The sequence below is a fragment of the Elephas maximus genome, chromosome 10 (assembly GCF_024166365.1).
Source record: "Elephas maximus indicus isolate mEleMax1 chromosome 10, mEleMax1 primary haplotype, whole genome shotgun sequence".
Taxonomy (NCBI): Eukaryota; Metazoa; Chordata; class Mammalia; order Proboscidea; family Elephantidae; genus Elephas; species Elephas maximus.
Window position 1 is genome coordinate 32035075 of NC_064828.1, and position 72089 is coordinate 32107163.

The 72089-nt window shown below is 39.5% G+C and overlaps 3 gene segments (V, D, J or C); all 3 read left to right on the forward strand.

Annotated features, from left to right (window-relative positions):
- Positions 1–30860: 30860 nt before the first annotated feature.
- On the forward strand, positions 30861–47174 carry LOC126083640 (T cell receptor alpha variable 22-like). The segment is given in 4 exon segments: positions 30861–30877; positions 38948–39033; positions 39228–39520; positions 47076–47174. Coding segments are annotated over 4 exon segments (495 nt in total).
- A 275-nt stretch (positions 47175–47449) lies between these two features.
- On the forward strand, positions 47450–48115 carry LOC126083641 (T cell receptor alpha variable 5-like). The segment is given in 2 exon segments: positions 47450–47597; positions 47772–48115. Coding segments are annotated over 2 exon segments (396 nt in total).
- Positions 48116–71937: 23822 nt separating this feature from the next.
- LOC126083642 (T cell receptor alpha variable 5-like) overlaps positions 71938–72089 on the forward strand; it is a 656-nt gene continuing 504 nt past the window's right edge. Inside the window, 1 exon segment of the V gene segment in view lies at positions 71938–72075. Within this exon segment, the coding sequence occupies positions 72024–72075 (52 nt within the window).

The following is a 72089-nucleotide window of genomic DNA, read 5'->3' on the forward strand; positions in this document are numbered from 1 at the left end:
AGTGACATCTTACTTATGGTAATGTAACATAATTACATAATATACAATTCAAGAAAACAAAACAAAACACCAACTATCAGCCAACTTTTTTGGCATCATTTATTGATTGTTTTGAATAACAGTGAAAATTTAGAACATCTTGCTCAGTTCTTACTCTGCTTATTCTGTTTAGATATATGAGCTTGGTCATTAAAATAAATGAAAGAAGAATCCAAAGAAGAGGGAAGTGAGCTCTGATGAAGATTATACTTTGGGCTTGAATCTCAAGATTGCACAGTGTTGCAGGATGGTTAAAAAAAAAAAGGGGTATGGAACTAAATGCATGTCTTATGCCCAACTCTCCTTCTCCATGCAACAGTGTGTAGAAGAGAAGATTGTAATAGAGAGAAAGTGTCAAAAACTGCCTAAAATTCTTATTCCCAAGGACATGTAGCTTGAGCTCTTTCTCCTCATTTCTCTTGTTGGTTTCATTATCATTGATCAGAGACCAGACCTGGCTGCATTTAAAAACCAGAATCTTCCTGAACTTATAGAGATTGCTACTTTATCACATATCACAGATTTTTATATGGGACAAATCACATCGTTTATCACAGATGTGCTACCTTTATCATGATGATGGCCTTAGAAATCAGGGTACAAATTAGGAGGAGTGATATGCTGGCCATAAAATTCTTTATTATAGGGGTCATATGCTAAGGACAGCACAGAAAATGATGTCCGGTTGATTATAGGGTAATTACTATAGCTGCAGTCATTAGTAAAATTCAAGGTTGAGAAGTTAATCTTTGATCTCTTCTGTTAAAACAAAAAATCATATTAAGCCAATAATAGAAACTGATTAAAATTTATTTAATATATGATTTGCAAATCAGAGTAACATTTTGACTAGAGAGTTAAAAAGATTCCAAAGAAGAGAAAAATTTTACAGATTTTTATTTCTAGTAATTAATGCAATGCCATGGAAAAAGGGATAAAACAATTTGTGGTCATGCAGGATTCCACACAGCATTGTCTTAAAGAACAATTAAAATAATTACTGATTGACCCTAAGACACAGCTTCTAGGCTGACCTTTGGAGTTTCTGTTTGTTGAAACTAATTGCACGTAGACAATTCTATAAAAGAGCACAATGCTAGCCTATTGCTTGAATTAAAAGTGACTTAAGAAACCAGTTTCCTCAAGATTCAAGCTTCAAAAATCATTTCAGGGTTTTACAGACCTATATCCCTCATGAACTTAGGTGCAAAAATCCTCAACAAAATTCTAGCCAATAGAATTCAACAACATATCAAAAAAATAATTCACCATGACCAAGTGGGATTCATACCAGGTATGCAGGGATAGTTCAACATTAGAAAAACAATGTAATCCATCACATAAATAAAACAAAAGACAAGAGTCACATCATATTATCAATTGATGCAGAAAAGGCATTTGACAAAGTTCGACATCCATTCATGATAAAAACTCTCAGCAAAATAGGAATAGAAGGAAAAGTCCTCAATATAATAAAGGGCATTTATATAAAGCCAACAGATAACTTCGTCCTAAATGGAGAGAGCCTGAAAGCATTTCCCTTGAGAACAGGAACCAAACAAGGATGCCCTTTATCACCACTCTTATTCAACATTGTGCTGGAGGTCCTAGCCAGAGAAATTAGGCTAGATAAAGAAATTAAGGGCATCCAGATTGGCAAGGAAGAAGTAAAATTATTTCTATTTGCAGACGACATGATCATATACACAGAAAACCCTAAGGAATCCTCAAGAAAACTACTGAAACTAATAGAAGAGTTCAGCAGGGTATCGGGATACAAGATAAACATACAAAAATCAGTTGGATTCCTCTACACCAACAAAAAGAATGTCGAAGAAGAAATCACCAAATCAATACCATTTACAGTAGCCACCAAGAAGATAAAATACTTAAGAAGAAATCTTACCAGAGATGTAAAAGACTTATACAAAGAAAACTACAATACACTTCTGCAAGAAACCAAAAGAGACCTACGTAAGTGGAAAAACATACCTTGATCATGGATAGGAAGACTTAACATTATAAAAATGTCTATTCTACCAAAAGCGATCTACATATTTAACCCAATTCTGATCCAAATTCCAAAGACATTCTTTAATGAGATGGAGAAACAAATCACCAACTTTATATGGAAGGGAAAGAGGTCCTGGTTAAGTAAAGCATTACTGAAAAAGAAGAACATAGTGGGAGGCCTCACTCTACCTGATTTTAGAACCTATTGTACAGCCACAGTAGTCAGAACAGCCTGGTCCTAGTACAACAAAAGACACATAGACCAATGGGACAGAATTGAGAATCTAGACATAAATCCATGCACATATGAGCAGTAGATATTTGACAAAGTCCCCAAAACAGTTAAATGGGGGAAAAGACAGTCTTTTTAACAAATGGTGCTGGCATAACTGGATATCCATCTGCAAAAAAATGAAACAAGACCCATACCTCACTCCATGCACAAAAATGAGCTCAAAATCGATCAGAGACCTAAATATAAAATCTAAAACAATAAAGATCATGGAAGAAAAAGTAGAGACAATGTTAGGAGCCCTAATACATGGCATAAACAGTATACAAAACAAACTGGGAGCTCCTAAAAATCAAACACCTATGCTCATCCAAAGACTTCACCAAAAGAGTAAAAAGACTACCTACAGACTGGGAAAAAGTTTTTAGCTATGACATTTCTGATCAGCCCCTGATCTCTAAAATCTACATGATACTGCAAAAACTCAACTACAAAAAGACAAATAACCCAATTAAAAAATGAGCAAAAGATATGAACAGACACTTCACTAAAGAAGACATTCAGGTAGCTAACAGATACATGTGGAAATGCTCACGATCATTAGCCATTAGAGAAATGCAAATCAAAACTACAATGAGATTCCATCCCACTCCAGTGATGCTGGCATTAATCCAAAAAACACAAAGTAATAAATGTTGGAGAGGCTGTGGAGAGATTGGAACACTTATACACTAGTGGTGGGAATGTCAAATGGTACAACCACTTTGGATATCAATTTGGTGCTTCCTCAAAAAGCTAGAAATAGAACTACCATAAGATCCAGCAGTCCCACTCCTCGGAATATATCCTAGAGAAATAAGAGCCTTTATATGAACAGATATATGCACACCCATGTTCATTGCAGCACTGTTTACAATAGCAAAAAAATGGAAGCAACCAAGGTGCCCATCAACGGATGAATGGATAAATAAATAATGGTATATTCATACAATGGAATACTATGCATCGATAAAGAACAGTGAGGAATCTGTGAAACATTTCATAACATGGAGGAACTGGAAGGCATTATACTGAGTGAAATTAGTCAGTTGCAAAAGGACAAATATTGTATAAGACCACTACTATGAGAACTTGAGAAATAGTTTAAACTGAGAAGAAAACATTCTTTTGTGGTTACAAGAGCGGGGAAGGAGGGAGGGTGGGGGGGTATTCACTAATTAGATAGTAGATAGGAACTACTTTAGGTGAAGGGAAAGGCAACACACAATGCAGGGGAGGTCAGCACAATTGGACTAAACCAAAAGCAAAGAAGTTTCCTGAAAAAACTGAATGTTTTGAAGGTCAGTGAAGCAGGAGCAGGGGTTTGGGGACCATGGTTTCAGGGGACATCTAAGTCAATTGGCAGAATAAAATCTATTAAGAAAACCTTCTGCATCCTGCTTTGAAGAGTAGCGTCTGGGGTCTTAAACACTAGCTAGTGGTCATCTAAGGTGCATTAATGAGTCTCAACCCCCCTGGATCAAAGGAGAATGAGAACACCAAGGACCCAAGGTAATTCTGAGGCCAAGAGACAGAAAGGGCCACATGAACCAGAGGCTACATCATCCTGAGACCAGAAGAACCGGATGGTGCCTGGCTACAACCGATGACTGCCCTGGCAGGGAACACAGCAGAGAACCCCTGAGGGAGCAGGAGAACAGTGGGATGCAGATCCCAAACTCTCATAAAAAGACCAGACTTAATGGTCTGACTGAGGCTAGAAGGACCCCAGTGGTCATGGCCCCCAGACCTTCTGTTGGCCTAGGACAGGAACCATAGTCGAAGCCAAGTCTTCAGACATGGATTTGACTGCAGAACGGGTTGGGCAGGGATGCTGGTGAGGAGTGAGCTTCTTGCTTCAGGTGGACACTTGAGACTATGTTGGCATCTCCTGCCTGGAGGGGAGATGAGAGGGTGGAGGGGGTTAGAAGCTGGCGAAATGGACATGAAAAGAGAGAGTGGAGGGAGAGAGCGGGCTGTCTCATTCGGGGGAGAGTAATTGGGAGTATGTAGCAAGGTGTACATAAGTTTTTGTGTGAGAGACTGACTTGATTTGTAAACTTTCACTTAAAGCGCAATAAAAATTATAAAAAAAAATCATTTCAAGGTGATAGCTTGGATGGGTCACATCATCCTTCATGGATTCCATGAGAATTAAAAATTCTGTTCCTCACTTTATATTTCAGTTTCTGAGTTTTTCACCTACCTCTTGGTGGTCCCTTCTCCCTAATTCACTACTTGGACTAAACATAGCCTGCCACTTCCTCCTTGGAAGTCCCTCATGCTCCAAATTTATGTGTGCCTATTTCCTCCATAGAATAAACAGAAATGATTGTTTACACTTGTGTAGTACTTAAGAAGTCGAAAAGCTCTTTCACACTAATTATCTTATTTCATCTTCACAATGCTTCTGTGAGGTAGAGAGCATTGTAGAAATGGAAAAAGTGGATTTGAAGTTAAGGGATTTTCAAAGAGTTTACATATCAGGTAAGCAACTGAACCAGGGCTTGAATTCATATCTCCCAATGCCAAATCCAGTACTTATTCTATTACTTCACTTGGATGCTGTATTATCTTTAAGGTATGATTGGTTGACCTCCTCACCTCCTATGGAGGATGTGTATTTAAAAGAACTGCTTCTTAATACTAGGGCTTTGGACTGGTTCATTCTGGTTAGAACCCCTGCTGAGAACTTTCATTTGTAGCAAGTTCCCAGGAAGTTATACATAAGAATCACCTGGGGGGGAGTCTTGTTAAAATGTAGATTCTGATTCAGTATACCTAGGGAGGAAAAGCAAATTCTCAGCAAAGAACTTGTTAGAAATGCAAATTCTCAGCAGGGGCTCAAACCTGAACGAACTGGTTAATACACGCAGAAATTTTTCATTGGTAGTAGGCAGGCAATTTTTTAGCATTCTTTGAAAAAACCAAACCTGTTGCTGCTGAGTCAAGTCCGACTTATAGCGACCCTATAGCACAGAGTAGAACTGCCCCATAGAGTTTCCAAGGAGCGACTGGTGGATTTGAACTGCTGACTTATTGGTTAGCAGCCGTAGGACCTAACTACTATGGTGCCAGGGTTTCCCTTTGAACTTACTGACTGAAGATTTTCTTTCTTCCCATCTCATCCCTTCTATTTCAAAAGATCACAGTGGTACGGCACCTCACCTTACTGACCTCATACTAAAACCAACCAGTGAACATCCAATAACTTCGAATGTACTCAGTATCATACTAGGTGAAGTATGGGATAAAAAGTCCATAAGAGTAATGTTTCCTGTCTCTGAGGAATTTACAAAATAATGAATTAAGATGACTTTTATTTTAAGAATTTAAGACAATCTCTTGAAGAAAACTTTGGGGTGATTCCAGTAAATGAATCAACAGTGTGATGTGACCCTCCATCCCAGCCTCAACACCCTCCACAGCAGGAGGAAAGGGACACAACAGAGCTTGCATGCTCCTGATGAGACCACTTTCTGCCCAACACCCCAGCACAAACTGTGCAGAAACCAGATTCCAAGAGAAGCTATAATTAGATATAATCATCTACCCATTCCCTCTTAAAAGAGACCAACAGTCTAGTCCCACCAAGCCCTGCATGCGTGTTCATCTCAGTCTTCACAATCTTTGAATCTTTAGTTCATCACATATGGACTCATCTCTATAATGCTTAGTATTTTCCCTAGTCAAGCTCTTATCCTTCTCTGACCCTGCAAACTCTTGTTCATGCCCTCTGGTCTTTCTCATCTCCACCTCTTTTCTGCACATTACCTTTACATTCCTGCCATAGTCTACTATACCATTGTCTCTATCTCTTGAGCTACTGCAGTAGCCTCTTATCTGTATCTTTATTTTCACTCTTGCTCCCCTAAAGCCTGCCATTCGGCAGCCAGATTCATTCTTCAAAAGCACTTCTCTCTTTCCCTCAAACCCTCTTTCCCTCACGATTAGAATAAAATAAAAATTCTTTACCATGGTCTACCTGACTCTATATTATTTACTAGTTTTCTTTCAATGGTCATCTCTTCCCTCTATCACCTTGCTCACTGCACTGTGGCCGCATTGGCTTGCCTTGTGTTCCTTGATCACACCAAACATCCTCTTCTCTCAGACTTTGCAGTAGTTACTCCATTTGCCTACAATGTTTTCTGCCTGATAGCATATGGTTCTCTGCCTCATTTACTTCAGTGTTCTGATCAAATATCACCTCTTCAGAGAAGACTTCTTTGATTACCTTGCCAAAAGTGAACACTGTCCGAATCCCAATTCTACCGTCAATGACCTCAGGCCAAAGACCACCAGAAAGAAGACTGTAGTCAAACAAAGCTGGCTTTATTGAATTCTTGCAGTGAAGGAGACCACACATCATAAATAATATGTGATGTCTCAGTAAGAGTATATAAAAGAAGATGGAAGGACTACACAGAATCATTATACTAAAAAGAATTGGTTGACATTCAACCATTTCAAGAGGTAGCATATGATCAGGAACTGACTGTACTGAAGGAAGAAGTCCAAGCCAAACTGAAGGCATTGGTAGAAAACAAGGCTCCAGGAACTGACGGAATATCAATTGATATGTTTCATCAAATGGATGCAGTGCTGGAAGTGCTCACTTGTCTATGCCAAGAAATTTGGAAGACAGCTACCTGGCCAACCAACTGGAAGAGATCCATATTTATGCCTATTCCCGAGAAAGATGATCCAATAAGATGTGGAAATTATCAAATAATATCATTAATATCGTATGCAAGCAAAATTTTGCTGAAGATCATTCAAAAGCAGCCTAGCAGCAGTATATCAATAGTGAAAACAAAACAAAACAAAAAACCAAACCCACTGCTGTTGAGTCAATTCCGATACATAGCGACCCTACAGGACAGGGTAGAACTGCCCCATAGAGTTTCCGGAGAGAGCCTGGTGGATTCGAACCACCGAACTTTTGGTTGGCAGCCATAGCTCTTAACCACTATGCCACTAGGGTTTCCTATCTACAGAGAACTGCCAGAAATTCAGCTCAGATTCAGAAGAGAACTTGGAACAAGGGATATCATTGCTGATGTCAGATGGATCCTGGCTTAAAGCAGAGAATACCCGAAAGATGTTTACCTGTGTTTTATTGACTATGCAAAGGCTTTCGACTGTGTGGATCAAAACAAATGCATAACATTGAGAAGGTTGGAAATTCCAAAGCGCTTAATTGTGCTCATGAGGAAACTGTACATAGATCGAAAGGTAGTTGTTCAGACAGAACAATGGGATACTGTGTGGTTTAAAGTCAGGAAAAGTGTATGTCAGGGTTGTATCTTTTCACCATACATATTTAATCTGTATGCTGAGCATATAATCCAAGAAGCTGGACTTTATGAAGAAGAGTGGGGCATCAGGATTGGAGGAAGACTGATTAACAACCTGTGATATGCAGATCACACAGCTTTGCTTGCTGAAAGTGAAGAAGACTGGAAGCACTTAATGATGAAGATCAAAGACCACAGCCTTCAGTATGGATTACACCTCAACATAAAGAAAACAAAACTCCTCACAGCTGGACCAATAAGCAACATCATGAGGAATGGAGAAAAGGTTGACGTTGTCAAGGATTTCATTTTACTTGGATGCACAATCAACAGCCATGGAAGCAGCAGTCAAGAAATCAAACAACGCATTGCATTGGGCAAATCTGCTGCAAAGGACTTCTTTAAAATGTTGAAAAGCAAGGGTATCACCTTGAAGCCTAAGATGTCCCTGGCTCAAGCCGTGGTATTTTCAATCGCATCATATCCATGTGAAAGCTGGACAACGAATAAGGAAGACCGAAGAAGAACTGACACCTTTGAATTGTGATGTTGGCGAAGAATATTGAATATACCATGGACTGCCAAAAGAACGAACAAATCTGTCTTGGAAGAAGTACAGCCAGAATGCTCCTTAGAAGCAAGGATGGCGAGACTGCGTTTTACATACTTTGGACATGTTGTCAGGAGGAATCCGTCCCTGGAGAAGGACATCGTGCTTGGTAAAGTAGAGGGTTAGCGGAAAAGAGGAAGACCCTCAACAAGATGGATTGTCACTATGGCTGCAACAATGGGCTCAAGCATGACAACGATTGTGAGCATGGCGTAGGACTGGGCAGTGCTTCGTTCTGTGATACATAGGGTCGCTATGAGCTGGGACCGACTCGATGGCACCTAACACCTGTGTCAGAGTAGAACTCTGTTCCATAGGGTTTTCAATGGCTGATTTTTCAGAAGCAGATCACCAGGGCTTTCTTCTAAGGTACCTCTGGATGGACTTGAACTGCCAACCTTTCGGTTAGCAGCTGAATACATTAATTGTTTGTACCACCCAGGGGCTAAAAAAATATTAGAAAAGATTTATTATAGGATTTGGGCTTGTGTTAGGTGACAATAGGAAGGATTCAAGAAAGCAGGGCATTTCTTTGGAAATAATGCTGTCAGGAAGTGGGGGTAATTTTATAGTTAGATATCTTCATAATTCTCATCTAGAAGGCAGCAAAAATGCAGCAAACCTAAAATTCTTTTTTTTTCCTTTTTCTAAAATTCTAATTGGTGAAAAAACAACAGTCACTCATATATAGCACGGTTGTTAGTTGTTATTAGGTACTGTCGGATTGGTTCCAACTCATAGCGACCCTATGTACAACAGAAGGAAGCATTACCTGGTCCTGTACCATCCTCACAATTGTTGCTATGTTTGAACCCGTTGTTGCAGCCACTGTGTCAATCTGTCTTGTTGACAGTCTTCCTCCTTTTTGCTGATCCTCTAGTTTACCAAGCATGATGTCCCTCTCCAGCGACATGTCCAAAGTACATGAAACGAATTTCACCATCCTCGCTTTTAAGGAACATTCTTGCTGTACTTTTTCCAAGATAGATTTGTTCGTTCTTCTGGTAGTCCATGGTATATTCAATATTCTTCACCAACACCATAATTCAAAGGTATCAATTCTTTTTCAATCTTCCTTATTTATTGTCCAGCTTTAGCACGCATATGATGCGATTGAAAATACCACGGTTTGGGTCAGGCCCACCTTAGCCCTCAAACTGACATTTTTGCTTTTTAACGCCTTAAAGAGGTCTTTTGCAGCAGATTTGCTCAATGCAGTATGTTGTTTGATTTCTTGACTGCTGCTTCCATGGGTGTTGATTGTGGATCCAAGTTTAATATTTTCTCCATTTATCATGATGTTGCTACATAGCATGATTAGGGGATTATTTGGTTATTTTTGTGGTTTGGACATGTTCTTGTTTCTGTCTGTGTTCAGATGTGGTATGGATGGTTTTGTTCTCATCTTGTTCTATCATGATACAGAGTGACCTTGTCAGGTATTAGTTTTCTGGGAAATTGTCTACGATTAACAGAAGATCACTCTGCCCTAACTACTAGTGTTGGACTAGCTCCTATGAACACCAAGGCCTATATGGTATTGCCAACCCATTTTCTAGCTGCAAGGGACTGCTTTACTCTTTCTCAGCCCTCCTTTTTGGATGAGAGCAGGCAAAGTCAGACCATAGGACATAAAACTTTGATATTCATATTGTCACCATTGTTAAAATTTTATTGACCGGGAGTTGTCCAGAGAATGTTGTCTATAGTAGGACTAGAATTAGTCTCTCCTACTCTTTTTGTCAAATACCTAGTTGTTGAATCCTTCAACATAACATGGAAGTGCAGTTGCATTTGAGAATATGGATAGACATATTGGTTAACTGTAACACAGGCAATTACCAAGAACAAAGTGGTCATAAGTCCCTGAGGACAGGGACTAGATTACCAAACACAGGCAATAAAAACATAACCCAAAGTCCAGATGACCTTTTCTAGCCTAGTTATAGGCTGTTTTACTTGACCAGTAGTGTTTATATAGGTGCAGAAAGAAATGTTTGTTGTAGCATAAATTTTCCCTTATCTAGCTAAGAGGAAATTAAGAATTATGTGATTATCCATGAAAACTCTACCTAATGAATCTGTGTTGAAACTGCTTTTTGGGATTCCAGAGCAGAAGTTGTGTTTTCATAAGAAGTAGTGACTTAGACGGAGTCTCTGGGTGGCACAGTTAAGTGCTCAATTAATAGTCAAAAGGTTGGTGGTTTGAACCCACTCAGAGGCGCTTTGGAAGACAGGCCTGGTGATCTATTTCTGAAAGGTTAAAGTCATGAAAACTCTATACAGCAGTTCTACTCTGTACGTGTCAACTAACAACGACAACAAAGTGCCTGTCATGGATTGAATTGTGTTTCTCAAAAATATGTGTTGACTTCGCTAGGCCATGATTCCCAGTATTGTGTAATTGTCCACCATTTCATCATCTGATATGATTTTCTTATGTGTTATAAATCCTACGTCTCTGATGTTAATGGGGCCCTGGTGGCGTAGTAGTCAAGTGTTTGGCTGCTTACCAAAAGGTCGGCAGTTTGAATCCATCAGCTGCTCCTTGGAAACCCTGCGGGGCAGTTCTACTCTGCCCTGTAGCCTTGTTATGAATCGGAATCGACTCCATGGCAACAAGTATGATGATAATGAGGCAGGATTACAGGCAGTTATGTCAATGAGGCAAGAGTCAATCTACAAGGTTAGGTTGTGTCTTAAGCCAATCTCTTTTGAGATATAAAGAGAGAGACAAGCAGACATCCAGGGCAGTGGCAGAGGGGGAGGGTGGTGGGACCTCATAACACCAAAAAAGTAGTGCTGGAATTAGATCACATCCTTTGGACCCAGGGTCCCTGTGCAGAGAAGCTCCTAGACCAGGGGAAGATTGATAACGAGGACCTTCCCCCAGAGCCAACAGAGAGAGAGAGAGCCTTACCCTGGAGCTGGTGCCATGGATTTGGACTTCTAGCCTTCTGGACTGTTAGAGCAGCTCTAGATAACTAAGACAGTGCCTTAGAGGGGCACAGACTTTATTTGGGAATATAATTACGTTTAACTCAACAGGAGCGAGTCAGTCATTGGTCCCATTGTAAGGTAGGAAGATTATTTTCAAGGGGAATTGAACAGTTCCTGCAAAGAAGGCTAGAGGGTCTCCAAATAGAACAAATTGAGTATTGTAGCAAAGATAGCCCAATATTAGTTTGATTTCTGATGGGCTATGTTTGTTGTTAGGGCTATAATAACCTCAGAAGAAGCACTTTGTTGATACTGTGTCAAAGTTCAATTTTTATAAAACTGAAGTTTTGGGTTAATTATGTGAGAAAAACTTGAATACCAGAATGGACATATTAGGAAATTTGCTTTTTGAAATATTTAAAGGTACAGCTATTACAATTTTGTCAGAAGGGTTAGGTGGATGATTACAAATCTGGCAATCAATTGAGTCAGAATAGTAGCTATGTTCTGAGAAAGACACATCAGACAATTTTTTTTCCCTAAGTGGGAGAAGACCAAGGGGGTGGGGTCAAAAGTAACAGGATGAAAATAAGAGCTATCGTATTAATAAATCTCTTAGTAATCTAATTTCAGGGGGAGCAAGATTAATGGTAGATCAAAGAGAAAGAAAAAAAGTAAAGAATCAGGAAATTTGTCATCTCGGATGGTGTCTTAGTCATCTAGTGCTGTCATAACAGAAATACCACAAGTGGATGGCTTTAACAAAGGGAAATTTATTCTCTCACTGTCTACAAGTCCAAATTTAGGGCCTCAGCTCCAGGGGAAGGCTTCTTGTCTCTGTCGGCTCTGGAGGAGGGTCCTTGTCCTCAATCTTCCTCTGGTTGAGGAGCTTTTCAGGTGCAGGGACTCTGTGTCCAAAGGACGTGCTCTGCTCCTAGTATTGCTTTCTGGGTGATATGAAGTCCCCAATTGTCTGCTTGCTTTCCTTTCCTTTTATCTTTTGAGAGATAAAAGGTGGTACAGGTCACACTCCAGGGAAACTCCCTTTACCTTGGATCAGGGAGGCGACCTAAGTAAGGGTGATGTTACAATCCCACCCTAATCCTCTCAAAGTAAAATTACAATCACAAAATTGAGGACAACCACACAATACTGGGGATCATGGCCTAACCAAGTTGATACACGTATTTTTTGGGGGGACATCATCGGCTTCTGGAGAATTTATAAGAATCCTCAGTTTGAGGTCTCCCAGTGGAATGGATTTCTAATAGCCATGAGAAACTGATGTGTTGGGAAGCACGACTTTGAAGTTTTACAGTCGTGTCAGTTAATAGTCCCTGACAAGGCTCTTTTCATTGAGGCTCAAGGGCAGTTTTCACTGATGTCTTTTCCAGAAGACTTTATCTCCAGCTTTCTGATCATGTAGTGGGTGTTTTGGAAATGCAGCTTGAACCTAGTGAGAAAGCTGGAGGCATCACACGAGTTTCTTGTGATATTTAGCTACATTATACTGTAATAGGGTAATATCTAGGTTTCAAAGTGAACATTTTAAATAAAAAGGGTAGCTTGTTATTAGCTCATAAAGAAATAACCCGTGGGTTCTAGAGAACGTAAATCTTATTGCTATCAAGATGAATTAGAAATTCGAGTGTTTTTGGGAACTACCCTAATGTTAGTAGAATTTCATTATTCCTCTTTACTTTTCCTGTGATTTGTGGATGATAAAGATAGTAGAGTTCTGAATAAAAGATAAAGATTTATAGAGTTCTTTATTAATGGTACGGCACCACTGGTACTAGTGAAAAAAGTACCTCTGTTACTATAAAGATAAATTGGAATTTCCCAGATTGGGAAAAAGAAATTAAGCAAATTTGTCATAGTTAGGGTCATAGCTCTTTGACAAGGAAAGGTATCAACTCATCTTGAGCAACAATAGGCAGAACATTTTTATAGCTCATTTTTTGGGGGCATTTATCTGAAATCCATTTGGAGGTGTTCAAAGCTTTGATTCCTGTCCAAGTCCTACCTTTACAACTTTTCAGGTGATGCCATTGGCAGATAGGACATGTGTAGACAATATCTTTGGCAATACAGGTAGCCTCCAACTTATGGCATATTCAAGTTATGATGTACTGCAGTTACAACCGTCAGTGTATCTGGAATATCGTATCTTCTTGGGAAGAAGTTACACAAAAATGCATGCAAGGGGTGTGGAAAAAATTGCTGAGTTATGTGAACACACTCCAAGCATTTGATCAGAATAATACGATAGAAGCGATGGGTAGAAAAATTATCCATATGGCAAGAACGCTGAATTCAGAACTTGATATTGCCTATGTGGAACAGCTCATGATCATGAAGGAGAATTAACACATCAGTATTTAACAGATTTTAAAGAGGAAAGAAATGTTGAAGAGGAGAAATAATGAGAAAGAGGAAGGAGAGAACTTGTCAGAAAATTTTACAGTGAAAGGATTAGCTGGAATTTTTTCTAAACTGAATCAGGGACTTCAGTTGCTTGAAAACAAATGCTAAACTCAAGAGGCAGATTTGGGAAGCAGTGAGATGTTACCCTGAAACACATGAAGAAAAACAAAAGAAAAGGACCACAAGGACAACTCTCATTAATTTTCTGACTGGAAACATCATCCCCATTCCCAGGGATAACCCGGATCCTCTCATAAATTGGAGTCATTGCCGCAACTCACAAGACGTCAACTTCTTTCAACTTTTCATCATTGGAGTATATTTTTATTAATTTTATTGTGTATTTTATATGTATGTGTTAAAATACACCTGTAAGTTTATACGCAATGTTTCCAGCCCCCAGACAAACACCAGATTAATAAAGATACTGATAATAAAAGGTTATAATAATGAAAACTAAAAAAAAAAAAAGAGGTATTTAACTTACATCAGGACTGATTTATGTCAGAGTCATCGGAATGGAACCCTATTGTAAGTCACGACTACCTGTACTCTTAAAATTATCCCACCATGTTGGTTAAATATTATCGTCAATTTGTCTCTTATTTGGGGATAATATTGTGAACAGTTTTCCCTAAATACACTTTTATTATGGTTATCTCTTTAGGTAATAGTAAAAAACTCTCTCTCTGTTTTTCAAAAAATTGTTATATATGTAAAGAAAGGGAGAGTTTTTATGAGCTCTTCAGTAACCCCTATAAAATGAACAGAGAATTAAAGAACTTTTAGATATTTTGCTATTACTTAAAGAGATAACCATAATGAAAGCCTATTATAACATTTTTACACATACAATTTAGTGACATTAGTATGTTCATCACGTTGTGTAACCATCACCACTATATATTTCCAATTTTCCCTGTTTATTTAAAAATTGAACTTCAGTTAGCACAGTGTTTCTAAGCAATGACGTCCTCTTTCCCCTCCGCTCCGACCCTTGGTAAACCCGTTGCTGTCGAGTCGATTCCAACTCAGGGCTACCCTTATTAATCACTAATAAACCTTGGTCTCTTTACAATTGCCTGTTGTAGATATTTCATGTAAGTAAAAAAATAAAAAAACTGAATGCATTGCTGTTGAGTCAATTCCCACTCATAGGGACCCTATAGGACAGAGTAGAACTGTCCCATAGGGTTTCCAAGGAGTGCCTGGTGGATTTAAACTGCCAACCTTTTGGTTAGCAGCCAAACTACACCACCAAGGGCTCATACAACATTTGTTCTTTTGTGACTGACATTTCACTTAACCTAAGGTTTTTAAGGTTCATCCATGTTGCAGCATGTCCAGGACTTCATTTCTCTTTATAGGTGATTAATATTCCATTTTACGTATGTACCACATTTTGTTTATCTTTTCATCTGTTCTTAAACATTTAGGTGCTCCCATCTTTTTGCTATTGTGAATAGTACAGCAATGAACATTGGTGTACATGTGTCTGTTTGTGTTCCCACTTTCAATTCTTTTGGGCATATACCTAGGAGTAGAATTGCTGTATCATATGATAATTCTATGTTTAACTTTTTAGAAATCTCCAAACTGTTTTCCACAGCAATTGTACCATTTTACAGTCCCACCAGCAACTGATAAAGGTTCCAGTTCCTCCACATCCTTGCCAATACCAGTTGTTTTTTTGACCGTAGTCTTTTTAGTGAGTGTGAAGTGATACCTCAGTGTGGTTTTGATTTGCATTTCTCTAATTACTAATGACATTGAGCATCTTTTTGAATGCCTGTTGACCATTTGCATTTTCTTTGGTGAAATGTCTTTTCAAGTCCTATGCCCATTTTTTAATAGGGTTGTTTGTCTTTTTGTTAAGTTTTTGTTAAGTCTTTATACATTCTGGATAGTATGCCCTTATCAGATATATAGTTCTCAAAATTTTTCCCCCAATCTGTACGTTGTCTCTTCACTTTGTTGATAAAGTTCTTTTAAGAACAAAAGTTTTTATTTTGATGAAGTTCATTTATCTATTTTGTCTTTTGCTGCTCATGCTTTTGGTGTCATATCTAAGAATCCATAGTTAAAAACTAGGTCCGAAAGCATTACCCCTATGTTTTCTTCTAAGAGTTTCATAGTTTTAGTTCTTACTTCTAATTCATTGATCCATTTTGAGTTAATTTTCATATATGATGTGAGATATGGGTCCAATCTCATTCTTTTGCCTGTGGATATTCAGTTGTCCCAGCACCATTTATTTAAAAACTATTCTTTTCTCATTGAATGGACTTAGCACCCTGGTCAAAAATCAGTTGACCATAGATGTACAGGTTTATTTCTTGACTCTCTATTCCACTCCATTGGACTATATGTCTTTCATTATACCACCACCAGACTGTTTTGTTTACTCTAACTTTATAATATATATTGAGATCAGGGGGTGTGAGTTCTCCAACTTTTTCAAGATTGCTTTGGCTATTTGAGATCTTTATTTTTAAAGCATTTTGAAGCCATAGATTAACACAAAATCATACCTACTATCAATATAAATGTTTGCTCTTTTACCATTTGTCATTTGGCAGGTTGTTACATAAGTGAGTCAAAGACGGTCTCTTTGTATTGACCCCAAGTTGTTTACTGCTGGCACCAAACTGAAATTTGTACACATCCAATTGCTTAAAAAATAGCCCAAATATGCACATTTTCAGCCACTTATTGTCTGCTTGCTTTACATACCCCAAAAAACGGCACCCAATATCTGCTAGTCATAAATAAGGTAAAATCCTGTAGTTATAGTCCTTGGAAGCTCTCTGATCCAGAGAGCCCTTCCTTGTTGCAAAAGGATATTGCATAGGGATGCATAAGCTTTCTTTCCCTTTCTTCTCCTCTTCCCTGGGGATTTTCAAGCCCCTTGCCTCTTGAACCTCCTGCTGTGGGGGACCACGCCCACCTGCAGCTGTCAATGCCCTGGCTCTAATAAATACCTTGTTGTACAACACTGCTATGTCATGCATATATCAACCCCAAATTCCCTTGAATTCACTACACAGGTCTAGGTGAAGGCAATGAATTTAACCATCAAAACTGGTTTAATTTCTGGGAGAAGCTTAATATTTCAAGAGTGAATTAAAGACTGAGATAGTAAAATCTGCTTCACAATTTTCCATTTTTTATAAGGATGAAATATTAACAAAGGACATTGAATCAAAAACATCCAAGGGGTCTCTAGGACTGTGCAGGGTACAGATGGTTCCCTAATAGAGGTAAGCAGTCATGAGCTTCTCCTTTAGGTGAGGGAAGGAGGGTGACTGGGGTTAGAGTGTTGTAGTAATGGATAGTAATGGATATGTGAAGGGAAGGTAGCAATTTTTCATGGGAAGCTTGGTCACTCGCTGAGAAATGTTGAGCAATTTTTATCAATTGAAGAATCCGTATAATGTGGGGAAACATTAAGTTTAGTGTAAATCCTAAAGTGACATTAACTAAAGCTTTTACATTACTGCTATAGATTTTAGGCAAGATGGATGTGTTCTGGGTACTGGACTGAAAGAAAGACAATCAGACATCTGATATTCCCCTGTATTTGAGTCAGTGCCACTAGTGCCCATCCAGACCTCTCATGGGCAAAAAGAAAGAATTTATGTGTTTACATTTTAGAGAAATGTAAACACATCTTTTCACAGACAGTTCCTGTGCTACTATGTTTAAATAAGAATATGCTCCTTTTAACATGAAAATAACAGATTTAGAGGGAGAAGAGCTAATTAGTTCCCTGCAATGAGGTGGCCTTTATGTGAAAAAGGGATTAGACTTCTGGAGGCCTCCAGTATTTGGAGGGAAATGGATGACTTGAAGCCTAAAGTTTTTTTTTCCCCCCTAGCTAGAGCTGTTCAAGGGTAGAACAGTTTCCAGATTGGGAATGAGGAAGAACCGTGTTTTTCAGTCAAAGTCTGGACTATCACTTGCTTGAAATACTTCAGTAAGTAAGGATTTAACTGTAGAATGGATTATTAAGGCTTTTTAAACCATGAAATTATATGAGTATACAAAAGTCTCCAGATGTAAACAACCGTATATTCTGAGAAGAAATGATATTGTATGCCCCAAAATACAATCATATATTTATGGGTTGAAAAATTTTGCGATAAACTCAGGCAAAAAAGATGCACAAAAGTGATTCTTACATCATATAGGGGTAGGAAGAAGAAAGGAACCTAATTACTATGGGACAATATGTATCATTTAATCCTGTGCTACTCACAAGGTGGATGTTATTATCCCCATTAAACTGAAGTTAAAAGAAGTTGAGTAATTTGCCCACAATCACACAGTAGATTATTGGCAGATCTAGCACTGGACTTGAGCTCTAAGGCTGCATTCTTATACACCATGTTATCTCCTGTCTTAGTCGTCTAGTGCTGCTATAACAGAAATACCAGAAGTGGATGGCTTCAACAAACAGAAATTTATTTTCTTACAGTCTAGTAGGCTAGAAATCTGAATTCAGGGCATCAGCTCCAGGGAAAGGCTTTCTCTGTCAGCTCTGGAGGAAGGTCCTTATCATCAGTCTTCCCCTGGACTAGTTGCTTCTCCATGCAGGAACCCTACTCTGGCCTATTTATCAAGTGACTTGAAAATCTGCTAGTTTTGAGTGGGGCCCAGAACAAGAGAAGGCTCTGCAACAGGTTCAGGCTGCTGTGCAAGCTGCTCTGCCACTTGGGCCATATGATCCAGCTGATCCAATGGTGTTTGAAGTGTCCATGGTAGATAGAGATGCTGTTTGAAGTCTTTGGCAGACCTCTATTGGTTAATCACGGCAAACATACTTAGAATTTTGGAGCAAAGCCCTGCCATCCTCTGCAGATGACTACGCACGTTTTGAGAAACAGCTTTTGACTTCTTACTAGGGCTTAGTAGAGCCTGAGCTGCCTATCATGAACTGGGTGTTGTCAGACCCACAGAGTCATTAAGATGAACGTGCACAGCAGCACTTCATCATTAAATGGAAGTGGTGTATACAAGATTGGGTCCAAGCAAGATCTGAAGGTGCAAGTAATTTGCATGAGGAAGTGGCCCAAATGCCCATGGTTTCCACTCCTGTCACATTACCTTCTATCTCCCGGTCTGCACCTATGGCCTCATGGGGAATTCCTTATGATCAGTTGACCGAAGAAGAAAAAACTTGTGCCTGGTTTGCAGATGGTTCTGCACAACATGCAAGCACCACTTGAAAGTGGACAGTTGCAGCACTACCACCCTTTTCTGCCCTCCCTGAAGGACAGTGGTGAAGAGAATCCTCCCAATGGGCAGAACTTCAAGCAATGTACCTGGTTGTTCACTTTACCTGGAAGGAGAAATGGCCACATGTGCGATTGTATACTGATTCATGGGATGTGGCCAATGGTTTGGCTGGATGGTCAGGGACTTGGAAGGAACATGATTGGAAAATTGGAGACAAGGATTTATGGGGAGGAGTTATATGGATAGACCTCTCTGAATGGGCTGAAAACTGAAGGTATTTTTGTCTCATGTGAATGATCATCAAAGGGTGACCTCAGCAGAGGATGATTTTAACAATCAAGTGGATAAGATGACACATTCTATGGAAACTAGTCATCCTTTTTTCCCAGCTACTCCTGTCATTGCTCAATGGGCTCCTGAACAAAGCGGCCATGGTAGCAAGGATGAAGGTTATGCATGGGCCCAGCAACATGAACTTCCACTCACCAAGGCTGACTTGGCTATAGCCTCTGCTGAGTGCCCAACCTGCCAGCAGCAGAGACCAATGCTGAGGCCCCAGTATGGCACCATGTCTTGAGGTGATCAGCCAGCAACTTGGTGGCAAGTTGGTCACATTGGATAACTTCCATAATGGAAAGGGCAGTGTTTTGTTCTTGGTGGAATAGATACTTACTCTGGATATGGATTTGCCTTCCCTGCACCCAGTGCTTCTGCCAAAGCTATCCCTGGACTTACAGAATGCCATACCCACTGTCATGGTATCCCATACAGCATTGTCTCTGATCAAGGGACTCCACAGCAAATGAAGTGTGGCAGCGGGCCCGTGCTCGTGGAATTCACTGGTCTTACCATGTTCCTCATCATCCTGAAGCAGCTGGCTTGAAAGAATGATGTAACGGTCTCCTAAAGACACAATTACTGTACCAGCTAGGTGACAATACCTTGTGGGGCTGGGGCAATGTTCTCCAGGAAGCTGTTTATGCTCTAAACCAGTGTCCAATATATGGTGCTGTTTCTCCCACAGCCAGGATTCATAGGTCCGGGAATCAAGGGGTAGAAACGGGAGTGTCACCACTCACTATTACCCCTAGTGACCCACTTGCAAGATTTTTGCTTCCTGTCCACGTGCCCTTATGCTCTGAAGGTCTAAAGGTCTTAGTTCCAAAGGAAGGAATGCTCCACCTGGAGATCTATCACTGATTCCACTGAACTGGAAGCTAAGAATACCACCTGGTCACTTTGGGCTCCTTACGTCTCTGGATCAACAGGCAAAGAAGGGAGTTACCACACTGGCTGGTGTGATAGATCCTGATTACCAAGAGGAAATCGAATTGCCATTACATAATGGAGGTAAAGAAGAGTATTTTGGAATGCAAGGGATCCTTTAGGGTGCCTCTTAGTACTAATATGCCCTGTAATTAAACTCAATGGAAAACTACAGCAACCTAATTCCAACATGACTGCTAATGGTCCAGATCCTTTAGGAGTGAAGTTTTGGGTCACCCCACCAGGTAAAGAACCGTGACCAGCTGAAGTGCTTGCTGAGGGTAAAGGGAATATGGAATGGGTGGTGGAAGAAGGTAGTTCTAAATACCAGTTACGTCCATGTGACCAGTTGCAGAAACAAAGACTAATTGTTATGAGTATTTCTGCTTTGTATGTGTACTTCAAATTTTTTTTATTATAAAATATAAGATGTAAACAGGGCTAATGTGTTCTTGGTTGTATGCGTATTAGTAGTATCATGTTAGATACAAGTATGACTTTGTAATTGTCTTTACTGAGAGATTATGTATGGTTTGGGGAGATGTATGCAGGTGTCAAGTTGACAAGGGGCGGACTGTGATGATTAAGATTGTGTGTCAACCTGGCTGGGGCATGATTCTCACTGTTTATATGAAATCACCCCCATGATGGAATCTGCTGTGAGTAGCTAATAAGTTGAAAGGGAGTTTCCTTGAGCCTATGTCCTGCATCTGAATATAAGTTGATATTCTGGCTTTTGCCTGCTCTGGATCCTGCAGCTGCCTCCTGTTCGTCTGACCACCAGTTCTTGGGACTTAAGCTAGCAGCTTATCTGCTGATCTTGGGATTCACTTATCTTCACAAACTGTGAGCAGAAACTCTGCTCTCCTACCTGCTGATCTTGGGCTTGCCAGCCTTATGGCCACGTGAATCAGGAGAAGCTTTTATCCAGATCCACGGACTTGGGATGTTCCAGCGTCTATAATCTCATGAGCCATTTCCTTGATATAAATGTCTCTGTATATATATTTATACAGTTCACTAATTTTGCTTCTCTAGAGAACCCAGCCTAAGACACCTCCCCAAGAAAAGAGGTGACCCTTTAAGGCTTACTTAAAAAATGTGTAATGTCCTGGAAATGAAGCATGTGGTCTTTTGTTAAGGGATTGGTGTATTTATAAAAGCTTGTACTATGAACGAAAATTTGAGCCAGACTTGGAGAAGGAATGTCAGAATAAAAATATAAAGCCAAAGAATACCAACAAAAACAGATATGACACAGCAAATAAAATAATAATAAAAAATATGATTTGTATGCTTAGAAAATGAAGCGGAGATACCAGAGTATAGAGATTACAAAGAAAGGGAATTTGAAATATTATTACGTATGCTTTAATGTGTATGTGTATAACGAAGGTTAGTGGGATGAGATTCAGGGTTAGAATAAAAACTTTACCTTGTTCATAAAATACCACAAAAAGGTGTGGGAGAGGTAAAACTGCATATCAAGATTACAACTGTATGGAAATGACTTAAGAGTTGAAGTACATGGTGGTAAATTTGGATGAGATTTCTTTAGAACAAAACAAATGTTTTGTTTAACAAATATTACAGATTGCCTAATCAAAATCGCAAATGACACAAAGAGAAGCAACAAAATAAAACATAAATTGAACTTCATCAAAATTAAAAATTTTGTGCAACAAAGAATGCTATCAAGAAAGTGGAAAGACAACCCACACAAAGGGAGAAAATACTTGCAAATCATGTATTTGAGAAGGGATTTGTATCCAGCATATACAAAGAACTATTAAAACTTAACAGCAAAATAACAAGTTACCAAATTAAAATAGGGGCAAAGTGTCGAGTAGGCATTTCTCCAAGGAAGATATACGAATGGCCAATAAGCACAGGAAAAGATAATTAGCACCTTTAGTCATTAAAAAAAAAATCAAAACCACAATAACAGTTCACACCTGCTAAAGAACAAAAGAAGGAGCTTTGGTGGCACAATAGTTAAGCACTTGGCTACTAACTGAAAGGAGGGTGGTTAAAATCCACAGCCGCTCCATGGGTGAAAAGACCTGGTGATCTGCTCCTGTAAAGATTACAGCCTATGAAACATTATGGGGCAATTCTAGTCTATACTATAGGGTTGCTATTAGTCAGAATGACTCAATGGCCCACAACAACAACAAACAACAAAACAAAGGGAATTCCTGGTAGTGCAAATGGTTAATGTGTTCAGCTGCTAACCAAAGATTGGAGGTTCAAGTCCAGCCAGAGGCACTTCAGAAGAAAGGCCTGGTGATATACTTCTGAAAAACCAGCCACTGAAAACCCTATGGATCACAGTTCTACTCTGACACACTTGGGCTCACCATGAGTCAGAATCGACTAGGATGGTGTCTTAGATATCTAGTGCTGCTATAACAGAAATGCCACAAGTGGATGGATTTAACAAACAAAAATTTATTCTCTCACAGTCTAGGATGGTAGAAGTCCAAATTCAGGGTGCCAGCTCCTGGGGAAGGCTCTCTGTATCTGTTGGTTCTGGGAGAAGGTCCTTTTCATCAATTTTCCCCTGGTCTAGGAGCTTCTCAGCCCAGACCCTGGGTCCAAAGGATGCGCTCTGCTCCCAGAGCCATAGTTGTATCTTAGATGGTTGCTCACAAGCTTTTAAGACCCCAGGTGCTACTCACCACACTAGGATGTAGAACATAAACTTTATGAACTATGTTATCAGGCAGTGTTCTTGATGCCTTAGGGACATTGACACTTCTTCATCTTCACCATGGTCCTATGTGCAAACTGAGGTTCAGATGAAGAAACTGATGTACACAAAGTTTAAGTAGTTCATAAAAGGAAATAAAAATAGTTCTTAAGCATATTAAAATATCATCACCTCATTCATAGTAAGAGAAATGAAAAACTGCACTGAAATACCATTTTCCACCTATCAGATTTGAAAGATCTAATAGTTGGATGTGGATGTTGAGGATGTGGAAAAACAGGTACTCTCCTCTGATAGGAATATAAATACCTGCATTGCCTTTAGAGGGTGATTTGGCAATATCTATTAAAATTACAAATGCCTGTATCCTTTGAGGAAAGCCTGGTGGTGTAGTGGTTAAGAGCTACAGCTGCTAACCAAAAGGTCGGCAGTTTGAATCCATCAAGCACTGCTTGGAAACCCTATGAGGCAGTTTTACTCTGTCCTATAGGGTTGCTATGAGTTGGAATAGACTCGATGGGAATGGGTTTGTTTTTTTTTTTTGGTTTTATATGGTTTGAACCAGCAATCCCATTTGTAAAAATTTATTTTTTTTAGCTGTACACACACATATAGGACCTTGTGTTTGTACAAGGCTATTTATTGTGACAAAAAGATGTCGCTTTGAGGACCAAGGTGTGCCTGACTCAAGCCATGGTATTTTCAATTGCCTCACATGAATTTGGAAGGGGGACAATGAATAATTGTGACGGAATAAAAACTGATGCTTTTAAATTATGGTGTCGATGAAGAATATTGAACACACCATGGACTGCCAGAAGAATGAACAAGTCTGTCTTAGAAGTACAGCCAGAGTGCTTCTTGGAAGCCAGGATGGCAAGACTTCATCTCATGTACTTTGGACATATTATTAAGAAGGACTACTTCCTGGATCAAATCTATTCTTGAGATGGTCTCTAAATTCAGGTGGGATATACTGAAGGTCATACGTTGGCTTTTGTGGGAGTGTTCTAATTTTCTTCAGCTTCAACTTGGACTTTCATATCAGCAACTGATGGATCATTCTGCGGTGGGCCCCTTGCCTTGCTCTGACTGATGATATTGAGCTTTTCCATTGCCTTTTTCCACAGATGTTGTCAATTTGATTCCTGTGTATTCCATCCAGTGAGGTCCACATGTATAGTTGCCACTTATGTTGTTGAAAAAAGGTATTTGCAATGAAAAGTCATTGCTTTTGCAAAATTCCATGATGCAATCTCTGGAATTGTTTCTATCACCAAGGCCATTTTCTCCAACTATCGATCCTTCTTCTTTGGTTTCAATTTTTGCATTCCAGTCACCAGTAATTATCAATGCATTCCGATTCCATGTTCAATCAATTTCAGACTGCAGAAGCTGGTAAAAATCTTCAGTTTCTTTATCTTTGACCTTAGTGGTTGGTACACATATTTGAATAATACTCCTATTAACTGATCTCTCTTGTAGGCTTGTGGATATTATCCTATCACTGACAGTGTTGTATTTCAAGACAGATCTTGAAATGTTCTCTTTGACAATAAATGCAACACCGTTTTTCATCAATTTGTCATTCTGGCATAGTGGGCCACATGGTTGTCTGATTCAAACTGGCCAATACCAGTCCATTTCAGCTCACTAATGCCTAGGATATCGATGTTTATGTGTTCCATTTCATTTTCAATGATTTACAATTTTCCTAGATTCATACTCTGTACATTCCATGTTCCGATTATTAATGGATACTTGCAGCTGTTTCTTCTCATTTTGAGTCATGCAACATCAGCAAATGAAGGTCCTGAAAGTTGGACTCTGTCTATGTCATTAAGGTTGACTCTATTTTCAGGAGGCAGCTCTTCTCCAGTCATCTTTTGAGTGTTTTCCAACCTGAGGGGCTCATCTTCTGGCACTATATCAGACAGTGCTCCACTGCTATTCATATGGTTTCACTGGCTAATTCTTTTCAGAAGTAGGCCACCGGATCCTTCTCCTAGTCTGTCTTAGTCTGGAAGCTCAGTTGAAACCAGTTTCTCCATGGGTGACTCTCCTGGTATTTGAATACCAGTGGCATAGCTTCCAGCATCACAGCATCACACAAGCCCCCACAGCATGACAAACTGACAGATGCAAGGAAGTAAGAGGTCATTAAAAAGACAGGAAACAAAGGAAAAACCAAAATGGATATGAGAAGAGACTCTGAAACTTCATCTTGAACATAGAATAGCTAAAGCAAAAGGAAGCAATGATGAAGTAAAACAGCTGAACAGAAGATTTCAAAAGGTGGCCTAAGAAGACAAAGTAAAGTATTATAGTGAAATGTGAAAGACCAGAAGTTAGAAAACCAAAAGGGAAGAACAAGCTCAGCATTTCTCAAGCTGAAAGAACTGAAGAAACAATTCAAGCCTCAAGTTGCAATACTGAAGGATTCTATGGGGAAAACACTGAATGATGCAGGAAGCATCAAAAGAAGATGGAAGGAATATACAGAGTCACTGTACCGAAAAGAGTTGATCGATGTTCAAACATTTCAGGAGGTCACATATGATCAAGAACTGATGGTGCTGAAGGAAGGAGCCCAAGCTGCACTGAACACACTGGATAAAAACAAGACTGCACGAATTGATGGAATACCATTTGAGATGTTTCAACAAGCAGATGCAGTGCTGGAAGTGCTTACTTGTCTATGCTAAAAAATTTGGAACACAGCTATCTGGTCAATCGACTGGAAGAGATGCATATTTATGCACACTCTAAAGAAAGGTGATCCAACAGAAAGTGGAAATTATCAAACAATATTATTAATATCACACAAAAGTAAAATTTTGCTAAAGATCATTCAAAAGTGGTTGCAGCAGTACATCCACATGGAACTACCAGAAATCTAAGCCAGATTCAGAAGAGGACATGGAATAAGGGATATCATTGCTGATGTCAGATGGATCCTGGCTGAAAGCAGAGAATACCAGAAAGATGTGTACCTGTATTTTATTGACTATACAAAGGCATTCAACTGTGTGGATCAGAACAAATTATGGATAATATTGTGAAGAATGAGAATCCCAGAACACTTAATTGTGTTCATGAGGAATCTGTATATGGGTCAAGAGCCAGTTGTTCAAACATAACAAGGGGGTACTGCATGGTTTAAAGTCAGGAAAGGTGTGCATCGGGGTTGTATCCTTTCATCATATTTATTCAATCTGTATGCTGAGCAAATAATCTGAGAAGCTGGGCTAGATGAAGAAGAATGGGGCATCAGGATTGGCAGAAGAGTCATTAACAACCTGCCATATGCAGATGACACAAACTTGCTTGCTGAAAGTTAAGAATAGTCGAAGTATTTTTGATAAAGACCAAAGACTACAGCCTTTAGTATGGATTACACCTCAACATAAAGAAAACAAAAATCCTCACAACTGGACCAGTAAGCAACATCATGATAAACAGAGAAAAGAATGAAGTTGTCAAGGATTTTGTTTTACTTGTATCCACAATCTATACCCATGGAAGCAGCAGTCGAGAAATCAAACGATGCATTGTATCGGGCAAATCTGCTGCAAAAGACCTCTTTAAAGTGTTGAAAAGCAAAGATGTCACTTTGAGGACTAAGGTGTGCCAGACTGAAGCCATGGTGTTTTCAATCACTTCTTATGCATGGGAAAGCTGGACAATGAATAAAGAAGATCAAAGAAGAATTGATGCCTTTGAGTTGTGGTGCTCGCTAAGAATATTCAATATACCATGGACTGCCAAAATAATGAACAAATCTGTCTTAGAAGAAGTATAACCAGAATGCTTCTTTGAAGCGAGGATGATGAGACTTTGTCTCACTTCCTTTGGATATGCTATCAGGAAGGACCAGTCCCTGGAGATGGACATCATACCTAGTAAAGTGGAGGGTCAACAAGAGGAAGATCCTGGACTAAATAGATTGACACAGTTGCTGCGAAAGTGGACTCAAAGCATAACAACGATCATGAGGATGAAGCAAGACCAGGCAGTGTTATATTCTATTGTACATAGGGTTGCTATGAGTCAGACCGACTGGACAGCACCTAACAACAACTAAAGTCCCTGGAGAAGACATCATGCTTGGTAAGGTAGAAGGTCAGTGAAAAAAAGGAAGACCCTCAATTAGATGGATTGACACAGCGGCTACAACAATGGGCTCAAACAGCAATGATTGTGAGGATGACACAGGACTGGGCAGTGTTTTGTTGTGTTGTACATGGGGTTGCTATGAGTTGGAACCGACTCAATGGTGCCTAATGACAACAGCAACAATTATTGTGAAATGTTTTAGTGGCCAAGAATAGGTAAAAACCTAAATACGCCTCAGTAAGAACTGATTATAAACATTAGGACACATCTATACAAAAGAACATTTCATGGCAAGAAAAGCAAATAAGGAAATTTTTATGTACTGATGTGGAGGATGGGAGATAAGCGTGAGAGACAGACTTTATATTCTTTTATACTTTTGGAAGTTTGAACCATATGAGTTTTTAAACTACAAATTTTCGTTTTATCTCTTTTTTACTCCTAACTCTTGGATGTTGGTGCGAGTGGAATTAGTGTCAAGTAGACAGGCCAAGAAAGTTGGATGACAGTTACCTGGCCAACTGACTGGTAGAGATCCATATTTGTGCCCATTCCAAAGAAAGGTGATCCAACAGAAGGCAGAAATTATTGAACAATATCATTAGTATCACAGAGAAGTAAAATTTTGCTGAAGATCATTCAAAAGTGTTTGCAGCACAGCAGTACACAGACAGTGAAGTGCCAGAAATTCAAGCTGGTTTCAAAAGAGGACATGGAATGAAGGATACCACTGATGATGTCAGACGGATCTTGGCTGAAAGCAGAGAATACCAGAAAGATATTTACCTGTGCTTTATTGACTATGCAAAGGCATTCAACTGTGTGGATCAAAACAAATTATGGATAACACTGTGAAGAATGGGAATCCCAGATCACTTAATTCTGCTCATGAGGAACCTGTACATAGAAAAAGAGTCATTCGTTATAACAGAATAAAGGCTTAAAATCAGGAAGGGTTTGCCTCAGGGTTGTATCCTTTCACCACACTTATTCAGTCTGTATGTTGAGCAAATAACCAGAGAAACTGGACTATATGAAGAAGAATGGGGCATCAGGATTGGTGGAAGAGTCATTAACAACCTGTCATGGGCAGATGACACAACCTTGCTTGCTGAAAGTGAAGAGGACTTAAGGCATTTATTGATGAAGACCAAAGACTACAGCCTTCAGTATAGATTACACCTCAACATAAAGATAACAAAAATCCTCACAACTGGACCAATAAGTAATATTATGATAAACAGAGAAAAGATTGAAATTGTCAAGGATTTTTTACTTGGATCTATGATCAACACCCATGGAAGGAGCAGTCAAGAAATCAAAGGATGTATTGCATTGGAGAAATCTGCTGCAAAAGACCTCTTTAAAATGTTAAAAAGCAAAGATGTCATTTTGAGGACTTAGGCATGCCTGACCCAAGCCATGGTATTTTCAATTGCGTCACATCGATGCGAAAGTTGGACAATGAATAAACAAGACTAAGGAAGAATTGATGTCTTTGAATTGTGGTGCTGGTGAGGAATATTGACTATACCATGGCCTGCCAGAAGAATGAACAAATCTGTCTTAGAAGAAGTACAGCCAGAATGCTCCTTAGAAGTGAGGATGACAAAATTTTGTCTCGCATCCTTTGGACATGTTATCAGGAGGGCCCAGTCCCTGGAGAAGGACGTCATGCTTGATAGAGTGTCAATGAAAAAAAGGAAGACTGTCATTGAGATGAACTGACACAGTGGCACAGCAATGGGCTCAAGCAAAACAACAATTGTGAAGATGGTGCAGGATTGGGCATCGTTTTGTTCTGTTGTACATAGGGTCACTATGAGTTGGAACAAACTAGACAGCACCTTACAACAACAACAACAACAACAGACAGGCAATTTGAAGAAAGCTGAAATCCCAGATGACACATAAACAAATCAAGGCTTGAGTAATGGAGAGTGGTTTTTTTTTTTTTTTTTTCGATGAGATATAAGCTTATTTTTCTCTCACATAAAATAAGTCTAAGGATTAGATATTCTGAGATTGGTATGACAGGTGTGAAATCAGACTTAAGGAGACTCCTTCTAGGTCTCTGTTCTATCGCTTGCAGACTGTGGGACCTTGTCTATGTTTTCCAAAATAGAAAACATTGCTAGAGCTCCCAGCTGTCACATTCACACTGTGGCTTATTTTTAAAACATGTTGTTTCACGTTATGATGTGGACAGTGGAAGAAATTATATTTTTATTACTTTTCTTCCCAGTTTAGTTCATACATATATGTTTTTCAGGCATTAATAAATACTACTATTGAAACTTTAATATACTATTAGAACTTTGCTTGACATTCTGTGGAATATTGGGACATATAAGATGCAATGATCCTGCCATTGGTTCTGAAAAAGCAAGGCTTCGTATTATTTTATGGAACATAGGATATTATCCTATCTACAACTGAGAGACTAAATCATGCATCTCACCGATCGCCACAGAAATGAGAATTCACTCTTTAGAGGCTTCACAAATTTTAGGCTAATTATATTAGATACCCCTCTCATTCAGAGGTGTAGTTTTTCTAGCTTCCTTGCCTGTTCTTTTCTCTCTCTCTCCTTTCACACTCACACAACCAATATTACAGTAGAAATCTTTCTCTTGTTTTCTGTAAAATGTTGGAGAAGAATGAGGAAGAGAAGGGAATGGACTAGAGTCTTTCAACTTTTAACAATAGTGACTAGGTCTAGAAACTGTATTCTGTTCTGAGCCTTTCAAACAATGGGCAACTGGAGAGTTGCAGTCATGACCCAGATGGAGCTCTATTTTCTTCCTCTTTCACGGAAGGGGGCGTGTGAAAGAGGTGAAAATGGTGGCACAAAACCATGACCGATTTCCAAACCACAGATTCACTGCTGAGAGAGACCTTTGTTTTAGCTCTGAAAGAACTCCTTCAATTTGAATTTTTTTTTTCCTCACCCACCTGATGCTAAATACAGTGAGCCAATGGCCAGGGGGCAGGGGTCACCTTCTCTTTTTTCACAGTCTTGTGGCTGTGTGGAGCCGCTGTCCCCAACTGGTTTCCGGTGATGGAGGAATTTGCCTTACTCCAGAATGAGACAGAGTGGGAGCTGGTTCCGAGGAGGAGATATGGTGATGCAGAGGCCTTTTGTGGGGCAGTTAGCCCTGAGTTCCCTAGTTAGATGTTTGCTTTCTTACTAATGTGGGAATTACCCTATTTAGAAAGATAAAATTGCACATAGAAATGCAAATAAAGCGAAAAGTGTCAACAAAGCAGCAATGACAATTGTGCCAAATGTTTTGTTCCTAATCCAGGAAATACCTAAGGTAATTTCTAATTTATAGAGACCATAAGTGCTGTCAAAGGAACGTCCACCCTGAAAATTATGTGTGCAACCAAATATATTTTTGCCAACATCTACATTCTTAAAAACATTTGTGAAGGCTAATCTGTGGCAACCATGGGAACAGAAGCAAATTAAGATTTGAATGTAGTCCACCCCTTCCCTCTTGATGCTCCCATCTCAATGCTTCTAAGATAGGTTGTCAAATTGGCTTGAAAATATAATCATTAAAATCATTAAAAAAATCATTTTTTATTAATTTCAGGTCCTCACAAAATCTGAGCCTCACCGCCTGGACACTGGCAAACATATAAAGGATTTGGAGACATGAATGTTCATTCTGATATAAACAATGTACTTACAGGCATTAATTACAGTACTCTCCCTTATCCAAGGGGATACTTCCAAGACCCCCCTGGACGTCTGAAACTGTGGATAGTACCAAACCCTATATATACTATATTTTGTCTTATGCATACATATCTATGATAAAGCTTAATTTATAAATTAGGCACAGTAGGAGGCTAACAGCAACAACAAATAATAAAATAGAACAATTATAACAATATACTGTAATAAAAGTTAAGTGAATGACTGAGCAAGACAGGTAAGATTTCATCACGCTACATACTCTAACATTTTTGCACGGCCATTCACCGGGGCTAACTAAAACTGGGGAAAGTAAAATCACAGATAAAGGGGGACTGCTTGTATAATGTACCTTATAACGGTGTAATGCACTGTATAATGATACTTATATGGGAGAAAATGGCAGCCTGGAAGTGAAGAGCTTAGAAAATGACATCACACAGGCTGGGTTCAAATCCTGGTTCTGCCTATTACTAATCGAATGATCTTTGGAAATTTGCTTTCACTTTCCAATCTTCATTTTTCTCATTGGAAATTGAGAATAGCGACATGTATTTCATAGTCTTGAGATGAAGACTAATGAATTAATGAAACTACATGTAGTTTATATATAATTAAAATAAATATGTTAATGCTAAATATACAAATTTATTCATTGAAATAGTTAACAAGTAATTAATTAAATATAATTAAATGTTTATCTTATTCTTTAATCAGCTGTCAATTCTACTATTTCTACTGAATTAATCCCCTCAAGCTATAAACATGCTTAGATATTGCTTATAATTAATTTTTTTTCTCTTGATTTTTTTTGCCTGGTCAGGCTACTATTCTATGTCTTTTTCATTTCACCAGCAAATTCTTTGCTTCCAATGCAGTTGCTTTTTACTTCTTACAACTCTTATTTCTTACTTCTTACACTCTTTACTTCCATAACTGCTGTCGTATAGAGCTCACTCCCTTGAAGGGACAAGTGACCTCATACTGGTTAGTTCAAAAAGTCTGATTTTTCTTTTTTTTTGTCCTCTAGTAGCTTTATTGAGGTTTGACTGATATACAATAAACTAAATATGTTTAAGGTGTACAGTTGGATGAATGTAGACACCCATGAAACCATCACCACAATCAAATTAATGAACATGCCATCACTTCAAAACTTTTCTTGTGCTTCTTTGTAACTCCCCTTTCTGCCTCCCCATCTCCCTTCCCTAGGCAATAACTGATACGTTTTCTGTGACTATAGATTAATTTGCATTTTTTTACACAATTTTATATAAATGGACATGGAATCATACAGTGTGTTTTTTGGGGGGGTTCTGGCTTCTTTCACTGAGCATAATTATTTTCAATTTCATTCATGTAGTTTCTTGTATCAATAGCTGATTCCTTTTTAGTGCTAAGTAGTATTCAATTATACCACAGCATAAAGAAAACAAAAATCCTCACAACTGGACCAATAAGCCACATCATGATAAACAGAGAAAAGATAGAAGTTGTCAAGGATTTCATTTTACTTGGATTCACAAGCAACACCCGTGGAAGCAGCAGTCAAGAAATAAACACATTGCATTGGGAAAATCTGTTGCAAAGGACCTCTTTAAAGTGTTGAAAAGCAAAGATGCCACTTTGAAGACTAAGGTACACCTGACCCAAGCCATGGTAGTTTCAATTGCATCATATGCGTGAAAGCTGGACAATGAATAAGGAAGGGTGAAGAAGAATGGAACGCCTTGAATTGTGGTGTTGGTGAAGAATATTGAATATACCATGGACTGCCAAAAGAATAAATAAATCTGTCTTGGAAGAAGTACAACCAGAATGCTTCTTAGAAGCAAGGATGGCGAGACTGCGTCTTACTTACTTTGGACATGTTGTCAGGAGGGATCAGTCCCTGGAGAAGGATATCATGCTTGGTTAAGTACAGGGTCAGTGGAAAAGAGGAAGACCCTCGACGAGGTGGATTGCCACAGTGGCTGCAACAATGGGCTCAAGCATAACAATTATAAGGATGATGCAGGAAGTATTTCATTCTGTTGTTCATAAGGTTGCTACGAGTCGGAACTGACTCGACGGCACCTAATAACAACAGTATTCAATCGTATGGATATACTGAAGTTTGTTTTTCTAACTTATAAAGATGTGGTTGTCAAAATGAGGTGGAGCATGTATAATTAAGTGTATACATGGAGCAAAAGCAACAGCCCAGAAATAAATGCTGCTATATATAAGAATCTAATGTGATAAAAAGGAGAACATAAATTAATAGATTAGAAAAAGTTAAATTATTTTGTAATCATTGAATAGAAATTTGGAACAAATAAAATCTAATTAGATCCCCATGTCACTTAATATAGCATGAATAAGCAGAGAAGTAACATTATTAAGATGACAAGCTTATGTTTGTTAAGCAGATTTTGATGTAATCTTTTAGGGAGATTATTTTGATAGTGGTATGTAAGACGGATTGGAAATAAGAATATCTGGAATATGAAAGCCAAAGCTAAGAAGGCTGTGGTAGCATTAGGGGTTATGAGTTGATAAGAACAATAATAATAAGAATGGAGGCAAAAGGGAAAATATAAGAGAGATTTAAAAAGCACAGAGGAAGAAAGAAATGATAGGAATCATATTTTCCTAATCATAATTCAATTAAAGCAATCCTTTAAATTTTTTCCAGATTTGTCTTCAAGTGACAGAGATTAGTAACACTTTCTTTTGCAAGAACACAGATCTAGGAGATTAGGGTTTTAGCTGTAGATCTGGTTCAGCCACAAACTTTCCGGGTGACTTTAAGCAAGTCATGTAACCTCCTGGACCCTCTGCTTTCTTTCCGGTAAAGTGAATGTGCTACAGCAGGTGAACTCTAAGATTTCTTCTAGCTTTAAATTTCTTAGGTGATGAGAATTTATTATCTTGAACTGCATTTCTAATTGGGTGTAAGACAACAGATCAATTCAGCTGGAAATGAAAAGCGAAAGTAAATTGTATGAACTAACTACCCACACAGGGCCCTGATGAAATAGTTGACTATAATCTAGATTAAAAATCCTCTCTGCACACTGTATTTTCTCTTAATGATGAAGGAAGCTGTGCACAAAGGAATAGAATTACAGGATACTAATTCACTTCAGCTCTGCTGGGTCAGATGGCATGCAAGAAGTTAGGTGTTTGCAATCAGAACACATAGAAGGTTCTGGAAAAGAAGAAGCCTAGTGTTTGGTTACTTTTGACAAGTTACAAGTCAGTAGGGAAGAGCTCTTAAGATGACCCAGAGGAAAGTGCAACTTTTTAATTAATCTCTTGTGCTCCTCTGGCCCATGTGAACATCACAGATGAGACCAGAGGATGTCTCTAGTGATTCGTTATGACTCTTGTTCTCATTGATTATTCTTTAGTTTCTAAATGACTCTCTGTGGTAAGAATAGTAGCTAACAAAGGAAGCTGGGTTCCCCAGTGGACCTTATTAAAGTAGTTGTGGTTATGAGGTGATTAACTTATGGAAATGAATTAATGCTGCCAGTGATGTGCACAGAGCATATCCAAGAGGCAAGGAATCACACAGTCTAGTGATACTGAGGGGAAAACCGTTTAGCACTGAAAGGTGAATTATGAGAGAATAATGAAGGGGGGAAAAAAAAAGCCCTGAAAGTTGTTACTTTGATTTCAGAAACAATAACATAAAGTGACAGAAGATTAGAATAGCTTTCTAGAATTGGTATATGTATGCTGCTTTACAGTAGTTTCTTAGAGCAAAATAAAAATACCTTGGCTTTAGGGGAGCCTGGTCAGCTCAAGATGCTATACTCAAACTACCACTATACACCTGGTGGAACTACATCCTATTTGCAGTCAGCAAATGCCACCCAGTCCCTTATATGTGCCACTCCTTATATCTCAGAGGCATATTAATCTTACTGCACTGTGCAGAACATATTGGAGGGGGACATGAAATAGCCTAAGACTTTAGGTGGAACCAATTAGAGAAACTGAAGTTTAGGAAGAAAGGCAGATAATTTTGTGAAAAGGATAAGTTGGATTTTGGTTTGGTTAAAAATTGGTAGGTGCCTTGAATAAAGAGGATTGAATTTATCTAGTAAGATGTCATTAGTTTTCTTTGTGGTCCTAACTCACTAGGAACATCAGAGTCAGGGTTATTATGACACTTTTGTATGAATTATAGTTAGTTGTAACATGGTTGTAATTTACTGATTTTGTAAGATGAAGTTGCTTTACTGCCATTTGCTGGAAAGTTGTAATGGAGATAACAACTCTATGGGTCTGTGGTTTGAATAGTTTTCCTAGGATTGGGCAGTAAATACTACCTATAAGACTCTATGCAGAGCCCTGTCACGTTAGATATTAATTAAAAATAAACAGTTCACCCACTTGTTGAAAGTCTCGTGTTTGAAATGACTTATGGAGATACAGATATGGCTGAGATAAATAACAGAAGTAAAGGTCTGGAAATGGAACCTTGGATGCCCAAAAAGTTGTAGAAAAGTCGGGGAAGAAGACTGAAATGGAGTAGTCTGAGAAGTATTAGGAGAACTAGGCTAGGACAGTATCAAGGAAAGGTCATGAAAGTTTCATAAACAGAGATAGTCCATAATGTTGAATACTAATGAGAATTCAAGGAAGTTAGTGAATGAGTGGAGATTATTGAATTTGGCTATTAGAAAGTCGTTCATTTCCTTTGAAAAATCACAAAATGGTGAGGGGAGAGGAAGCTATGCTGCAAAATGTTAAAGAATAACAGTAAGAAGAGAAACTGGATGCTGGATAGGGCTTGAGCAAGTAAAAAGGTGAAGGAAAAGTTATTTCAAGATTGAAAACTAAAACATATTTGTAGGAATAGGAAAAGACGTAGAAGACAGGTTGAGAGAAAATATGCATATACATACATACATACATATATGCATATATATGCACATACCTCGTTTTACTGCCCTTTGCTTTACTGTGCTTTGCAGGTATTGCATTTTTTTACAAATTAAAATTTTGTGGCAACCTTGTGTTAAGCAAGTCTATTGATGTCATTTTTCCAACAGCATGTGCTTACTTCCTGTGTGTGTGTCACGTTTTGGTAATTCTCACAATATTTCAAACTTTTTCATTATTATTATATCTATTATGCTGATCTGTGATCAGCGATCTTTGATATTACTATTGTGATTGTTTTGGGGGTGCCACAGATTGTGCCCCTATAAGGTGCTAAAGTTAATCGATAAATGTTGTGTGTGTTCTGACTGTTCCACTGACTAGCTTCCCTATTCCCTGAGACAGGATAATATTGAAATTAGGCCAGTTAATAACCCTACAATGGCCTCTAAGTGTTGAAGTGAAAGGAAGAGTCATATACCCTTCACTTTAAGTCAAAAGCTAGAAATGATTTGAGAGTTTATAAACCAAGTCAGCCTTTCATACAAAAACTTACATATGCCTTGCTATATACTCCTAGTTGCTCTCCCTCTAATGAGACAGCAGAATCCTTCCCTCCACTCTCTATTTTCATGTCCATTTGGCCAGCTTCTGACCCCCTCTACCCTCTCATCTCCTCTCTAGACAGGAGCTACCTACATAGTCTCATGTGTCTACTTGATCCAAGAAGCTCATTCTTCACCAGTATCATTTTCTATCCCATAGTCCAGTCTAATCCCTGTCTGAAGAGTTGGCTTTAGGAATGGTTCCTGTCTTGGGCTAACAGAAGGTCTGGGGACCACGACCTCTGGGGTTCTTCTAGTTTCAGTCAGACCATTAAGTCTAGTTTTTTTTATGAGAACTTGGGGTCTGCATCCCACAGCTCTCCTGCTCCTTCAGGGGTTCTCTGTTGTGTTCCCTGTCAGGGCAGTCATTGGTTGTAGCCGGGCACCATCTAGTTCTTCCGGTCTCAGCCTGATGTAGTCTCTGGTTTCTGTCTCCTGGGCTCATAATTACCTTGTGTCTTTGATGTTCTTCATTCTCCTTTGCTCCAGGTGGGTTGAGACCAATTGATGCATCTTAGATGGCCACTTGCTAGCATTTAGGACCCCAGACGCCACTCTCCAAAGTAGGATGCAGAATGTTTTCTTAATAGATTTTGTTATGGGGAGGACATTTTTTGAGTCTTTCATTTCACCATGTCGCAATAAATCCTATAAGCAAAATTTTCAAAATGTATACAAAATTGGACCGCTTCTCAGCACCTTCACAAACCACCATCATCTTGTGCCTGGGCTTATGGCAGTACACTTAACTGATGTTCCTACTTCTTATTCTTTACAGTCTCCTCCACACAATAGGCCAAGTGCTTTTTTTTTTTAGACATAATTCAGACTCTGACATTCCTGTGCTTCGAGCCCTCCCATGGCGTCCTATATCATTCAGGGTAAAATCCAAGCAAGACACTACACAGTCTGGCCCCTGCCGCTTCTTTGGCCTCATCTCCTACCATCTCCCCGTTTTCTTGTTGTTTTCCAAATATGTCAATCACTTTCCTGCCTCAAAGACTTTGCAGCTGTTTTTCTTTCTGCCTGGAGTGCTTTTCTCCAGGGTAATGACTTGGCTCCTTCACTTTTTCTCTTGTCTGTGCCTAGAAATCTGTGCATATGTGTTTAAGGAAACATGCTTAAAATGTTTACTGCATCATTGTCTGTAATAACGATAAAAAAGAGGACCTGTGTTAATAGTTGGGGAAAGGTTAAATAAACCGTGATATATTTGTCTATGAAATGGTATGCAACAGAAGGACTTACATTTGTTAACATTAATAGCTCTTCAATATATACTGTCGAACACATAAGATGTTGTAGATGATATGGAAAGTGCGATATCATTTTCTGTTACGTAAAAACTCTATATACATGCACTAATAAATATTTTCTTACTTAAAAATGTCATTCTATAGGGGAAACCACTAAAAACAAAAACACCCCCCCCCCCAACAAACTCCTCTTCCAATCTGGGCAGTTCTTTTGCCCCTGACAATCTGCAGAGAATTCCTCAGGAGAGAATGGAATGAAAGGAAATAGGATGGTGATAAGGGGCCATAATGGTGCAATGGTTAAAGAGCTCACATGCTAACCAAAAGGTCTTTGGTTCAAATTCACCATTGGCTCCGTGGGAGAAAAGACCTGGCAATCTGGTCCCTTAAAGATTACAGCCTAGGAAACCCTATGTGGGCAGTTCTACTCTGTCCTATGGGGTCACTATGAGTTGGAATCCACTAGAGGGTGCATAACAATGGCTTGTGATGAATGCTAATAAGCTAGTTGGTCTGATTCAGTCGACACTGATGGTTTTCATCCACTAGGGGGTGATCTAAGCTTCATTGTACCTGAGGAACTATCCTTAAATTGTAGGCTACAGTAGAAAGTATCTTCATTATCTATTCCCATTTTTCTAATTAAAAATTCTTAAAATAAGAGTCTACTCCATTGACTTAGAAAGTACCCCAGTATCCCTGATGAGCCACCTTCTTCTACGAGACTAGAAAAACAGGAAAAGAAATGAGGGAAATAAGGAACAAAAGTAGAAAAGGGGAGAAGAAAAAAAACCAGGGGTGAAATACGGAAATATTTTGTTTGAACTGCAAAGTGGGGCCCTCCTGTCATGTTCACAGAGCAGAATCAGCTGTGTGGGCCTGCAGGATATATGGGGAAAGGAAGGGTTGGGCCAGAGAAGAGAGAAGGTGGGAATGAGGTCAAGGTGGACACATGTATACATATTTCTCCATTAACTAATCAAAGTCTTAATGGAGACATATGCTATGCTTATGGTGACCATATGGTTTAGATTTATGAGACTATTCTGATTTCTTTTATTTTCAAATAAAAGGATTAGCAAAACGATACACACCATGAAAAAGCATTCATTTTTTAGACTTTCCTTAGAAATAATTTCTCAAATTATTTGTCACACTGTGCATCTTAAATTTTGTTTAGAAAATGGGATCGCTAAGCTTTTAATTCTTCCAGGAGTTATTGACCCAGATGAGGTTCTAATTTCTCTCTGCTTTGTTCTTTCCCTTTCCTCACTCTCTATCCCAAATTTCAATCTTTCCTACCTAAAATAGTCATAAGAAAAAGGCCTTTAAATCCCACGCGTTGGGAGTATCCCTCCTTACTGCTTCACCCTCCCATCCCCCAACAGCCTGTGTCTCCCCCTGAGATAGATTGCACATTCAGCCTGGCCTGGACCATCATTGGTGGAGTTTCCTGTTAAGCTGAAAGCCAAAGCTCAGATGCAATTGGTGCTTACTGAGACTAGTGGGACTTACTGACTGTAAGAACAAAATTTTTCTGGACCCAAGATTTGACACCCTCCATTATAGGGGTGAAGACACCCCAGCAACCAGACAAGGAGTCATAAAGAGGTGGCTGGGAGCTCTGCTGGGGATTCTGTGGGTGCAGGTTTGCTGTGAGTTGGGGTCATCCCACATGGGGGGCTGGGGAGTGTTCCACAGCTGACAGTGGGAGGGAGGCTGGGGAGAGCTCACACAAATCTCCTGGCCTGTTCTACAGCCTCATCTGTATTTCTCAAGGTATTTTTACAGTTTGGAAACTACATCAATGATTCTGCAGTGAAATAAGTGTTTTTCTCTTTCCAAGCAGGGGTGAGAGGGGTGAAGGTGGAGCAGAGTCCTTCAGCCCTGAGCCTCCAGGAGGGAACCAGCTCTACTCTGAGGTGCAATTATTTTGAGGCCATAAACAAAGTGCAGTGGTTCCGACAGAGTCCTGGAGGAGGCCTCATCAGTCTATTTTTCATAGCTTCAGGCATGAAGCAGAATGGAAGGTTAAAAACCACTATTAATTCTAAGGAACTCTATAGCACCCTGGACATGGTGACCTCTCACCTCGAAGACTCAGCCACCTACCTCTGTGCAGTGGAGACACAGTGCTCCCAGGTAACCCGCAGCCTGCACCCAAATTGCAGCTGATGTCGAAGCCACAGCCTCTGCCACAGGGCAAGTGCCACTCAGTCTGTAGAACAACCCATTTCCACCTCCACCTACACCTCTTGCTCAACAGCATTTGCACAGCATTAGGTTTACTAATTCATGTTGACAGACTTTTAATTCTCTGTATAATTTATAATTATATAATGACAACGTGGAGCTCTCAGAGGATCTAAAAACAATGGCAAAATTCAAATCCATGTTCAGGTAGACAGTGGAAGTATCCAACTCAGGGTCAAAGCTAGGTCCTCAAAGAGCAGACGTTAAATTTGCTGCCCTGGAGAGAAACCTACAAAGGTTGTTGGGCTGCTGGTGCAACTTACCTGTTGTCTTTGTTACCTAGTACTCCTGTAACAGACATATTACAAGTGGGTGGCTTTAAAGAACAGAAATTAATTTTCTCACAGATCTGGAGGCTAAAAGTCTAAATCAAGATGTTGGTTGTATCAGTTCCTTTTATGGGGCCTCTTTCCTACTTCTCGTGTCTGTGGTGATCTTTGGCATTCCTTTGCTTGTAGATGATCTTACGCATTGTTTGTCTTTGTGTGTGTATGCATCCATTCTGCCTTTTTGATAACTCAGAAATGATTAGGTGTAGGATCGCCCTTACACTGGTGTGGCCTCAACAGATTGATAGATTACACTACATTAGATCGCATTATGGAAGGTTATCTGCTCTATCCAAGGCCAACTGATTTAATCACATGATTTAATCATTATGGCATATGGCCAGGATTTCAATATGTATTTTTTTGGTACACAATTCAATTTATAAAGCCTTTTAATATCAACAGTTTTGGCTTTTAAGGAAGGTAGAAAAGGGCATACTTAGCCGTGACTGTATTTTATGACCTTTAGTATTGGGAGTTCTGAAAAACAAATATAATAGCAAAGTAACTAATGCTTAGTTAGCACTTACATGTGATGAGCACCACACAAAGTTGTTTAGTATCATTTAATCTTTACAATGACTTTCGAAGCAGGTACAGTTGTTGTCCTTATTTATTTTTTTTTTAAAGACCAGGGAAAGAGGTTTATTTAAATGACTTTCCCAAGATCACATTATAAAATGGTAGATCCAGTATTGGAGGGTGTCTTAGGCTGGGTTCTCTACAGAAGAAAAACCAGTAAAACGTATAAATGCATATATGTATATATAGATTTATATCAAGGAAATGGCTCACGCGGTTGTAGAGGTGTAACATCCCAAGTCCATGGGTCAGGAAAGAGGCTTCTCCTGATTCATGTGGCTGCAGGGGCTGGCGAACCCAAGACCAGCAGGCTGGAGAGCAGGGCTGTTGCTCACAGGCTGTGAAGATTGATGAATCCCAAGATCGGCAGGCAAGACCAAAGGTAAGCTGTTAACTCAAGTCCCAAGAACTGAAGGTCAGATGAACAGAAGCCAGCTGCAGAATCCAGAACAAGCAAAAGCCTGTGAACCTTGCCAGAATGCCTGCCCACACTTGATGCAGGCCACATGCCCAAGGGAACTCCCCTTCAACTGATTGGCTACTCACAGCAGATCCCATCATGAGGGCGACCATGTATCAAATCTCAACAGGTATGTGAACACAACATTATAGGACTGCCAAAACGCTGAGAATCATGGCCCAACCAAGCTGACACACAGTCTTAACCATCACAGAAAGGAAGCAGTCTCCCTCCAGATGCCACATTCTTAATCTCTGTGTTATTATTATTTCCTCTGATCTATAAGGCAAATTATTTATAGTGATAAATATACACAATGTTTTCATTTAAGCCAACAAATAAAGAAACACATTTTGGTAATTTCTGAGCAGTGACTTCTAAGGAAAAGAAAGCTTGAGGTCCCATACAACCTACTTGAAGGAGCCTTGGTTCTGCAGTGGTTAAGAGCTCACTAAGTGGTTAAGAGCTGCTAACTAGTTTGAAACCACCAGCTGCTGTGTGGAAGAAAGACCTGGTGGTCTGGTCTTTTAACGATTACAGCCTAGAAAATCTTATGGGGACCATTCTACTCTGTCCTATAGGGTTGCTATGAGTCAGAATAGACTCGACAGCACAAAGCCACAAAAACGTAAATGTGCATGATATTCACCATTGTCCTCAGTTCTGCAGATTCACTCACTGCTGCCTCCAGCAGGTCTCAGTGACCCAGGCAGTAGAGGCCAGAAGACAAAAGAGGTCAGGATTGCCACATGATTCAACTCCAGACTCAGGCCCTACCAGGCCACTGGGGATCTGCTTTCTTCGATCTAGTAGAGAAGTGGCCAAAATTATTTTACTTAGAGTTCTTTCAGACATTCATTCATGCAATAAATATTTATTTTATAGTACTATGTGACAGGGACTGGTATAGTGTTTGAGGATATCATCTTCTGCAATATAGACAAATTCTCTTACAGAATTTTTAATCTGCTGTGGGGAGACAGCACAACGAAACAATTGAACAAATGATTTCAAAATATAAATTCTATTAAGAAAATAATATAAGGTTATGTGAATGAGAATCACAGTCTTTATGGATGTTTTCTCTGGAGTGGTGACATTTGAGCTGAGTCTTGAATGACAAAAACAAATCAACCGTGCTAAGACTCAAGAGTAAGGAAGAGTTCTCAGCATGCAACAATGGTCATTATGCAGACGCTAGTTTGGTATGTTTGTGACAGAAGTTTGGTGTTCCCACAAGGTGGTGAGGAGAATGGTATATGTAAAAATGGCATGGAGGCAGCGTCTGGCCTCCTCTAAATTCACAAGGGGGAACAGAATCAAAATAAAGAGCCCAAGGCTGATTCTTATGAGACAGAGGCCAGACATACCTTTTCTTTCTGCTGTATTTACCAATTCTGACAGCAACTCTCCCTCTCTGCTGAGTTTGATAATTCATTGCAATGGCCACAGAGAACTCACAGAAAAAATTCATGACTATGGGGTTCACTAGGGAAGTAACAGGTTCAGGTTTGGGAATGCTCAGGATACAGTTCTTCCATCAGGACATCTTCTTCTCAGCAGTGTCTGCACACTAAACTCTCTCTGGCCCCTCGGCCTCTGCCATGCATGGGCAAGTGTTACAAAGCTCTTTTAGTTCTGTTGATAAGTGCCCAGAGGCACCTCACTCTGACTGTAAACCTCGACCCGAAAGTGCTCAGCTCTAGCTCAGTGGGTTGGCAAACTTAACTCCTCCAAGTGCCTGAGGCACCCTACTCCACCAGCAAGTCTCTTGCCCAAGGCACTCAGCTTTCTCAATCATCTGTGCTGTCTCCTGCTGAACTCTTCTGCTGCTGTTTCTCTGCCACCACTTCTTGCCGTCTTCAGTGTTGCAGCTTTCTCTTTCTCTCTCTTTCAGTCTCCTGGTTCCAGGAGCTTCTCAGTGGAGGGATTCCAGTTCCAAAGGATGTGCTCCACTCTTGGCTCTTCTTCCTTAGTGGTGGTGCGATCCTCTCCTCCTCCCTCTGGAATGGCTCATTTTAAGCCCAGTGGGAAGGCAAAAATGACCAATCCCCTCATTAGGGTTCCACAGACCATATCAGCATGGTCGTACCCAATCATTTGGTGGGAGTTACAAAGACTATGGCTTGAAGCCCATATTAGGTAATTCATTGCACTGCATAGGTGATCATGACAAAGACGTAGGCAGAAGCCACATCATACGTGGCCTTATACTGTCATAGTTAGGTTCTAATTTTATTCTATGTGTAACAGGAAAAGCATTTAAAGGGTTTTAAAAATTTTTGAATTTTAAAAGGATCATCCTTCAGACTCTGGGGAATGGCTCATAGTGGGACGGGGTGCGGCAAGACTGGAGCATAAAGATAAGTGAGGAGGATTTTGTGGAGGACCCAGTAAGACTTGATAAGCCTTGAACCAAGGGGGAAGGAATGGGAATAGAGGGAAGTGGATGAATTAAGATGCATTTTGGAGGTGAAATGACAAGACTTGTGGATGGCTTGAAAGGGAGAATGAGTAAAAGGGAAGAATCAAGGGTGAAGTTTGCTTAAGTTTTTGGCTTATGCAGTTGCATGGGAACTGGTGGTTACACTGCTGGGGAACTCTGGAGGAGGAAAAAGTTTGTGATTATAGTAGTCAGATAAGAGTTTTGTTTCGGACATGTTAAGTTTGAGATGTCTATAAGACATGCAAGTAGAGCAGTTTACCAGGCAGTTGGATCTTAAGATTGGAGCTCAGCCAGGACATGGCTGAATGATGTTAAACCCATCTGAACTGACTAAATTGAGCACATGGGCTCTCGTTTGAAGTTTAGAAAGGAGTCAGCAAAGGAGACTGAAGTCACCTAGTGAATTGAAGGGGTGACCAATAATGTGTACTGTCACAGAGGCGAGGCAAGAAAATGCCTTATAAAGTATTAATACATAAGCTTTTGCCTCAGACACTATTTTCCAGGAAACTCGAACTGAGACATTATCTAATAAGGTAACACCCCCGGTTTTTGCTTAAGAATTTAAGCTTCATTGGATTTGGTCTCTAGGGGGGAGATGTTGTATAAACTGTACTCAGGAGTAGGGAAACCAGGAGCTACAAAGCAACCAGGCTTTTTGAGGAAGAGCTTTCTGCTCTACACAGTTCTAATCTCGCCCACCTCCTTCCAGGCTTTTTAGGTTGTGAAATGCTTTACACCTAATAATCAGTTACCAGTTGTTGTCGAGTCGATTCGAATTCACGCTGACCCCACGTGTGTCAGAGTAGAACTGTGTGCTATAGGGTTTCCGATGGCTGATTTTTCAGAAGTAGGCTGCCAGGCCTTTCTTCTGAGGCACCTCTGGGTGTACTCAAATCTTCAGTCTTTTGGTTAGCAGCTGAGTACATCAACCATTTGCACCCCCAGGGACTCCGCCTACTATACCTCTGGAAAGGAGCTCCTTACTTCCCCAAGGCTCACATCTCTTCAGTGCTTGTGATGATAATCTTCATCTTCAGATGAAGATTTAATGGACTTAAAAAAATGTGTCCACATCTTAATGTTTGGTAAGGAGAAAGGTGTTTTATTTTCCCCAGAGCCTCTGAGATATGAGTGAATGGGTGGAAACAGCATTCTTGGATAGAGTTTAACTTGGGTTACTCCAATAGATGAAGCTATATGTGTGTTCATGACTTTATGTAAGCATGTGTGTGTGTGCGTGTGTGCACATGCACACAAATTCATGTCTGATGAGGTTTGGGAGAATGTTAGCAAAAGAAGAGAAACTGGTGGTGCAGTGCTTAAGAGCTGAGGCTGGTAACCAAAAAGTCAGCTGTTCCAGTCCACCATCCTCTCCTTGGGAAACCCTACGGGGCAGTTCTACTCTGTTCTACACGGTCACTATGAGTCAGAATCAATTCCACAGCAATGGGTTTGTTTGTTTGTTTTTGGTTTGAGCACATACTGGGAACTAGAAATGTTGTCAGGCACATTTCATATATTACCTCATTTAGTCACAAGTCATCTCTTTTAAGTACAGTAGCCCTCAAAGTGTATTCCTTCCCTCTTCTTTTGGTGTTTCCTGCGCAGTTCAATTTTTTGCCCATAGATTCCTTCAAAATTGCAACTCTGAGGCTTGAATTTTTTTTCAGTTCTTTCTGCTTGAGAAATACTGAGTGTTCTTCCTTTTTGGCTTTTCTATCTCTGGGTCTTCGCATATTTCATTATAATACTTTACTTTGTCTTCTTAAGCTGCCCTTTGAAAGCTTCTGTTCAGCTCTTTTACTTCATCATTTCTTTTGCTTGAGCGACTCTACATTCAAGGGCAAATTTCAGAGTCTCTTCTGATGTCTATTTTTGTCCTTTCTTTCTTGTCTTTTTAAAAACATTTTATTGTGCTTTAAGTGAAAGTTTACAAATCATGTCAGCCTCTCACAAAAATTTATATACACCTTGCTATATACTCCTAGTTGCTCTCCCCCTAATGAATTTTTCTTGTCTTTTTAACAACTTTTGCTTTCTTCATGATGTCCTTGATATCATCCTATAACCTGTGTGGTCTTTGGTCATTAATGTTCAATGCATCAGATGTATTCTTGAGACGGTCTCAATTTCAGATGGTATATACTCGTGGTTATACTTTGGCTCTCGTGGGATTGTTTTAATTTTCTTCAGCTTCATTTTGAATTTGCATAAGAGCAATTAATTGATGGTCTGTTCTTCAGTTGACCCATGGTTTCATTCTGACTGATGATATTGAGCTTTTCCATCACCTCCTCCCAAAGATGTAGTTGATTTGAGTCCTGTGTGTCCCATCCGGCAAGGTCCACATGGATAGTCACTGTTTATGTTGTTGAAAAATGGTATTTCCAATGAATAAGTCATTGGTCTTGCAAAATTCTATCATGGAATCTCCCTTGTCATTTCTGTCACTAAGGCTGTATTTTCCGACTACTGATCCTTCTTTGGTCCCCACTTTTGCATTCCCACCACTAGTAATTATCAATGTATCTTGATTGCATGTTTGATCAATTTCAGACTGCAGAAGTTGGTAAAAGTCTTCAATTTCTTCATCTTTGGCATTAGTGGTTGTTGCATCAATTTGGATAATAGTTATATTAACTTGTTTTCTTTGTAGGTATATGGATAATATTCTGTCACTGACAGTATTGTACTTCAGGATAAATCTTGAAATTTTTCTTTTTGACAGTGAATGTCACACTGTTTCTCTTCAATTTGTTATTTCCGGCATAGTAGACCATACGACTGTCTGATTCAAAATGGGCAATACAAGTCCATCTCAGCTAACTAATGCCTAGGATATCAATCTTCAAGTGTTCCATTTCGCTTTTTGACAACTTCTAATTTTCCTTGATTCACACTTTGTACATTCCACTCTCTGATTATTAATGGATGCTTGCAGCTATTTCTTCTTATTTTGAGTTATGCCACATCAGTAAATGAAGGTCCTAAAAGCTTTACTCCATCCACATCATTAATGTCGACTCTACTTGGAGGAGTCAGCCCTTCCCCAGTTGTATTTTGAGTGCCTTCCAACCAGAAGGGCTCATCTTCTGGCATTATCAGAAAATGTTATTTGTTATACCCATAAAGTTTTTAGTGGAAAATTTTTTAGAAGTAGATTACCAGATCCTTCTTCCTAGTCTGTCTTAGCCTGGAAGCTTGGCTGAAAACTTCCCACCATGGATGACCCTGCTCGTATTTGAAATACTGGTGGCATAGGTTCCAGCATAACTGTAAAACGAAAACTACCACAGTACAACAAAGTGACAGAAAAGTGATGGGATTTGGCTCCTAGCATTGTCAATTTCCTGGGAATGGCAAGATCAAGGATAAGCCTAGCTTGGAGGAATAGAGGTCTCAGGTTTGTGTGTCTGATGTATATAGTGGACTTCTCTCTCTTATATCAATCTTCGTGCTTAAATGTTACTTTGGAAAGAGTTTTACACTGTGAGAGCTAAACTAAGATGGCTGATTTGGCTAATTAATTCTCTGGCCATCTTAAAAAGTGACCGATGAGGAGGAAAGTTTTACTCCTCGATGGCTTAGCAGAGTTGATCATGGTATTTTCCTTATTTCAAATAGGGCAAGCCCATGCTGAACAAACGTGGAAAAAAATCCAACTCTTGCCAATTAATTCGAAGCGAGTCAGCAGTGTGCCGAGGAGAGAAAATGGAATTCTGAACCCTACATTTTTATTATGTTTGCTTTCTGCTAACCCACATACTTCCTGATTGGAGGCATACTTGGAACCTAGTTTATTTGCCCTATTGCTGCTTCCTGTGTCAGTGTCTCCCATATACAGGTAAGAGCAGAGGATTTGACTAGCTGGTTTAGCAGTTGGGGATCTGACCACAAGATGGCAGAGCATCTCTGCTGATGCAGAACATCTGAAAGGTTCCTTTTGGTGGATTTCTCTGAGTAGGCTAAAGGCAGCAGCACATTCCTCTATAGGTGACTTAGGAAACTCCTGTGTTTTGGAGGAAAGGAAGAGGTAACTTGATAAAAGTAGTAGCTCTTGTGCCTGGAGGTTGCAGGTCCCATTTGGGAGAACAATGAAGATACTTACTGGACCTTTGTTAATGCTCTTGTGGCTGCAGCTAGACTGTAAGTTGAGGGTTTTTGGGGAGTGGGATGGTTTAGTAAATATTCATTAGAAGTCTGAGGGGGAGACTAGCCTTTTCCAGATTTCCAGTAGTTACTGTAGGAAAAGAAATGCAAACTCTGGAGAATGATGACTTGATGACATTTTCCTTTATCCGATGTTTCCTTTTTGCACAGGTATGGTTAGAGGAGAGAAGGTGGAGCAGAGTCCTTCTTTCCTGAGTGTCCAGGAGGGAGAGAGCTCTGCTTTCAACTGCACTTATACCGACAGTGGTTCCACCTACTTCTTTTGGTATAAACAAGAACCTGGAAAAGGTCTTCAGTTTCTTATACGTACTCTTGCAAGTGAGGACAAGAAACAAGAGGAAAGACTCACTGTCCTATTGAATACTAAAGAGAAACATTTCTCACTGCACATCGAAGACACTCATCTTGGGGACTCAGCCACCTACTTCTGTGCATCAAGAGCACAGTGCTCCCCAGGCATTGGCAGCCTGTACCCAAAGCTGAGCCTGGGCTGAAGGACCACCGCCATCCTTTGTCAGATGTTTGAGTGGAGGGTTTTTCTGTACTGTATTCCTAAGTCATGAAACCAGTTGCCACTGAGTTGACTTTGACTGCCATGAGTGTCAGAGTAGAATTGTGCTCCATAGGAACTCAATGGCTTATTTTTTTGAAGTAGATTGCCAGGCTTTTTTTCCCAAAGTGCTTGTGGGTGGGCTTGAATGTCCAACCTTTTGGTTAGCAGTGAGCATGTTAACTATTTGCACCTCCTAAAGATTGTTTTAGAATTATTAATACATGGACATTCTAAAACACCCTAAAAGATCAGTTTCAAAATGTCCTAGTAAGTGCTGGAACATTTGGAATGGAATCTTAAGGGGAACTAAAAAAAAAAAAAATGTGATTTCTTATTACATATTCAGGCATCAGTGTTGACTTTGTGGGTGTCATTCAGTTTCTTCCCTAGCAAAAACACTTTGATGTTAATGTCAGAGGATAGACTTCTCTAGGAAGACTCGAGAGTAATAAAATTAATTAACTTTTCCAGATTATAGAAGTATTAATCGCATATTAGAGGAAAAAACAAAAACAAAAAAAAATGTAAAACAAAAATCTTTTGTAATCTTATCTACCAAATATAATAGCGTAATAAAAAAAAAGCTTAATTAGCATTTATATGTGAGGAGCACTATACAATGTTGTTTAATATCATTTAGTCTTTACAATGCCTTATGAAGCAGGTACTGCTGTTGTCCTTATTTTTCTTTACAGACCAGGGAATGAGGCTTAGAGCAGTAACTCCCTGTTTCTGCTGTGTTTGAATTGTCTCTCCTTCTACCTGTCAGTCAATCTGATTCTTCAGCTTTGTCTTTGATTCTTAAGGTTCCTGGATTTTCGTATATATCCGATTCGCTTGTGTTTTTGAATCTTTGTTGTAAGAGGGATGACAGTGTCTGACTATTCTGCCAGCTGTCCCCACCTCTCAGATTGCATAGCTTTAACACTGCAGCGTAACACCTTCCTCAGAAATCTGTAAGGGAAATTATTTATAGTGATAAATGTGCACAATGTTTTCATTTAAGCCAATGAATAAGGAAACATATTTTGATAATTTCTCAACAGTGACTTCTAAGGAAAAGAAAGTTTGAGGCCCCCTATTGCTTATATGAAGGAGCCCTGTGGTGCAACGGTGAAGACCTCAGCTGCTAACTGAAATGTCTGTAGTTAAAACCCACCAGGTTCTCTGCAGGAGAAAAGACCTGATGATCTGCTCCTTTAATGATTGCACCCTAGAAAACTCTATGGAGACAGCTCTGCTCTGTCCGGTTGTGTCGCTATGGTTCAGAATAGGCTTGACAGCACAAAACCACAACGTAAATGTGTATGTCATTCACCCATTGTCCTCAGTTCTGCAGATTCACCCACTGCTGCCTCCAGTAAGCCTTAGTCACCCAGGCAGTAGAGGCCAGAAGACAAAAGAGGCCAGGATTGCCACATAATTCAATTGCAGACTCATGCCCTACCAGGTCACTGGGGATCTGCTTTCTTCGATCTGGTAGAGAAGTGGCCAGTATTATTTTACTTGAAGTTCTTTCAGGCATTCACTCACACAACAAATATTTACTTTATAGTACTATGTGTGGTGGTTGAAGATGTCATATTCTGCAATACAGAAAGTTTTCTGTTCTTATAGAATTTTTAATCTACTGTAGGGAGGCAGCACAAGGAAACATTTAAACAAATGATTTCAAAATATAAGTGCTACTAAGAAAATAAAATAGGGTAATGTGAATGAGAATCACACTGTTCATGGGCGTTTTCTCTGCAGTGGTGATATTGGAGCTGAGTCTTGAGTGACAAAAACAAGTCAACTGTGCTAAGACTCAAGAGTAAGGAAGAGTTCTTGGCATGCAAACCATGGTCATTATGCAGAAGGTACTTAGGTGTGTTTGTGACAGAAAGCTGGTGTTCTTGGAAGGTAGTGTGAAGGAGAGTGGTGGGTGATCATGACACAGAAGTAGGCAGTGATCACATCATATGTGGCCTTGTACAGTCATAGGTTCAGATTTTATTCCATGTGTAACAGGGGTATTTAATCTAATTTAGATTTCAGAAGAATTGTGCTCTAGGCTCAGGGGTTTCGTTCTTGGAGGGGAGGAGGGTGGGACAAGACTTGAGCATGAAGATAAGTGAGGAGAATCATGCAGAGGACCCAAAAAGACTTGATAAAGCGTAAACTAAGGCAGCAGGATTGGGAATGGAGATGAATTAAGATGCATTTTGAAGGTGAAAGAACAAGGCTTGCTGATGGCTCGAACGTGGGAATGAGGCAAAGAGGAAAATCAAGGGTGAAGTTTATGTTTTTAGCTTATGCTGTTGCTGTTATTGTTAGGTGCTGTCTAGTCCATTCTGACTCATAGCGACCCAATGTACAATGGAATGGAATACTGCCATCCTGCATCATCCTCACAATTGTTATTCTTGGGCCCATTGTTGCAGCCACTGTGTCAACCCATCTTGTTAAGGGTCTTCTTTTTTCACTGATCCTCTACTTTACCAAGCATGATGTCCTTCTCCAGGGAATGGTCCCTCCTTATAACATGTCCAAAGTATGTGAGATGAAGTCTTGCCACCCTTGGTTCTAAGGAGTATTCTAGTTGTACTTCTTCCAAGACAGATCTGTTCTTTCTTCTGGAAGTCCATGGTATATTCAATATTCTTTGACAACACCATAATTCAAAAGCATCAATTCTTTGGTCCTCTTTATTCATTGTATAGCTTCTGCATGCATATGAGGCTATTGAGAATACCATGGCTAAGGTCAGGTGCACCGTAGTCCTCAAACTGACATCTTTGCTTTTTAACACTTGAGTCTTTTGAGGCATTTTTGCCCAATGCAATGAGTTGTTTGGTTTCTTGACTGCTGCTTTCGTGGGCATTGATTGTGGAGCCAAGTAAAATGGAATCCTTGACAGTTTCAATCTTTTCTCCTTTTATCATGATGTTGCTTATCGGTCCAGTTGTGGAGATTTTTGTTTTCTTTATGTTGACATCCAATCCATATTGAAAGCTGTAGTCTTGGATCTTCACCAATAAGTGCCTCAAGACCTCTTCACTTTCAGCAAGAAATGTTGTATCATCTGCATATTATGGGTTGTTAATGAGTCTTCTCCAATCCTTATGCCATGTTCTTCTTCATATAGCCCAGTTTCTTGGCTTATTTGCTCATCATACGGATTGAGTAATCATGGTGAAAGGATACAACCCTGACACACACCTTTCCTGACTTTAAACCATGCAGTATCCCCTTGTTCTGTTCAAATGACTGCCTCTTGGTCTATGTACAGTTTCCTCATGTGCACAGTTCAGAATTTCCATTCCTTGCAATGTTATCCACAATTTGTTATGATCCACACAGTCAAATGCCGTCGCCTAGTCAATAAAACACAGGTAAACATCTTTCTAATATTCTTTGCTTTCAGCCAATATCCATCTGACATCAACAACGATATCCTTTTTTCAATGTCCTCTTCTGAATCCAGCACGAATTTCTGGCAGTTTCCTGTCAATGCACTACTGTAACCACTCTTGAATGATCTTCAGCAGCATTTTACTTGTGTGTAATATTAATGACATTGTTAGATAATGTACACATTCTTTTGGATCCACTTTCTTTGCAACAGACACAAATATGGATATCTTCCAGTCGGTTGGCCAGGCAGCTGCCTTCAAATTTCTCATCATAGGAAAATGAGCACTTCCAGCACTTCATCCATTTGTTGAAACATCTCAGTTGGTATTCTATCAATTCCTGGAGTCTTGTTTTTTGCTAATGCCTTCAGTGAAGCTTAAACTTCTTTCTTTAGTACCATTGGTTCTTGATCATATACTACCTCCTGAAACGTTTGAACGTCAACCATTTTTTAAAGGCCTTTAGCTTTCTTCATGTATGATGTCTTTGATGTCATGAAAATTGGTGGCTTTTACAAGCTGGAGAATTCTGAAGGAGGGAAAAGTTTGTGATTCTAGTAGGCAGATAAGAGTTTTGTTTTGGACATGTTAAGTTTGAGATGTCCATAAGATATCAAAATAGTGCTGTTAAACGGGTAGTTGGATATTAAGCTGGAAGCTCAGATGGGAAATGGCTGCCTAATGAATGATGTTAAAGCCATGTGAATTGACTAAGCTGAGCTCATGAGTCTACATTAAGGTGTAGCAGAGAAGGAGGAATCAGCAAAGGAGACTGAAGTCAACTATTTAATTGAAGGGGAGACAAATAATGTGTACTCTAACAGAGGCAAGACAAGAAAATGTCTCATAAAGTATTAACACATAACTTCTGGCCAATATGGTGCCACATACAGAAGCACCACACTGTCGCTCCAAAACGAAGACCTGAAAAGCTAAGAAAAACAGAGACAAATGTCAATCCGGAACCGGAAGTGTCAAATGAAGTGATAAAGAACTCAGCCAATCACTGAATAGAATAAGAAACTGACAGAGAACAGAGAGCAGGGAGAGATACTTGCAGAGGTCCCCTATCAGCTAAGGCAGCACAGATTCACCATCTTGGACTCCTGTCGGATATTGGAGGACAGGGAGCACGGGAAAGTAGCTTCATGGAGCTTCCAGCAGGAGACAGAGCACCCAGTAACCAGTGATATATGGTTTCCTAACCCCCACCCTCCTTCTCCCCTCCTCCCCCAGCCTCCTCTGCTTCCTGCCAGCTGTAGTCTCTTGGCCAGGAGGCAACTGCTTAGGCCCCAGGCCACTAGGATTCACCCACACACACTGGCCAGCTCCTTCAGTGCCATTTGTCTGTTGCTGATGTTGCTTTCTCCATTTCTTTTGGTTTCTTCCGTGTTTACCACCACCTCCCCCTCTTTTGTCTCAAACACCTTGCTCCATGTGCTTTCTTTGCTTCTTGTTGAAAGTCTGTGAAGCACTGCTTGTTTGGGGAACCACTCCCCAGGCCCATACACCCACGTGGGATTCCCAGGGCTTTTTAAATTGTGTTTTGTTTTCCTTTGTTTTTTTCCTTTTCATGGCTTGGGAGCCCCTTCTAGCCAGGCTGCACAACATGGCTTAGGAGCCACTATCCCAGTCTGTGAAGCTGCGTCAGAGGGACCCCAAGGGGGCATTTTTCTTTCCTTCTTTTTTCCTCTCTGTCTTTCTTCATTTCTCACTTCTCATCTGTCTATATTTACCTTCTTTTCCTGTCTCCTGAATACTTGGTGCTCTGTGACATCTATACCCTACCTAGCCAGAGTATACTGCACAGCCTGGGAACCACTTCCCTGGTCTTCACAGCCACACCAGTGGGACCCCTGTGTGCTTTTCTTTTCTTTGTTTATCTCCTTTTTTTCACCCCAATTTTTATCTAGTTATTATTTTTTTCTTTTCCACTATTTTTTTCCTTTTTGTTTTTCTCTGTTTCTTGGGTTCTCTTCTATCCCCTCCAATAGCAAGCTCCCTTAACACTGCTTTGTTTTTGGCTCCTGTTTCTCTCTTCTCTTTCCCATCCCATGTTAACTCCACACTTCACAACCTGCCTCCTTCTTTCTTCCTACCTGTACCCTTTGCTGAACATCACACCCCCAAGCAGCACAGGCATGGCCTACGAGAATCTGCCGAGCTCTGATTCCTGGCCCACCCTGTTGGCCCTAGTACATGGCACAAGGAACCCATTCCAGCCCCTTCACTTCAGCTGGACTTGCTCTGCTACACCATAGCTGAGTGGTTGGCCCTGCCCATTGGACAAGAAGGTGAGAGGCATCGTGACCACAGATGAGCCAACAACAAAGGATGTGCAACTGGCCTGCTCAGACACAACAAAATAAAACAAAAAGGCAGGATGAAACAAACAGATGTACAATCAATAAATGAAGAAAATAACTACGGAATGTCCCAATGACAGTACACAGTCTCAAAATATACAAAAACAAACAAAAAACAAAACAAAACAAAAAAGGACAGGATGGTTCGAGTAGTCTAAAATTAAATTCCAGATGACTTTCCAGTAGAAGATAAGGCACTAGAGCTACCTGACAGGGAATTCAAATCTCTAATATTCAGAGATATCCAAGAGTTGAAGCAAAAAGCAGACAAAAATGAGGAAAAAATAGACAAATTCATGGAAAAGGCAGACAAATGCATGGAAAATACAGACCAAAAAAAAAAAGGAAGAATTTAGGAAAATAATATAGGAACAAAATGCCTAAATAAATTCACAACTAGAAATCACACAAAAACAACAATTAGAAATCCAAAAGATAAACAACAAGATTTCAGAAATGAACAGTGTCGTAGAAGGACTGAAGAGCAGGTTTGAAATGATGGAGGACAGAATCAGTGAAATTGAAGACAAACACTTGGATATAACTCTGTTTGAGGAAAAATCAGAAAAAAGAACAAAGAAAAGTGAAGAAACCCTGAGAATATGTGGGATACAATCAAAAGCAAAAATGTGGGAGTGATCAGAGTTCCAGATCGGGGGAAAAAACAGAAAACAGAGAAAATCATGGAAGAATTGCTGAGAGAAAACTTCCCCAATATCATGAAAGATGAAAAACTGACCATCCAAGAAGCCCAACAAACCCCATATAAGATGCCCCAAAAGTAAATCACCAAGGCATACCTTAATCACACTTGCTAAAAGCAAAGACAAAGAAAAAGTCCTGACAGCAGCTTGAGAAAAACAAAAAGTCACATACAGAAGAGAAACAGTAAGACTAAGCTCTGATTATCCAGCAGAAACCATGCAGTCAAGAAAAATGTCAACCAAGAATAATATATCCTACAAAATTCTTATTTAAATATGATGGTAAAATTAGGACATTTCTGGATAAATAGAAATTAAGGGAATATGTAAAAACCAAACCAAACTTCCAAGAATTATTAAAATGAGTCCTTTGGTAGGTGAACAAACAACATCAGTCTACAACCTCAATCTAGGACACAAGATTGTACCAGCCAGATAGCAACCTAGGAAATGAACTCCGAAGGACTATCCAAAACCAAAAGAATTACAACAGGGAACCAGAGAGGTTAATCTGTAAATGACAACAATGTCAGAACAATAAAAGAGGGAACAAATGACATAGGCATAGAACTTTCTACTGGATAGGAAGGCAAGGTGATACTGAGTAATAATACACTGGTTCAAACCAACCTAGGAAGATAAGGGTAAATTTCAAGGTAATCACAAAGAAAGTTAACAAACCTACTCTTCAAAATAAACAAGAAAACCATAAAGTCTCAATAAAAAGAAAATCTACAAAAACAAAAGAAATGAAAAAGAAATCCACAAACGAAAGGAATTCAGCACGGGAGAGTAAGAGGAACAAAGAAAATGTCAGCACCACACACACACACACACACACACACACACACACAAAAAAAGCAGTACAAAATGACAGCAATAAACTCACACCTATCAATAATTTCACTGAATGTAAATGGTCCAAATGCACCCAGGAAGAGAGAGTGACAGAAAGGACTAAAAAAAACAGGATACATCAATATGCTATCTACAAGAGACACACCTTAGACACAAAGATGGAAATTTATTAAAAATCAAAGGATGGAAAAAATTCTATCAAGCAAATAACTTTCAAAAAAGAGCAGGAATGGCAATACTAATCTTAGATAAAATAGACTTTAGAACAAAATCCACCATAAAAGACAAAGAAGGGCACTATATAATGATTAAAAGGATGATCCATCATAAAGGCTTTATAAAAATAAACATCTACATACCCAGTGACAGGGCTCCATAGTACATAAAACAAACTCTGATGGCACTGAAAAGAGAAATTGACAGTTCCACAATAATTGTAGGAGACTTCAAGACACCACTGTTGGTAAAGGACAGAACATCTAGAAAGAAACTCAACAAAGATACAGAAGAGCTAAAGGGCACAATCAGCCAACTTGACCTCATAGACATATATAGAACACCCAACCATTGCAAAGTACACATCCTTTTCCAATAAAAATGGAACATTCTTCAGAATAGACCACATCTTAGGCCACAGAGCAACCCTCAACAAAATCCAAAACACTAAGATGATACAAAGTATCTACTCTGGCCACAATGCCATCAAGGTAGGAATTAACAACAGGAAGAGCAAGAAAAAAAAAATCAATTACATGGAAACTGAATAACATCCTGCTTAAAAACCACTGGGTAATACAAAAAATCAGAGAGGGAATAAAAAAAATTCCTAGAATCAAAGAAGAATGAAAACACATCATACCAATATCTTTGGGACATAGAAAACGGAGTACTCAGAGGTTAATTTGTAGTAATAGATGCACACATCAAAAAAGAAAGGGACAAAATCAAAACATTAGCTACACAACTTGAACAAATACACAAGAGCAAAATAAGTCCACAGCCACCAGAAGAAAGGAAATATAAAGATCAGAGCAGAGATAAATGAAATAGAGAACAGAAAAACAATAGAAAGAATCAACAAAACCATAAATTGTTTTTTTGAAAGGATTAACAAAATCGACAAACCACTGGCCAAAGTGACTAAAGAAAAACAGGGGAGGATGCAAATAATCCAAACAAGAAATGAAATAGGGGCCATTACAACTGACTCAACTGAAATCAAAAGAATCATAACAGAGTGTTATGAACAACTATACTCCAACAAATTTGAAAACCTAGAGGAAATGGACAAATTTCTAGAAATACACTACCTACCCAAACTAACACAAAAAAATGATGTTGAAAGCCTGAGCACACCCATAACAAGAGAAGAGATGGAAAAAGTAATAAAATACCTCCCAACAACAACAAAAAAAGCCCTGGCCCAGATGGCATCACTGGAGAATTCTACCAAACATTCAGAGAAGAGCTTACGCCAGTACCACTCAAACTATTTCAGAACATAGAAAAGGAAGGGATGCTTCCAAATTCATTCTATGAAGCCAGCATAACCCTGATACCAAAACCAGGTAAAGACACCACAAAAAAAAAAGAAAACTATAAACCAATATCTCTCATGAGTATAGATGCAAAAATTCTCAACAAAATTCTAGCCAATAGAATTCAGCAACACATTTAAAAAAAAAAAATACCACAACCAAGTAGGATTCATACCAGCAATGCAAGAAAGGTTCGACATTAGAACGTCAATCAACTTAATCTACCACATACATGAAAGAAAAAAATCACATGATCATTTTAATAGATGCAGAAAAGGCATTCAACGAAGTCCGACACCCATTCCTGATAAAAACTCTCAATAAAATAGGTATAGAAGGGAAATTTCTTAACATAATAAAGGGTATCTATGAAAAACCAACAGCCAACATCATTCTAAATGAAGAGAGGCTGAAAACATTCCCCCTGAGAACAGGAAGAAGACAAGGATGTCCTTTATCACCCCTTCTATCTAACATTGTGCTGGAAGTCCTAGCTACAGCAATAAGGCAAGAGAGAGAAATAAAGGGCATCCGAATTGGTAATGAAGAAGTAAAACTGTCCCTATTTGAGAATGATATGACACTATACACAGAAAACCCCAAAGACTCCATGAGAAAACTACTGGAATTAATAGATTCGGCAGAGTAGAAGGACATAAGATAAACATAAAAAATCAGTTAGATTCCTATATGCGATTAAAAAAAAACAATGAAAAGGAAATCATGAAAACATGCCATTTATAATAGCCCCTAAAAAAAAAACAAACATGTAGGAATAAATCTAACCAGGGATGTAAAAGACCTATACAAAGAAAACTACAAAACACTATTGCAAGAAACGAAGAGATCTACATAAATGGAAAAACATACCATGGTCATGGATGGGTAGATTCAACACTGTGAAAATGACAGTTCCACCCAAAGCTATTTACAAATACAATGCAATACCGATCCAAATCCAACAACACTCTTTAAAGAGATGGGAAAATGTGTCATTAACTTTATATGGAAAAGGAAGAAGCCCTGGATAAATAAAACACTGTTGAAGAAGAAGAATAAAGTAGAAGAACTCACACTACCTGACCCCAAAACCTACTATAGAGCTACTGTAGTCAAAACAGGCTGGTACTGGTAAAACAACAGATTCAATGACCAGTGGAACAGAATTGAGAACCCAGACGTAAATCCATCCACCTGTGGTCACTGGGTCTTTGACAAGGGCCCAAAGTCCATCAAATGGGGAAAAGACAGTCTTTTTAACAAATGGTGCTGGCAAAACTGGATGTCCATTTCAAAGAAATGAAAAAGGACCCATACCTCACACCATATAGAAAAACTAACTCAAAATGGATCAAAGACCTAATATAAACCAAAAACTATGAAGTTCATTAACAGGGTACAAACCACAACCAAGAATACACAAACTCCAGAGATAAACAAGATAACTGGGATCTTCTAAAATTTAAACACTTAAGCTCATCAAAGGACTTCCCAAAAAGAGTAAAAAAAGAACCCACCGAGTGGGAAAAAATTTTTGGCTATTACAAGTCAAAGGTCTAATCTCTAAGATCTACAAGAAAACCCAACACCTCTACAACAAAAAGACAAATAATCCAATTAAAAATGTGCAAAGGAAATGAACACTTCACCAAAGAAGACATTTGACCGGCCAACAGACACATGAGGAAATGCTCGCGATCGCTAGCCCTTAGAGAAATGCAAATCGAAGCCACAATAAGATACCATCTCACCCTGGCATTACTGGCACGGCTCAATAAAACAGGAAATAACGAATACTGGAGAGGCTGTGGGGAGATTGGAACTCTTATGTACTGCTGGTGGGAATGCAAAATGATACAACCATTTTGGAAAACGATATGGCGTTTTCTTAGAAAGCTAGAAATAGAAACACAATATGATCCAGCAATCCCACTCCTAGGAATCTATCTTAGAGAAATAAGAGTCACCACACGAATAGACATATGCACACCTATGTTCATTGCAGCATTGCTCACAATAGCAAAAAGATGGAAACAACCTAGATGCCCATCAACAGATGAATGAATAAACTAACTGTGGTACATACTACACATGGAGTATTACACAACCATAAAGAACAGAGATGAATCTGTGAAGTATCTCATAACATGGATGAATGTGGAGGGCATTATGCTGAGTGAAATAATTCAATCACAAAAGGTACTGTATGAGAGCATTACTGTAAAAACTCACAAAAAGGTTTACACACAAAAAGAAACAGTCTTTGATGGTTACAAGGAAGGGAGGGATGGGGATAGAAAGCACAAAATATAGAATTGATAAGTGGTAACTTTGGTGAAGGGTAAGACAGTACACAATACTGGGGAAGCCAGCACCACTTGTACAAGGCAAGGTCACGGAAGCTCCGTAGACACATCCAAACTCCCTGAGGGACCAAATTGCTGGGCTGAGGGCTGTAGGGACCATGGTCTTGGGGAACATCTAGCTCAATTGGCTTAACATACTTTGTGAAGAAAATATTCTACATTTTACTTTGGTGAGTAGTGTCTGGGGTCTTATAGCCCGTGAGCGGCCGTTTAGGATACTCCTCCACTGGTTTCATCCCTTCAGGAAGGCAAGGAAGAAAAAGAAAACTAAAGACACAAGGGAAAGGTTAGTCCAAAGGACTAATGGACCACAACTACCACGGCGTCCACCAGACTGAGTCCTGTAGAACTAGATGCTGCCTGCTACCACCACTGACTGCTCTGACAGGGATCACAGTAGAGGTTCCCAGACAGAGCTGGAGAAAATGTAGAACAAAATTCTAACTCCAAAAGAAAGACCAGATTTGCTGGCTTGACAGGGAGACTGGAGATGCCCTGGGAGTATGGCCCTGGGACCCCTTTCAGCTGAGTAATGAAGTCACTCCCAAGGTTCACACTTCAAAGATTAGATAGGCCCATAAAACAAAATGAGAGTATAGGGGCATACCAGCCCAGGCGCATTGGCTAGAAGGCAGGAGAGGACAGGAAACCTGGTAATAGGGAACCCAAGGTTGAGAAGGGAGAGTGTTGACATGTTGTGGGGTTGTTAATCAATGTCATAAAACAATATATGTACTAACTGTTTAATGAGAAACTAGTTGGTTCTGTAAACCTATGTAAAGTACAATAAAAAATAAATAAAAAAAAAAACTATGAAATAAAAAAAAGCATTAACACATAAGCTTTTGCCTCAGACACTATTACCTAGGGAAGTCAAACTAAGACAGTATCTAGTAAGTTAACATCCCATGTTTTTGCTCTTCTTTTTAAGAATTTAAACTTCATTGGATTTGATCTCTGGCAGGAGATGCTGTGTAAATCGTACTCGGGAGTAGTGAAACCAGGAGCCACAAAACAACCAGGCTTTTCAAGGAAGAGCTTTTTGCTTTACACATTTCTAATCTTATTCACCTCCTACCAGGCTTTCCAGGTTGTGAAGTTCTTTACACCTCATAACCAATTACCAGTTGTTGTCGAGCCAATTCAGAGTCACACTGACCCCACGTGTGTTGGAGTAGAACTGTGCTCCACAGGCTTTCCAATGGGTGATTTTTCAGAAGTAGATTGCCAGGCCTTTCTTCTGAGGCACCTCTGGGTATACTCAAATCTCCAACCTTTCAGTTAGCAGCTCAGTACATTAACTGTTTGTACCCCCAGAGATGTCTCCTAATACACCGTGGAAAAAGCTCCTTACTTCCCCATGGCTCACACCTCATCAGTGCTTGCAATGATGATCATCTTCAGTTGATGATCTGATGGGTTTTAAAACAACGTGCCTGCACCTTAAATTCACCAATGAGGAAGGCCTTTTGTTGTGTCTAGAGGCTCTGAGATGTGAGTGGAGGGATGGAAACAGCATTCCTAAGAATAGTTTACCTTGGGTTCCTCCAACAGATGAAGCAGTATGTGTGCACATGTGTTTATGTAACTGTGTGTGTGTGTGTTTATGTGAGTGTGTGGTCAAGAAAGTGCACATAAGCTCACGTTTGATGAAGTTGGGGAGAATGGCAGCACAAGAAAAGACAAGGTAAGTGAATTAACATTGATTACTGGGACCTAGGAATGTTGTCAGGTGCATTTCATATATTACCTCATTTAGTCCCAAGACATCTCTTCCTTCCATCTTCTTTTGATACTTCCTGCGTCGTTCATTTTTTTGCCCATAGATTCCTTCAAAGTTGCAACTCTGAGGCTCGAATTTTTTCTGCTGTTCTTTCGTCTTAAGAAATATTGAGAGTGTTCTTCTCTTTGGGTTTTTCTAACTCCAGATCTTTGCACATTTCATTATGATACTTTACACTGTCTTCTCTAGCAGCCCTTTGAAATCTTCCGTTCAGCTCTTTTACTTCATCATTTCTTCCGTTTGCTTTAGCTACTCTATGTTCAAGAGCAAGTTTCAGAGTCTCTTCTGACATGCATTTTGGTCTTTTCTTTCTTCCCTGTCTTTTTAATGAGTTTTTTCTTTCCACGTGTATGATGTCCTTAATGTCATTCCACAACTCATCTGGTCTTCTGTCATTGGTGAGCAATGCATCACATCTTTTCTTGAGATGGTCTCTAAATTCAAATGGGGTATACTCAATCTTGTACTTTGGCTCTTGTGGACTTAATTTTCTTCAGCTTCATCTTGAACTTGCCTAAGAACAATTGATGATCTGTTTCTCAGTCGGTCCCTGGCCTTGTTCTGAATGATGCTATTGAGCTTCTCCATCGTCTTCTTCTAAAGATGTATTCAATTTGATTCCTGCATATTCCATCTGGCGAGGTCCACATGTATAGTCGGCATTTATGTTGTTGAAAAAAGGCATTACCAAAGACTAAGTCATTGGCGTTGCAAAATTCTATCATGTGATCTCCCGTGTTGTTTTTACCACCAAGGCCATACTTTCCAATTACTGGTCCCTCTTTGTTTCCCACTTTTGCATCCTAATCACCAGTAATAAACAATGCATATTGATTGCATGTTTGATCAACTTAAGGATAGAGAAGTTGGTAAAAATCTACAATTTCTTCATCTTTGGCATAGTGGTTGGTGTATAAATTTGAATAAAAGTCATATTAACTGGTCTTCTTTGTAGGTGTATGCATGATATTCTGCCACTGACAATGTTGCACTTCAGGGTAGATTTTGAAATGTTCTTTTTCACAATGAATGCCATGCTGTTCCTCTTTATTTTTCATTCCCAGCATAGTAGAACATACGATTGTCTGATTCAAAATGCTAATACCAGTCCATTTCAGATCACTAGTGCCTAGGACATTGATCTTCAAGCTTCCCATTTCATTTTTGACACCTTCCAATATTCCTTGATTCATACTTTGTACTGAAACGTGTCATACTTTGTACATTCCTCATTCTGATGACTAATGGATGTTTGCAACTCTTCCTTCTCATTTTGAGTAGTGCCCCATCAGCAAATGAAGGTCCTGAAACCTTAACTCCATCCTCTACTTTGAGGAGGGAGCTCTTCCCCGGTCATATTTTGAGTGCCTTCCAATCTCAGGTGCTCATCTTACAGCACTATATCAGACAATATTCTGCTGCTATTCATAAGTCAGGAAAGGTGTGCGTCAGGGTTGTATCCTTTCACCATACTTACTCGGTCTGTATGCTGAGCAAATAATCCGAGAAGCTGGACTATATGAAGAAAAGTGGAGCATCAAGATTGAAGATAGACTCATTAACAACCTGTATCATGCAGATGACACAACATTGCTTGCTGAAGTAAAGAGGACTTGAAGCACTTACTGATGATGAAGATCAAAGACCTCAGCCTTCAGTATGGATTACACCTGAACATAAAGAAAATAAAAATTCTTACAACTGGACTAATAAGCAACATCATGATAAGTGGAGAAAAGATTGATGTTGTCAAGGATTTCATTTTACTTGGATCCACAATCAGTACCCGTGGAAGAAGTCAAGAAATCAAAAGACACACTAAATTGGGCAAATCTGCAGCAAAGGACCTTTTAAAGTGTTGAAAAGCAAAGATTTCACCTTAAAGACTAAGGTGCGCCTGACCCAAGCCATGGTATTTTCAATTGCATCATATGCATGTGAAAGCTGGACAATGAATAAGGAAGACCGAAGAAGAATTGAAGACTTGGAATTATGGTGTTGCAGAGGAATATGGAATATACCATGGACTGCCAGAAGAGCAAACAAATCTGCCTTGAAATGAGTACATCCAAACTGCTCCAGCAAGGATGGTGAGGCCGCGTCTTACATAATTTGGACAAGTTATCAGGAGGGATCAGACCCTGGAGAAGGACATCATGGTTGGTAAAGTAAAGGGTCAGCAAAAAAGATGAAGCCACTCGATGAGATGAACTGACACAGTGGCTGCAACAATGGGCTCAAGCATAACAATGATTGAGAGGATGGACTGGACGGTGTTTTTTTTTTTTTTTAATTTTTATTGTGCTTTAAGTGAAAGTTTACAAATCAAGTCATTCTCTCACACAAAAACTTATATACACCTTGCTAAAAAAATGCCAATTGCTCTCCCCCTAATGAGACAACCCGCTCCCTCCCTCCACTCTCTTTTTGTGTCCATTTTGCCAGCTTCTAACCCCCTCTACCCTCTCATCTCCCCCCCAGGCAGGAGATGCCAAAATAGTCTCAAGTGTCCACCTGATCCAAGAAGCTCAGTACTCACCAGCATCCCTCTCCAATCCATTGTCCAGTCCAATCCATGCCTGAAGAGTTGGCTTTGGGAATGGTTCCTGTCCTGGGCCAACAGAAGGTCTGGGGGCCATGACCACCAGGGTCCTTCCAGTCTCAGTCAGACCATTAAGTCTGGTCTTTTTATGAGAACTTGGAGTCTGCCTCCCACTGCTCTCCTGCTCCCTCAGGGGTTCTCTGTTGTGTTCCCTGTCAGGGCAGTCATTGGTTGTAGCCGGGCACCATCTAGTCCTTCTGGTCTCAGGATGATGTAGTCCGGGGTTCATGTGGCCCTTTCTGTCTCTTGGGCTCATAATTACCTTGAGTGCTTGGTGTTATTCATTCTCCTTTGAGCCAGTGGGTTGAGACCAATTGATGCATCTTAGATGGCTGCTTGCTTGCATTTAAGACCCCAGACGCCACTCTTCAAAGTGGGATGCAGAATGTTTTCTTAATAAATTTTATTCTGGCAATTGACTTAGATGTCCCCGGAAACCATGGTCCCCAAACCCCTGCCCCTGCTACGCTGGCCTTTGAAGCATTCAGTTTATTCAGGAAACTTCTTTGCTTTTCCTTTAGTCCAGTTGTGCTGACCTCGCCTGTATTGTGTGTTGTCTTTCTCGTTACCTAAAGTAGTTCTTATCTACTATCTAATTAGTGAATACCTCTCTCTGACCCTCTCTCCTTCCCCCCTCTCGTAACCATCAGAAAATATTTTCTTCTGTGTTTAAACTATTTCTTGAGTTCTTATAATAGTGGTCTTATACAATATTTGTCCTTTTGCAACTGACTAAATTCACTCAGCATAATGCCTTCCAGATTCCTCCATGTTATGAAATATTTCACAGATTCTTCACTGTTCTTTATCGATGCATAGTATTCCATTGTGTGAATATACCATAATTTATTCATTCATCCGTTGATGGGCACCTTGGTTGCTTCCATCTTTTGCTATTGTAAACAGTGCTGCAATGAACATGGGTGTGCATATACCTGTATGTGTGAGGGCTCCTATTTCTCTAGGATATATTCCAAGGAGTGGGATGGCTGGATCATATGGCAGTTCTATTTCTAGATTTTTAAGGAAGTGCCAAATCGATTTCCATAGTGGTCGTACCATTTTACATCCACAACAGCAGTGTATAACTGTTCCAATCTCTCCACAGCTTCTCCAACATTTATTGTTTTGCGTTTTTTGGATTAATGCCAGCCTTGTTGGAGTGAGATGGGATCTCATTGTAGCTTTGATTTGCATTTCTCTGGTGGCTAATGATTGTGAGCATTTCCTCCTGTGTCTGTTAGCAACCTGAATGTCTTCTTTAGTGAAGTGTCTGTTCATATCTTTTGTCCATTTTTTAATTGGGTTATTTTTCTTTTGCAGTTGAGTTTTTGCAGTATTGTGTAGATTTTAGAGATCAGGCGCGGATCAGAAATATCATAGCTAAAACCTTTTTCCCAGTCTGTAGGTAATCTTTTTACTCTTTCGGTGAAGTCTTTGGATACGCATAGGTGTTTGATTTTTAGGAGCTCCCAGGTATCTAGTTTTTCTTCTGTGTTGTTAGTAATGTTTTGTATACTGTTTATGCTACATATTAGGGCTCCTGATGTTGTCCCTATTTTTTCTTCCATGATCTTTATCATTTTAGATTTTAAATTTAGGTTTTTGATCCATTTTGAGCTCACTTTTGTGCATGGAGTGAGGTGTGGGTTTTGTTTCATTTTTTTGCAGATGGGTGTCCAGTTATGCCAACACCATTTGTTAAAAAGACTGTCTTTTCCCCATTTAACTGTTTTGGGGCCTTTGTCAAATATCAACTGCTCATATGTGGATGGATTTATGTGTGGATTCTCAATTCTGTTCCATTGGTCTATGTATCTGTTGTTGTACCAGTACCAGGCTGTAGATTCTAATATCAGGTAGAGTGAGGCCTCCCACTTTGTTCTTCTTTTTCAGTAATGCTTTACTTATCCGGGGCCTCTTTCCCTTCCATATGAAGTTGGTGATTTGTTTCTCCATCTCATTAAAGAATGTCGTTGGGATTTGGATTGGAATTGCATTAAATGTATAGATCACTTTTGGTAGAACAGACATTTTTATAATGTTAAGTCTTCCTATCCATGAGCAAGGTACGTTTTTCCACTTATGTAGGTCTCTTTTGGTTTCTTGCAGAAGTGTGTTGTAGTTTTCTTTGTATAAGTCTTTTACATCTCTGTTAAGATTTCTTCCTAAGTATTTTGTCTTCTTGGGGGCTACAATAAATGGTATTGATTTGGTGATTTTCTCTTCGATGTTCTTTTTGATGGTATAGAGGAATCCAACAGACTTTTGTATGTTTATCTTGGACGCTGATACTCTGGTGAACTCTTCTATTAGTTTCCATAGTTTTCTTGAGGAGTCCTTAGAATTTTCTGTGTATAAGATCACATCATCTGCAAATAGAGATAATTTTACTTCTTCCTTGCCAATCTGGACACCCTTTATTTCTTTATCTAGCCTAATTCCTCTGGCTAGGACCTCCAGCACAATGTTGAAAAAGAGCGGCGATAAAGGGCATCCTTGTCTGGTCCCTGTTCTCAAGGGGAATGTTTTCAGGGTCTCTCCATTTAGGATGAAGTTGGCTGTTGGCTTTGTAAAAATATCCTTTTTTATGTTGAGGAATTTTCCTTCTATTCCTATTTTGGTGCTAGTTGTTATCATGAATGGGTGTTGAACTTTGTCAAATGCCTTTTCTGCATCAATTGATAAAATCATGTGATTCTTGTCTCTTGTTTATTTATGTGATGGATTACTTTAATTGTTTTTCTAATGTTGAACCATCCCTGCATACCTGGTATGAATTCCACTAGGTCGTGGTGAATTATTTTTTGCTGTGTTGTTGAATTCTATTGGCTAGAATTTTGTTGAGGATTTTTGTATCTAAGTTCATGGGGGATATAAATCGGTAATTTTCTTTTTTTGTGGTGTCTTTACCTGGTTTTGGTATCAGGGATATGGTGGCTTCATAGAATGAGTTTGGTAGTATTCCGTCCTTTTCTATGCTCTGAAATATCTTTGGTGGTAGCGGTGTTAACTCTTCTCTGAAAGTTTGGTAGAACTCTGCAGTGAAGCCCTCTGGGCCAGGGCTTTTTTTTGTTGGGAGTTTTTTTTTTTTACTACCTTTTTAATCTCTTCTTTTGTTATGGGTCTATTTAGTTGTTCTACCTCTGTTTGTGTTAGTTTAGGTAGGTAGTGTACAATTTTTCATAGTAATCTGATATGATTCTTTTAATTTCAGTTGGGTCTGTTGTAATATTGCCTCTCTCATTTCTTATTTGGGTATTTGCTTCCTCTCCTGTTTTTCTTTTGTCAGTTTGGCCAGTGGTTTATCAATTTCGTTGATGTTTTCAAAAAACCAGCTTTTGGTCTTGTTAATTCTTTCAATTGTTTTTCTGTTTTCTATTTCGTTTAGTTCAGCACTAATTTTTATTATTTGTTTTCTTCTGGTGCCTGTGGTTTTTTTTTGTTGCTTTCTTTCTATTTGTTCAAGTTGTAGGGATAATTCTTTGGTTTTGGCCCTTTCTTCTTTTTGGATGTGTGCATTTATTGGCATAAATTGACCTCTGAGCACTGCTTTTGCTGTGTCCCAAAGGCTCTGAAAGGAAGTGTTTTCATTCTCATTGGATTCTATGAATTTCTTTATTCCATCCCTAATGTCTTCTATAATCCAGTCTTTTTTGAGCAGGGTACTGTTCAGTTTCCAAGTGTTTGATTTCTTTTCCCTGGTTTTTTTTGTTATTGATTTCCACTTTTATGGCCTTATGGTCAGAGAAGATGCTTTGTAATATTTCAGTGTTTTGGGTTCTGCTAAGGCTTGCTTTGTGACCTAATATGTGGTCTATTCTAGAGAATGTTCCATGTGCACTTGTAGAAAAGAAAGTATACTTGGTTGGTGTTGGGTGGAGTGTTGTGTATATGTCTACGAGGTCAAGTTGGTTGATTGTGGCATTTAGATCTTCCGTGGCTTTACTGAGCTTCTTTCTGGATGTCCTGTCCTTCCCTGAAAGTGGTGTGTTGAAGTCTCCTACTATTATTGTGGAGCTGTCTATCTCACTTTTCAATGCTGATAGAGTTTGTTTTATGTATGTTGCAGCCCTGTCACTGGGCACATAAGTATTTAATATGGTTATATCTTCTTGGTGTTTTTATCTTCTTGGTGTATTGTCCCTTTAATCATTATATAGTGTCCTTCCTTATCCTTTCTGATTGATTTAACTTTAAAGTCTATTTTGTCAGAAATTGATACTGCCAATCCTGTTCTTTTTTGATTGTTGTTTGCTTCATATATTTTTTCCATCCTTTGAGTTTTAGTTTGTTTATGTGTCTAAGTCTAAGGTGTGTCTCTTGTAGACGGCATATAGACGGATCGTGCTGTTTTATCCATTCTGCCACTCTCTGTCTCTTTATTGGTGAATTTAGTCCATTTACATTCAGTGTAATTACGGATAAGTATGAATTTAGTGCTATCATTTTGATGTCTTTTTGTGTGTGTTGTTGATAGTTTCTTTTTCCCACTTAACTTTTTGTGCTGAGTAGATTTTTCTTATATATTGTGCTTTCCTCATATGCGTTGTTGTTGATTTTGCTTCTGCTGAGTCTCTATTTTTTCCTTGTGTTTTATTTTGATGAGTAGGCTAGTGTGTCTCCTTTGTGGTTACCTTATTATTTACCCCTATTCTTCTAAATTTAAACCTAAATTTTATTTCTTTGTATCAGTGTATCTTCCTCTCCATATGGAAGTTCTTAGTCTCCCTTTATTGTTTCAATGTTATTTTATATAATAACTTTGCTGTTACCCTGTTTTGAGCTTTTTTTTTGTTTTGTTTTTTCAATCTGCTTTGTTTTTTTGATTCTCCTGTCTGTGTTGACTTCTGATTGCTCTGCCCAGTGTTCTGGTCTCCAGCTGATACTTCATATTATTGATTTTCTAACCAAAGAACTCCCTTTAGTATTTCTTGTAGTTTTGGGTTGGTTTTTATGAATTCCCTAAACTTCTGTTTATCTGGAAATGTCCTAATCTCATCTTCATATTTAAGAGACAGTTTTGCTGGATATACGATTCTTGGCAGGCAATTTTTTTCCTTCAATGTTTTTGAACAAGTCATTGTATTGCCTTGTTGCCTGCATGGTTTTTGCCAAGTAGTCTGAGCTTATTCTTATTGGCTCTACTTCGTAGGTGACTTTTCATTTAACCCTAGCTGCTCTTCTAATTCTCTTTTTATCTTTGGTTTTGGCAAGTTTATAATATGTCTTGGTGACCTTTTTTTTAACGTCTACCTTATGTGGAGTTCGATGAGCATCTTGGATAGATATCTTCTCATCTTTCACGATATCAAGGAAGTTTTCTGCCAAATCTTCAACAATTTTCTCTGTATTTTCTGTTATCCCTCCCTGTTCTGGTACTCCAATCACTCATAGGTTATTTCTCTTGATAGAGTCCCACATAATTCTTAAGGTTTCTTCATTTTTTAGAATTCTTTTTTCTGATTTTTCTTCAAATATATTAGTGCCAAGTGGTTTATCTTCAAGTTCAGAAATTCTGGCTTCTATTTGCTTAATTCTGCTCTCCTGACTTTTCACTGAGTTGTCTACTTCTGTAATTTTATTGTTAATCTTCTGAATTTCTGATTGCTCTCTGTCTATGGATTTTTCCAGCTTATTAAATTTTTATGTTCCTGAATAATCTTTCTAATTTCTTCAATTGCTTTATCTGTGTGTTCCTTGGCTTGTTCTGTATATTTCCTCATTTTCTTCCTGATGTCTTGAAGGGTTCTGTATATTAAACCTTTGTATTCTCTGTCTGGTAATTCCAGGAATGCACTTTCATCTAGAAGATCCCTGGATTCTTTGTTTTGAGAGCTTTTTGAGGTGATCATGGTCTGTTTCTTTATGTGACTTGATATTGAGTGTTGTCTCCAAACCATCTATAAGGAATTGTATCAGTTTATGTTTGCTTACTGTGTTGTAGCTTCTTGCTTTGTTTTGTTTTGATATGCCCAGGTGGGTTGCTTGAGTGAGCTAACTTGATTATCCTTGCCTTTGGAGCTCTGACGTCCTGTCCCCAGATGCCTAGAGCTGTTACCAGGTATATCAGTCTAGGAGTCCATTCACTTTTCTTGTATGAATTCAGCTCAGGTTTCCAGGTAGCTGATCGTCAAGTATGTGGTCCAGGCTCTGTCCTACAGTCTTAGAGGGGCAGGGGTGATTGGCGTAGGTACCTGTATCTGGTTGCAGCAGGAGGTCATGCTCTGAACAAGGCAGGGGGTTGAGAACAGACTCCCAATCGTCTGTGAAGCAAGCACATCTCTGTTCCTTAGAGCATTCAGGTGGGTGGGTTCTGCAGAGGGACTATGGGCACCCAGTCTTTTTGGTTGTAAGGACTGGAAGGTACCAGTTATCCTTGGACCCCTATTGCAGGTGGCTGGGTGACCTGAGTGGAGCTACCAGTCCTTAGGCCCCTGAAGTGGGTAGGTGAGGACCCTGTCCAATAGGCAAAAAAATGTCAAACATCAAACACCTCCCTCTCCACCAGACAGCTGAAATGGTTGGAGTCTGCCAATAAGGGCCTATTCTCCTGAAATAGGCCCACACAGGTCCATGCAGAGGGGAAAGGTGCTCAAAGTCCACAGATCGTTTATGCCTGGACAGGAGCTGCTTCTGTCCTGAGCTCCCCCGGTTAGTGGAGCTGGCATATTATCCCTTCCTGCAAGTGCAAATTTTTTCCTTCTCCAAGGCTGGAAGGATGGCTCTAGGCGCTCAACAGGGCCTATCTCAGGCCCAGAGAATTCAGCTGCTGAAGCTGTCTTGGGGGTGTGGGGCGCATTAAAATATACGCCAGTACTTAGCTTTTGCTGAGAGCATCATTCTTCTCTGGTTCTGGAGGTGTGAGTAGGCTGTGTTATTGGCTGCTTGTCCCTAAGGAAACTGTGGCTGAACGCTAGTACTAGCCCACCGCCGCCACTGCCGCTGCCACTCCAGGAATGGTGCCTGAGGGCTCCCAGCGATTCAGTTCTGGTAACTCCTCTCTGCTTCTGAACAGTCTCTTCCTCCCCCTGCCCCTCAGTTTGTTTTCTAAGCTTGCCTTCGATGCTAAGGGCTCCCAGCTTTTCACAAATATACTTGTTTCACTTGTTTTTTTTTTGGTCTTTGTTGTAAAGAGGGCTCACCGGAAGCGTTTGTCTATTCTGCCATCTTGGCTCTGCCTTCCTGGATAGTGTTTTCTTCTATGGTACATAGAGTCTCTATGAGTCAGAACCAACTGTACTGCATCTAACAACAACAATATCCACAAGATTTTCAGTGGTCAGTTTTTTCAGAAGTAGATCACTAGGTCCTTCTTTTTAGTCTGTCTTAGTCTGTAAGCTCCTCTGAAACCTGTCCACTAAGGGTAATCCTGCTGATATTTGAAATGCTGGTGGCACATCTTCCAGCATTACTGTAACATGCAAACTACTGCAGTATGGCAAACTGACAGACAAGGGTGCAGTTTGGCCCATAACAATGTCAATTTCCTGGGAATGACAAGATCAGGGAGACATCCAGGCATGGAGGAGTAGTGTCTAGAAAGTTGTGTATCTGACATGTATAGTAGACCTCTCTCTTTTATAACAATCTTTGTTCTTAAACGTTACCTTTAGAAAAAATTTTCCAACTTTGAGAGTTAAACCAAAATGACTGATTTGGCTAATTAATTCTCTGGCCAATTTAAAAAGTGATTGCTGAGGAGGAAAGTTTTACTGGTCAATGGCTTAGCAGAGTTGATCATGGTATTTTCCCTATTTCAAATAGAGCAAGCCCATGTTGAATAAACGTGGAAAAAATTAAACCTTTTCCAATTAATTCAAAGTGAGTCAGCAATGTGCCGAGGAGAGAAAATGGAATTCTGAACCCTAACATTTTTGTTATGCTTGCTTTCTGCTAACCCACATACTTCCTGATTGGAGGCATACTTGGAACCTAGTTTATTTGCCCTATTGCTGCTTCCTGTGTCAGTGTCTCCCATATACAGGTAAGAGCAGAGGATTTGACTAGCTGGTTTAGCAGTTGGGGATCTGACCACAAGATGGCAGAGCACCTCTGCTGATGCAGAACATCTGAAAGGTTCCTTTTGGTGGATTTCTCTGAGTAGGCTAAAGGCAGCAGCAGATTCCCGTGTAGGTGGTTTAAGAAACTCCTGTGTTTTGGAGGAAAGGAAGAGGTAACTTGATAAAAGTAGTAGCTCTCTTGGCTGGAGGCTGCAGGTCCCAATTGAGGGAACAATGAAGATACTTACTGGACCTTTGTTAATGCTCTTGTGGCTGCAGCTAGACTGTAAGTTGAGGGTT